The following is a 71372-nucleotide window of genomic DNA, read 5'->3' as shown; positions in this document are numbered from 1 at the left end:
CTACCAGTTAAAGACTTGCTTTAAAGAGCTCTCACTTCAAACAAGGAATTGTTTTTGAGAGATCCATTAAAGTATCTATAAAATGAAAACTGTCTCTAAAGTGTTACACCATTAATACTATACTGAGTCCTGTGAGTCAAAGGGAAATACAGTGGATGGTCAACAGAGGTCTTCCTTTACCCATTAGGGCAGAAACTGAAGGTACTTGTGCACTGGGGGTTCTGGGTTAAAGAAATTATACTATGTACACTCTCCAGTATTCGAGTCTCCAGATAATCCCATTCGGTCTAAACTTAAGGAAATTCTTTTTTTAAATAATCCTAAACGAGTATGTCTAATACTAGAGCTGACGCTATCTCCATTTGGACAGACACGCGCTTTCTTGCCTTGCCACGCCCCAACACCTGCAAGGCCATTCCTGTCACCATGACAGTTGCTTGAATTCCACACCCTCCCCTCCAGGGAATACAGGAGAGATCTTGCTAGCACAGTACCTCTGCAGTTTCTTCTCCCCATTCCCCAATCCCTTTCCCAGAGAAAACACAAAACACTCAATTCATGCTTTTAAACATAAAAACTGGAAATTCTTCCAAATTTATCACAAAAGAGCACACTTTAAGGCCAGTTCCCATTTGTAAAGAGTCACTTCATCAGCTCCTTTTGTTGGAACAGCTGCCTTGCAAATCAACGCCCTCATTTGTACAAGTCATTGTCCATAAACATTTCTTAGATCATAAGTACCAACCCAATATTTATAACTCGCTGATTCAAAGAGAAGACAAGGCTTTTTGATCCATCCACTCGCCCTGCTTGGGGGCAGAGGAATCCTTGGAGCCAGAGCTGACCTACTCCCGAGTTAGGCAGGTCCTCCCTGTGCGGGACCCCACGAGCATCCCTGAATGCGCGGAAGTGGGTCTGCGGCTCCTCTCCACGGACCTTCCCGAGCGCAACCCTGGTCTGGTCTAAAGCGTAATCGCGCCTTCGGAGTTCCGGATTTTTCGCTGTATGTCTCCCATATTCTCGGAGAATTATCCCTAATTTCCTCTCCAGGTGAATCTCGTTCTGAGTTGCGGGTTTCCAGGACACAGAAGACCCGAAGCTGGGCTCCGGGCTTGCGCAGTCCTTCCCGGAGAGACACAAAGTACCACTCAAACCCACGCCTACCCCACCCCTCCACCCACCCCGACTCTAGCCTCTCCGCTGCACCCCAACAGCCCCTCTCCCCCGCCCAATCCGAGTTCGGATCCAGCCTTCACACGCCCTAGTGCCTCAGGCACGCTTCGCCCAGGGCCGGGAGACTCGTGGGTGAGCTCTGAATAGCCTTTAGCAGAAGCTGGGAATTAGGTTAGAAAGGTAGGCTTGTAACAATCTGGAAGCCGGTGTTCAGAGTTAATTCCACGCGGGGACCGAGGGCACCATTCCAGCCCCTCCGCTCACTAACGTCCCCATCCCAGGCGACCCTGGGGTGGAGCAGCCTCTTGAACCTCAACTCACGTCTTTTACTCACTCATTGATCCTGAAATACCTGACCCAGTACTGTTCGTCCCTCTCCACCCAGACGTGCCCCGATCGTCATCCCTAGCCCGGGGAGCCAGGGGAGAGGGCGAGCCCTAGTCGCCCGCGAAGGACCAGGAGAGCGCAGCCATGCCGGAGCGCCACTCGTAATTCAAACCGTCGGACGTGAAGTCCCGAACACGAAACTCAGCCCGAGTCGTCCCTCCAAGGCTCGTTTTCTGCTCTCACCCGTCCGAGTCCAAATTTGGCTTGTCCTGCCAGGCAGGACTGAGCGGAGCCGCGGCCGTCCGCTCTCTGTCCGCTTCGCCCCGGTTCCGCTTTCCCCGCGGGACTAGGGAGGGTCCAGCCCTGCCGCGGCCCGGCTCCCGCCCAGGCCCCCACTCACCGCGAGGCTCAGCAGCAGCCTGCCGAGGGCTCCGCGCGGGGGGATCCGAGGCTGCGAGGTGGCCATCGCGGCGCAGGGCGGGAAGGGGGAACCCAGGCGCCGCGCAGGAGGCCCGAGGTGAGAGCCCACGGAGGTTCAGCGGCGCGCGGTGCGGGCGTGCCTCGCTGCCACTCCTCTTTAAGTCTCCTAGGCCTCCGTCAGGCTCCCCTGCCCGGGAGCGCGTTCGCTCCAGAGACGGGATTGGACCCAGGAGACGCCGGGCCGCCCCTCCTGGTTATTTCTCAAGTTTTATCACGCGGGGAGCTGGGGAGCTGCCCTAGCCTGCCCCTCCGCTCCCCGGGGGCCAGCGCCGAGTGCTGGCTGGCGAGAAAGCGGTCCCAGCCCCACCCTCGGCCCGCTTTCCCACGCCCCTCGTCTGCCCAGCGGCGCTCCCGCCCCGCCCAGGTCCGCCTGGCCCAGGCCTCCCGGATTGTCCCGGGGCGGACCCCTTACTCGCGCTGCTTGTGCACTCCCGCGGCAGGAACCAAGTCCGCCGGCAGGTATCCCTGCCCCAACACCGGCGCTCCGGGGTGCCAGGAACACCTTTGTGATTGGATCAGGGGAGCCTCCCTTTAGCTTCTGATCAAATGCTGGGCCGCATCTCTTTTAATACAACATGTATATATTCTTTCCAAATTTGACTAACATGGTAAGATAAAGGACGGAGGGAGAATTATCCCAAGTGGCATGAGTAAGCTGGTATTTGGTATACCAGAAATTAAAACCAAGTGGAAGAAATTCTGATATCTGGCCATTTTAAGTAACTAAAATATGAATGATTACATTTAGAGCTTTCTTTACTGTCAATTTGGTGACCTTATATGAACCATCTAAGAATTTCTTCTTATATGTGAATTGTTGATTTAGTAATTACACGGCAGTTGTACTAAGGTGCCATTTTTCAGTTTGCCCTAAATGGAAAATCTATCACACAAAACCCTTTACTCTAAAAGGAGGCTTGCAATCCAATATGACTCAACAAACGTATATCAAAGCTCAGTTTCCAGGGGCATTGAGTGAGGGGCTAGAGGAAAGAGAAGGTACAAAACCCAGTTCCTGCCCCAAGTAACCCAAAGTCTAGAAGGGAATAAAGGCAAGCATTACAGCCCAACATGGTAAATGTTTTAATAGAGAGGCCACTTACAACAACATGTAAGCACATTCTTTCATTTCTCTCTAGATGAAATTTTGTGTCCTCAAATCCCCCACTTGGCAGATTGAGAAGGAACTCCTTGGATGTGTTGCTGCTCCTCAAAGTTCATGTGTAAGTTCCAAGGTCGGATTCCTCAGATACTCCAGATTAATCAGGAAAAGTGCCAGGGCCTTCATTCATCCTGCCCTGGTCATCCCAGCAGGCTGCTTGACTGAAGTCTGGGGCTTGCCTGAGACTCACAGGCTCTTAAAATTTGGACAGTAAGCTCAGCATCCAGTCCCGTCTCTGAGGCATTCAAGGCACCCATCAGAAATCCTGTCTTAGGGGCACCTGGGTGGTTCAGAGAGTTAAGCTTCTGTCTTCAGCTCAAGTCATCATCCCAGGGTCCTGGAATTGAGCCCTGCATCTGGGGCTCTCTGCTCAAAAGGGAGCCTGCTTCTCCCTCTCTTTCTGCCTGCCTCTCTGCCTACTTGTGATCTCTGTCAAATAAATAAATAAAATCTTTAAAAAAAGAAAGAAAGAAAGAAAGAAAATCCTGTCTTACCTCTAGAGGCCTCTGTATGAAAGAGCTTTCCCAGTCTCAGAGAAAGGTCTCCAAACTTCTCTCCACTCCAATCATTTTCACCCACCCAAGACCTCAGGGGAAGTCTCTCGAGGATACCTCTGGCCCCAGCCTGCCTTTAGAAACACAAATGAATCATGGCTTTCCTGTAACATAGATGATCCCATTGAACAGTGTGCTTTCCAAATTCGTATGTTGAAGAGCTAACCTCCATATGGCTGTATTTGGAGATAAGGCCTATAAGGAAGTAACTAACATTAACAAGGTTATGATGGTAGGCTCCTGATCTGATGGAATTAGTGTCCTTATGAGAAGAGCTCCCCTTCTCCAGCTCTGTCTCTGTCGCTCTCTATTGCACACACACTCTCTCTCTATCTCTCTCTCTCTCTGTTCCATGTGTGGACACAGTGAGAGGGTGGCTGTCTACAAACCAGAAAGAGAGTTCTCAGCAGAAATCAAATAGACCAACACCTTACTTTTGGACCCTTAGCCTCCAGAACTAAGAACTAATGCTTGAGATAAGAACCAACGGGGGGGGGGGGAAGAGAGAGAGAACCAACAGAGAAAAGCAGAGGGCAGAGCCTGTTCCAGATAAAAAGGCAAGCGCTGTGCTGAAGCATTAGAGAATCTGGTAACAGTTTCCTTCATGGGGAAACAGAAAGGGAATTTTTCTGGCGTTCAGAAGTTCTATGCCTGGGAGTTAGGTTAGAAAGGTAGGCTTTAACAAACTACGCTGAGGAGTTGAATTTCGTCCCGGAGCAGGCGAAGAACCTTCTACTCGATCTGTAGAAATGGTTACTAACTACAGTTACGCAATCATCACTTTTGTTGAGTTAATGAACTCATTAGCTTCATTCGCAACTTGTTTATGTCTTCACACAGCTTTCCCTTCATACGTAGGGAATAAAAGTCTTTGAAATGTTTTTCTCTATTCTAAGTGGCCCTACTTTTTAATGATTTCAATTTCATCTGCGTGAGTCCGACCTGTTCATTACTGTCATCCAAATGCCTAAAACCATAAGATAGCTATATCTGGTTGTTTCAGCTGTGCTATGTGACTGAGGAGATTGCTAAGCCTACTGACTCTGGAACAGTACTCTGAGCTTCCATTTTTAGCTTCTACAAAATAAAAGTTATAGGAGACTATTCCAGAAATCCTGTAAGAAAGCATATTGGGGATATATTCCATTTATATTGCAAATCTTCAGTGCAATAAGAATACTGAATAACTGGGTGTAGTTTTAGTCACTGAGTTGTTATGCCTTCTTTTGCTACAACATGTGCTTGTCCATCATAAGTAGATTAGACTAAGTTCGAATGAAAAATGCATTTTTATAGTTTAGAAGAATCATCATAGGCAGTTAAAATTATAAATGTGACTTGAGGATAAATTAAAATTGCTTTACTTTTCCCTATGTAAATTATAATATGAAATGAGTTCGTTGAAAATCTATTTAAAATATGAGCCTCAGTTTGAGTATAGTGAGAACTGAATCCTTCTATAAAGTTAACTTTATATCATCATGAGACATCGTAAAGCATAAGGAGTTATTCTGAAATGTCTTTCTTTTAATACCCTATTTCCCAAACTGCCGAAGCAGTTGGAAGTCACTCCTAGTAGGATAATGTACAAAAATGGAAAAGAAACATATTATATTCCCTTGTTATTTCTTAGTTTGAAGGGTAAGAGCAACAATAATAAAGGATCAAAATGGGAAGTGATTTTAGGTTGAAGTGCAAAACTTCAGCAACCCAAGTAAATTCTAAAATTTTCAGAAGAAACAAACCTAAGATTACTAAGAAGAGTTGTCTGTACTTAAGAGGAACCTCTGGCCATAGAAGGGGTAATGACCTTAAGAGGCAGGAGCTAACCCCAGACCCACTGAGAAACCTGCTTTGCACAACTCAATGCCAACAGGTGCTGATCTCACACACTTACTTGCCTCTGTGGCTTATGTGGGCGGTGACATGGCAAGTGTGGGTCTCCCCAAACACGCCTATAAAATACAACCAGGGCAACTGTATGATGTTTGGAGTAAATCTGCTAGTACGGAAAGAGAAATTTGTGAAAAGAACCTTAAACTAAAACCAAGTAAAAGATTCATCTTGAATAGTCCTTCTTGAGACATAAAATCAGTTCTGCCATGATATAGTAGCTTGAGAATACTGCTTTGAATAAATGGTCATGGTAATATGCAGGATTCAGGCAAATTATTTGTTGGACCAGCAGTGAGGAATACTGTACATGTGTGTGCTCAAATGCCAGGCGACCTTGCAGACTTTATTTTTGGAAATTAGCTCTCCTTAATCTACCCACTTGCTCTTTCAGAGAGAGACTCCTTCCTCATACTTGGGAACCAAGCAGTAATTTTCCTCCAGGAGTAACCATCTCTGCTCCTGCCACTCAGGTTCCAGGAGAAGATGCTGCTTTTCCTGTATCACCTTTCCAAAGTGTGACTAGAGGCCCTCAGCTAATTTCCCAGAACACCATTGAGAGCAGCCTTGACTTTTTGGTCCTTTGAAAAGACTGCTGGAGACTTGGGGATAAATTGGCAATTGAAGTCAAGAAAAACCTATAATACGGAAGAAGAGGTGGAGGAAGAAGGAGGAGGAGGAAGAGGAGAAGGAGGGGGAGGGGGGGAGGAGGAAACAAAGAAGAAGAAGAAGAAGGAAGAGGAGAGGGTAGGTGGAGCAGAAAGAAATAGAAGGAGGAGGAGGATATGGGGGGAGAGGAGGAGGCGGAGAAGAAGAAGAGGAGGAGGAAGAGGAGGAGGAGGGGAGGGGGAGGGGGAGGAGGAGGAAGAGAAGAAGAAAGGGGAGGAGAAGGGGAGGAGAAGAAGGTGAAGGGGCGAGGAGAAGGATGGGGAGGAGGAGAAGAAGAAGAAGAAGAAGGGGAAGAAAAAGGGGGGAGAAGAAGGAGAAGGGGGAGGAGAAGAAGGAGGAGGGGGAGGGGGAGGGAGAGGAGGAGGAGAAGGAGAAGAAGGAGGAGGGGGAGGGGAAAGAGGAGGAGGAGGAGGGGAGGAGGAGGAGGGGAGGAGGAGGAAGAGAGGAAGAAGAGGGAGGAGGAGGAGGAAGAAGGAAGAGTATGGGGGAGGGAAGCAGAGAAGAGGAGGAGAAGGAGGAGGAGAAGAAGAACCTATAATACTGCATTGCTGCCCAGGACAAGAGCCATCCAAGAATCCCCATCTGCCTCCTCCTCTCCTGTCTTCCCATGGCAGGTACACCTCCCAGCTCTATCTCCACCCTCATGGAAATGTTCCAGGAAGCTAAGAGAACCTCATGTCTAGACCAAAATGACCCTGGCCTCCCAAGGCAGAGAAGTGTCCCCTTTCTCCTTTCTATGTGAGGTCTGTAAGGTCCTCAGTTGACACTCAAAGATTAATTTCTACCCAGAAGAAATTAGGACTCTACATTCCCTTCAGGAGAAAACTCACTCCCATCCACAGAGGTGTGGCTTTTTACTCTAACCTTGGCAACAGTCATACAAAATTCAGACGTGTACATTTCTCAAATTCAGAATTATCCAATATAAATAACACCATGACAATCGTCCAGCCAGTTAGAATGTGCCAGGCTCAGAAAAGTTCCTTTTAGTTTGTCTTTATTAATTAATGAATCAAAAACTATTTTAACAGTTTTATTCTTCTTCCACTAAAATCTTCAGACTCCCTTATAAATATCTTCTACAAACGGACCTTTTTAAGGCAGTAAGTGGTCTTCCAGTGACTTTTCACTGTACCAGAAGGAACGGTGATTTCCACACAAAAAATAAAACACCATTGTATGGGTGATAACTTCCACCAGGAACTGGCCAAAAGCAGTATAACAAAGCCCTGACTCAGGGTGAAATTTTAGTCCCTCTCATTGTGGAATCATCCCGTAATTCTTCACTTTAGTCTTCCTCAGAGTGGAAATCTCCACCCAGTGGGTGAGGCTGTAGTTTCTCCTGAATATTCTCATGTCCCCAGGAGCTCATTGTGTGCATCTGTCTGTTCAAAGGACATTGCTCAAGCAGGAAGGTTTACAGGTGTGAGTGGGCTGACTTCCAGATCCCATGTGTCATTTATCTCCACATCATTCTCTGATTCACTGCCCCATGAGCCTTCTTTTCTCCCACACGTTTAGGACAGTCTCTCAACACCAGCTTGGGGAAGCAGTGTATCCCCCGGCCGAAATGCCTATCAGCTAGCTCAGGAAGAGCCTTTCCCACCAGTTCCCTATGGGTAGTAAATTATTTAATTCAACTATTATTCATTTATGTTATTAATTCATTGTATTATCAATTATCTAGTCATTATTTTTACTTAAGATTTATTATTCTTGATTTGTCTTTTCAGCCTGCCCAGTTTCCCAAGCCTTTCTGTCATTAGATGAGGTTTTCCACCAAAGAGCTATTTAGTGTTTACTAAATTATTTAACTGATGCCACCATAAAAATTGGTTCTTTTCTTACACAGTTTTCAAGCGTCCTATTTGTGTTTGTCTTTTGATGTTATAAGCCACTCACATTCCAAACTGGTAACTTATGCATACCTATGTAAGTTTATGCCAGATTCTTACTCCTCTAAACAACCCCAAGGCAAGGGTCCTACCCAAACCTTTACAAAAGCAAAAATGCAAAAACTGAAGGGCTAGTAATATTCCAATAGGCATATGGGCATGTAACAAGAAACCTATTTCGTTGTCATCTTCTACTTTGGTTTTTTTTTTAATTATTTATTTATTTAAGTAAGTAAGCTCAGCATTGGGCCTCAAACTCACAACTCCCGAGATCAAGAGTAAAATGATCTTCCAGCTGAGCCAACTAGAACTCCCTTCTCCATTTTTTACTAACTTTGCAGAGTTCTCAACATGTTCAATAAAACTGGTTATTTTTCCCAGATTCCAAGTTCTGCTCAGATGGTGGTCAGAGGAAGGTCTAATCTTAACTAATACTTTACTTTTAAAATGTTAATCTTAGATCTAAATCTCCTTGCCAGGCCCCCAAAGTAATAAATGTTGTTTTTTTTTTTTATAAATGTCAGAATAAATGATTCTAAACTCAGAGGCATCCATAAGAACTTCTTTATTTCCTCTTCAAGAGAACAGTAAACAGCAATCAGATATGATCTGGAACAGCTTCTCAACCATCTAATGATGAATTATCTGATCTCAACTGCTGTATTGTTCCACAGGTCTAGGCAGAGACGAGATACTGCTGTCTGCCACACTCCTCTCATCCAGGATGGGTGGACAAGAAGAAGCTGGGATGGAACAAGCTATGTGTATGTGGCCTTGACATCGTTTCTCTTTTATGGTGACCTGCCTTTCTATATTTCCAAAATAATTGAGAACAGTGTTGCCCAATCTCAACTTTTCCTTTCTCACTTGGTACCCTAAGAGTCATGTTTTCTCTCACCGGAGATACTGGGAAGTGAAGGCACATACGAGTTTTTATGACATAATGGAAGACAAAGGACATCTTATTTTCTGTCATGTTCCCTTATGATAACATATAAATGGTTCCCTGAGAATAAGGTGGTCTGAGCTTTGCTCTTCTAGGCTTTCCCATGACGGTTTTCCAAATTCATCTATTCACAGAAGGACATACTGTTATTATGGCAATTGGCCAGGAATATGCTAGGTCTTTTCCCCCCAAGTCTGTCCAAAGGCCTCTAGTTCACTTCTCCCCTTAATCCCTCTTTTACTTTTGAACAAATAGGGGCAATGTTCTTTAGTTCACAAAAATCTTTGTACTTTGCCACTGTTGAGACAAAAAAGACTGTTTTGGCAATGACATAATATAGTAAAATGAAGAAAACCACTTCAACAATAACAAGAATTCAAGGGGTGCCTGGCTGGCTCAGTCAGAAGAGCATATGACTCTTGATCTAAGGATCATGAGGTTGAACACCATGTTGGACATAGAGATTATTTAAAAAATAAAGAAAAGTAAACAAACCAAAAATACTTGTCAGCCTGACCTGGGTACTCTAACCCCAATTTGCTTAGAGATTCTAAGTAAAGTTTTAAATTGTTTGTTAATGTATTTGACATCATTGTCCTATGTCATTTTATAATCTCTGGCCTCTACATCTTGTAAAAATACAAAAATTTTTAAAAGATTTTTTGTTATCGATTTGCTCCAACCATGTCATTGATCTATACCACCTGAGTAGGTCCTAATTTACCTCCCCCAGCTGGTCAAGCAATGATGCTCCTGGACCCTTTTATTTTTCTCTATTGAGGTGTAATTTACATAGAATAAAATTCATAGACCTCAAAAGGACATTTCAGTAACTTTTGACAAATATATATGTATATATACTGGTGTTAACCATCATTCAAATCAAGATATAGAACATTTCTTTCACCCAAGTCAATACCCATCCCTACATGGAGGCAATCACTGTTCTGCTTTCAATCACAGAGTAGTTTTGACTTCCTTGTAATTTCACACAAATGGAATCACACACTGTATTGCCATCACACATTGTTATTTATCAATGTACCTCTTTTTATCTGTTGGACATCAATTCTGGGTTATTCCTCAATTTAGTGTTTTAAAACAAGAACGGGTTATCTCACAGTTTCTGTAGAACATAGGTGTGGCTTAGCTGTCTCTGGCTCAGGAGCTCTTATAAAGACTGTATAGTAAGGCGTTTAGCTGAGGCTGCATCCATCTCAAGGTTCCACAGGATCTGTGTCTTAGTTCACTTCTGCGACTTTTGACAGGCTTTCCTTGATGACAGTAAGCCAGAGATATCAGTTCCTTGCCACATGATCTTCTCTAGGGCAGCCCACAACATGGGTACCTGGCTTCCCTCAAAACCAGCAAGGTATAAGGTGACCAAAGCGGATGCCGTGGTTGTTTTGTAATCCAGTATCAGAAGTAATATTCTTACACCTCTGCCTCATTTTGTTGGCTAGAAGTCACCAGGGATACCTTAAGTCAACCAAAGGGTGGCAGATATCTTTGCTTTTGTGTTTGACATCTTTCATTTATCCTACTAGTAATTAGAATAATGACTTGTTTTATTTAAAATATAAAAACTTTTGGGGCTCCTGGGTGGCTCAGTAGGTTGAAGCCTCTGCCTTCGGCTCAGGTCGTGATCCTGGGGTCCTGGGATCTAGCCCCGCATCGGGCTCTCTGCTCAGCAGGGAGCCTGCTTCCTCCTCTCTCTCTCTGCCTGCCTCTCTGCCTACTTGTGATCTCTGTCTGTCAAATAAATAAATAAAATCTTTAAAAAATAAACAAATTAATTAAATAAAATAGAATCAATAGAAAATTATAACTGAAAGTGATTCTCTGCTGAATCTAGTACAACTCCTGATTTTACTGAGGAAAGATAGATACCCAAAGAAGGAGTTACGTGACTAAACTGAAAATAAGAAGGTTGAGATAAAACCCCAGAATTTTAGACTCCTATTCCTTTCTCTTAGATAAATTTTACAGAGATAAATGAACGAGTTAATCAAAATCAAAATGGTTGAAAGTAATACTGCTGTTGTTTTTTTTTTTCTTTTCTGCTTAAAACTAAAATGTTTTGGCAGGGTTTAAATTATTATTATTCTTGAAAGAAATGGTATGTTCAACTATAACTGTCAAAAACAAAACTGTATCTGCAAGTTAAACTCTGTTCTGATTTCTAGGAAACTATCCAAATTCTTCTTTTTCCTATAGTTTATTTTCTGAAGCCTCATGTGCAAAGAATCATATAGAGCTTTAGAAATATTTTATTATGTAGAAGGTTTTTTAAAATGATCTTTATATGATTTCTATATGTGTTATGCAAATAAAGGGATTTAACTGATGTTTATTAAACACTTTGTAAAAGAAAACATTAAAACATAATTAGAATAATGTAAGATGATGAATTTTTTTTTTTTTGCTTCAATTCAGTCATTTGCTATGAGTATAAGATAGATGTTCATTGTAGGCTTGACATAGTAAGGCTTAGATTTATGGTTTTTCTACACAGGTCAGCAAATCTTAATCCCAAAGCTTACAAGCTCTTTTTTTTTTTTTTTTTTGCTCTAAATTTCATTCCATTAATTTCCCCTGGTTTTATAAATATTAATATTCATTGTAAAATGGAAACACAGAAACATATAATGAAGAAATATTCCCATCACCTTGAGATTATTGTTCAATATTTTAGTATATTACGTACATTCTGATATTTAAATGAATTTGGGATTATACTGACCTGTAGGATTATTCTACTTTTTTGTTAACACTATATTTTATGCCCTTCTTATTTAATTAGCCTTCAAAATAAAATGATTTCATGACATTCCCTTATCATCATTACCATAAAAATATCAGTAGCTACCATTTATTGATAAATTCAGGAGTGAAACACTAAGATAGAACTATATATTGATTTCCTCATTTATTCCTATTTTGTCCCCATTTTGTATGTAGGGAATCTGAGGCTTCTGTGACTTTCCAAGTTTACCTAGTTAGTGAGAACAAAACTACAACTTGAATTCGTGTCTTCCTGACTACAAGTCAGTACCTATGCTCATTTTATATATTACCCTCAATTGTTGTACACTGTTATCACAATAACATATTATAAATCATTTACTTCCTGTTATGGAACATTTGATTTAGTTCCAATTATCCACATATTTAATGCCACTGAGACAAACATCCTTGTATGGGATCTTTGTAGCATTATCTTTTTTTTTTTTAATATTTTATTTATTTGACAGAGAGAAATCACAACTAGGCAGAGAGGCAGGCAGAGAGAGGAGGAAGCAGGCTCCCTGCGGAGCAGAGAGCCCGATGCGGGGCTCGATCCCAGGACCCCGGGACCATGACCTGAGCCGAAGGCAGAGGCCCCAACCCACTGAGCCACCCAGGAGCCCCTGTACCATTATCTTACTTCTTTAGGATAAATTCCTTTTATTGGATTTGACTGGTAATTTTGCACTGAAGCTAGTATGTTGACAACCACCCCCTGTCCTCCACCTCTGGCTTTCTGAACATCTCATTCCCTATGAGTTCCCCTCATGTTTTTGATTCCTAGAAGTTTTCCAACTGGCCCTCCCTCCATGGAAACATGCCTTGAACTGAAACCTCTTGACTCTTCCTGCATATCCTTTTCCTGTTTCATAAGGCCTCTCTGAACATCCTGGCCATGATGGTCACCCTATGAACATTACCTGTCACCCTACCTGATACGGCTTCCACACATCAGCATAGTGCAGCCAAACAGCTGTCACTTCATGGACAGAGTCACCAGATGCTTTTACTCTTGGCCTCTCTGCTCCTATTCGTCTCTGGAGATTTGACAATCTTGATTTATTTTTTGAATATACGCCATATAATTTGGATGCATCTTATTGGCTAGCCACATTTATGTAGCAAAATCAGTTAATTTTTATTGATTGTTTACTAACTGTCCTGGTCCCACAATCATATCTTAAGATTATACCTCTGGTTCACCTCCACGTGGTGAGTAGGAACGATGGAGTAGAGTACATTCTGAAATGGTTCATTTACTGAAAGTATAGAATTTTACTAACTGTGTGTTTCAACTCTTTGGTACAATTCTAGCATTTAATGCATCTTATATGAAGAAGAAAGCTGAAAACACCTAAGTGTCGTAAGCCTCCAAGCCATCATATAGACCCAGTCAGTAAGTCACTATCAATACTTCTCAACCTTTAGAGGATGTACAAGTGGCCTGGGAAGCTTGTTGAAAAGTAAAGGCTGCCATCCTTCCTCCCTGTCGTCCTTATGTTTCTGATTCCATGGGGGAGTTTACTTGGACAAACACGACAGGTGATTGGATGCAGATGGTCTGCAAACCACACTCTAAAAAATAGTGCAAATATTTCAGCAAACTTGCTCTAATTTTCGTCAACTGCAAAAGAAACAATATTCTGCTCTGTCCTCTCTCCTGCATCCTAATATAACAACAACAACAAAAAGAGGCAGCTAGTAGAAACCCTACAGTTCTAAACTCTTAGCAATGTCCAGATTTCCTGCTGGGGCATGAGGGTACTGTCACAAAGGAGCTAAAGAGTGGCACAAAATAACCACTGACTTTTACTTTGCACCATCACTACCCACAGAGGGCCACCAGTGAGACTCTTCTCCTTAGTCTCATATGTACCTAGAATTTAAAACATACCCAACAGGTTTGAAAGTAAAGAGTATGTCCCAAAGCCATGACACAGCAATACTCCTCTATAAACTAAGATGTGCGTCTTTTTTAATAAAATAAGCTCACAGTGTTCTGCTTAGTATGCTAGCTATATGCCAAGCACTGGTTTTCATTTCCTGTCTTGTCAATACTATTTCTTTTGTTTTACATGAGGACTCTATGCTGTGTGTTTAATTTAAAAATGCAGCTGGATGATGCATTTATCTGCTCTATTTTTTAAAAAGTGAAGCAGAAGTGACTTACGCTGTTCTATAGCTATTGGGGTAGTAAGGGACAGGGGAAGGTGAGGACAGAGGACCCACCTGGGAAGGAAAAATAGGATCTCACTTTCTAAGATTTCAGTTCCCAGACTGAAACCCAGACCCAGGTCAGAGGAAATAAAAGAAGGCATATGGATGTTTCCCAAAAGCCAAAAACCCAGAAGCATAGCTGACTGGTTATTTACTAAGCTTTGCCCACCATTCACTGGGTGGATCTGTTCCTTAAAACAGCAGAACAGGCGTCTCTGTCTTCTGTATTATCTTCAGGCCACATTACCAGCTCACAGTGCGGTAGGGTCACGGTCTCCCAGGCTCAAAGCTACAAGTGTCTTTTTCTTTCCACTCTCAACTTCCTCCTGGCCATGCTCTTGAGCACCATGGTGTCCTGTTACAGAGTGATGTTCCACTCTAAGTCAGAGGAAGCTCTGAGATCTGCACTTTTCTTGCTTCTGGTTTCTCAAGATACTTCTTGAGTCAAGGCTTGACTCTCAAATTTATAAATAATTAACTTGGATTTGGCAAACCAGTAAGAATCATTTCTTATATTTCTAAGATATAAGTGTGTCTTAGTTGCTTTTCCTCAGGGACGGGAAGGTAGTTTGCCCTTTAGCAAAATTTATTTTCACTAGTGTTAGAACGTGCTGATGATGAGAAGATGGTCGCAAAAAAATATTTCAATTAACATATGGAAAATCTACTGTTCTGTATGCTGGGCACACAGTGGTGACGATGACAAGAACCTTTGAGGACTACGTTTCAGCATGGTGTAGCTAGTTCTGAGAAGGTCAGACAATTGTTGGAGGTAGGAAGGAATTAGCTAAAGTGAATCACAATGTAGACATGAGATCTGCCACTCTCACCACCACAGGGATTCCAAAACCTCATCACCTCACTTTCTAAGTAGTAAATGCAAATGTTTGTTCTAGGTATTCAATGCCCCAGCACTGAAAAAAGAATTCAATGCAGAATCTAAAATACATCACATCTCTAATAGAAAATTTATGTCAAGGGAAAGTTAGGTAGCTTGCTAGGAATCAAATAACTTAATTTGTAATCTTCCTTTTGTTTTCCCTTTGTGACCTGGGCAATATAATTTGGCTCATCAGAATGCATTGACGGCCAGAGTTCAATGTGCATACAAATGGGAACACCTTTATCTTCAGTAACTTTTCCATATAATAACACACATACACACACACACATGCATCCATGCACACACACACACACGCACACACACACACACCCATGCATGTACGAATGCATACACACATACCTATAACCTATAAGTGAAAATTTATAGCCATGTGCTCTAGACACATAAATGTCATATGGCTAGAGGGAGATGGTTTTTGAACTAAATCTTTTTAAAAAGTTCTATTTTTGTAAGAAAGAAATGGATGAGTAGAGATACTGCACAAGGAGGCCTGGTTAGGAGCAAGGCACAAGATAAGAGAATGTGTGTGTGTTGGGGGAGGGGTGGTTTACAGGAGAACTGGTATTAGAATGTGATATGCATTTCAAATTTATCCTCTAAAATCGCAGGACCTTAGGCAGGAGAATGCCATGATCCTATTTGTTCTTTGACAGCAGGGAGAAGGATGGAAGAGGGAAGAGATTGGAGGCACCACCACTGTTGGAGCTGAGTGATGCCAAGGAGTTGAGCTGGGATACTGGTGGGAGGAACATATGAAGAGGAATGGAGGACAACAGGTAGGGTCCTCATGCTCATGGACACTTGGCTTGGGAGTAATGGAAACACAACTTCACTCACTAGAATAATACAGTTCTTTTGCATCATCTGGAATTTTTTTTTTTAACTGTATTGAGTATTTACCACATGCCAGGTATCATGTGATGCATTTTCCAGGCATGGGACCATTCCAGGCATTGGACTATTCCAACGTCGGCTCAAAACTATATCATATTTTGTCTTACCCATATTTTGTGGGTGGGGAGAATAGCTAATTCATCGTGTACCTTCTCATACCAGCACAGTCTTTATTAGGAAGACTATATGGGGAAGGCATTAGATGACTGTATGCAATAAACTAACAGTACTTCCCTCATTGAAGTAGCTCCATCCATTTATTAGGGAAATCTCTCAAGGAGGCAAAATCTGGTGACTAGAAATTGTATCTGTTTTTCATTTAAGTCTCAAGATTTATCACACTGATTTGTGGTTTATGGATAAGATGTAGCTTCCTAAATACCAAGAAGGAGAGACAATTATGAGCCATCTAGTTCCCAAAAGGCCATCACAGGTAAAAGGCAGTTAGGCTTTTGGGAAAGACGAATGGGAACATCATGGCAAGATGTCACCTGTAAGGTACAATGAGACTTGAGACCAAAGCTATGATTATCCCAACTAAGGCATTCCCTTCTCTTATGATAATAACAGCAGCTAATGTATATTGAGTGATCCTTCTGTGCCAATTCTTTTAACGAATTAACTCTTTTAACTCTGACAACAAAACTATGAAATGGACTCTTAAAATCCCCACAAATAAAGGTCATATAGTGGAGGAAACTAGACTCAAAGTTTAAGTGACTTCTCAAATCCCACAGCTAGTAAGGGTGGTGTTGGGATTTGCATCAAGGCACTCTCTGGAGTCTTTGTACTTTCAGGGTTACCCTGAAGAAGGCCAACTGTCTTAAATTCCCCAGGCAAGCAATTGCTTGTCTCTGAGAAAAGCAACCTTTCCAGCTAGGAGAGAAGCCTAGGAAGGGCATGGCAGGAAGAATCTTAAGCATATATAACTTTCATAGTGTTTTAGAATTAGTGCCCATTTTTCGTAGATGTTCTGCTTTCCACCCAATTGGAACTAAATAGTTTCACAGTATTTCAGATTAGGCAATCCTTTGTAGATACTTCAGAAATCTTTGCAATATTTGTTCTGAACCATTGGATAGATAAGTCTCAGTCATCAGGTAATCATTATGAAGAGACATATTCTCAACTGACAGACATTCTAAAAGTAAAGCAAAAAAAAAAAAAACCAGCTTTCAATTATTCTATTTTCTTAATTGATCTTTGTTAGTATGAATTGGGTTGTACATGTGACATATTTTAAATCATTTAGTGGGGCACCTGGGTGGCTCAGTTGGTTAAGCATTTGCCTTCAGCTCAGGTCATGAACTTAGCGTCCTGGGATGGAGCCCAGCATCGGGCTCCCTGCTTGGCAGGGGCCTGCTTCTCCCTCTTTCACTCCCCCTGCTTGTGTTCCCTCTCCCCCTGGGTCTCTCTCTTTCAAATAAATAAATAAAATCTTTTTTAAAAAATAAAATAAAAAATTAAATCATTTAGTATTATAGGAGTGCCTTTTAGGTGGACAACTCTATATGAATTTCATGCTTAAAAACCATTTTTTATTCAAATGTCTTATAGCCACCCTAGGAAAGGAGTCATACTATTATCCCCCATTTTATGATGAAATTAAAAAAAAAAAAAACAAAACAAAACACGGACACAGAGAAACCATGTAACTTAAACAATATCCCATAGCATGACAACCTTTAGAATAGCAAAATTATGTACATGTGGTGATGACAATGGACCAATGATCTCTCCACATCAAACTAAAATTCTGAAAAATGTAGAACACAATTCTAAAGAATAGACTCACTGCTCAAAGTAAGACAAATAAAATCTTATAAGGTCATATCGGGCACATGATTAACAAACTTACACTAATATTTTGAAACTACTTGATTTACTTTCTCATAACTAGCAAAACACAACATTGTAGACAGGATTTATTTAAAATAACTTTGAGAAACAGTATTTTTGACTGAACAATAATAAAACTATTAAAATGATAAAATTGACTATGGAATAATTACCCAGTGTTAATCTTTAAAAGTAATTGTTATAAGGCAGACTTGTGAATTTAAGATAGGCACATTATTAACAATTGTTACTATCAAAAATACATTTAAAATGTTCATGTAGTTAGTACACATAGAAAATTCACTGAAATCAACTGTGAAAACTGGCCTGGAATTTGGTTGGCTGTTCAGTTTAATTTTGTCTTATTGTTTCAAAATATACATAGTTTGGCCCACTCTACATTTGTTAAAAACTCTAATTTTAAAACATGAAAACAACAACAACAACAAAAACAACGTCTTAAACACATAGATACAACTAGCCATTTCATCTAAAAAGTTATAAAATACTTACTCCTGGAGAGCTTTCACGAACCCTGTACCTCAAAGCTTATTTCAAAAACCGTCATTATTTCGCATTTAAAAACTATATCCTTGCATTGAAGATAGGAACTGTAAACACTATTATATACTAATTATCCACATTCTAATTTTAACATGCAACAGAATGTTGCATCTAATAAAAGCATGACTTACTTGTAGTTTCAATGACAAAGTTAAATTCCTTTGTTGAGGATATAACGAAGCAACAACCAAGATACTTGAAACAGTAATGTCAGCACCACACTGATTTCAAGAAAAACAGAGACTAGTACACTTACTTAAAACACAAACAGAATCACTCACTTTAGAAGAAAAGTGGCTTTTTAAAATATTTAGATTCTCCAACCCAAGTAGAAATTTAAAAAATAAAGACCAAAAAAAAAAAAAAAAAAGAGAGAGAGTGAGAGGGAGAGAGAGAAAGAAACAGAGAGAGACCAAGGACCAAAACCTTGCAGAAGTAAAAACACATCCTTAAAGCAGTTTTTAAACTTAAACTTTGCTGTCAAGGTAGATTAACAGAGAAACGTAGATTCAGCACAGGATTTTATAGAGTAAAACAGAAACTAAACTCTACCAAAATGGAGTTGTATTACCACCAGTCAATGCCTGGTTGGGACGCTCCCTTTGCATTAGAAAGAAAGGTAATGTTCTAAGAATAAAACATTATCAAGGATGCAATATACACACTTTACAATGTTTAGGAGAATAGCAGTTTTCAAACACCGTACAAACAACTAATTAATGTTAAAGCGAGTTCTCTACAATTTTCTATTAGGTTATCCTTTAAGTAGTGTATGACACACATTTGAACTCATTACATTCGATGGCATAATAAATTGGCTATTGTCATTATACCCAAATGTAAACAGTAACACAGACTTCTTTAATTTTTCTATCTGTAGGTCTCCTTGGGTAGAAGACAACTAATTAATAACTATGCAAAACTTGGGAGATTTGTATACGTATTTACAGCTTTTTTCTGTAAATATGCATATGTTTAAAGAGATACCATTGAAATAAAGAGGGGAAAACCTGAAACAGCATATCCAATTTTTTAAAAAACATGGGCTGTAATGAAAATAGCGCGGGTGGGAGGGAGATAAAGCCACTGGCTTTTGCAGACTTATCAGAACACATTCATCTCTTTATGCATGCTTCTGCTAGTGTCCTAAACTTGGGTTCCAAATGATCCAAAAATTCAAGCCCATCTTCTTCTTGTCGTTCACTGCAACAACCTATAGAACCAGCCACCGATCCTTTGCCTTCGTAGTTATACGTCAGGACATAGTCTTGAGCGTGTCTATGCTTGTCATCCTGATTACACAGTTGCACCTTCTGCCAGAGGAGAAACACAATATATTTTATTATTATTATTTTAAACACCAAAACTTACTAACATAAAAATAATGGCTTTGATTTACCTTTCATTGTTTAATTTTTAATCAGAGTGTGTCCTCTAATGGATTCCTACATATAAAAAATGCACATGATTGGTCTATATCATAAATCATCTATAAATTCACTCTACAGCATGTCTCTAAAAACTCACATATGTGGCAGCAAGTATATGAGGGTTCAGGTTAGGTGATCATTAGTTTCCCTTTCAAAATCATGTCAAAAGTGAGATGCAGCCATTAAACTGAATCCAAATTTAGGTGGGCTCAGATCTTTCCAGATAGGCTTAGTGACCATAAGGCTATAATTGCCTTGTACCACGCTTCTGTTTTCTAAGATAACGATTTGTCACATGGGAAATATTAACACAAAATCATGGAAAAAAATAATTTAAATATCGTACAGATAAGTTGTATATTTTAAAAAAAACACATAAACTGGGATAACAATTCTTTTCTGTTGTTTTTATACCAAATAAATAGGATATTTCATATCTAATAACTAAGTATCATCTAACATTATTTCTCTAAGAATGAAAAACGAAACAAACTGAGGGGAAAAGTAAATTTCCACTTAATACTGAACATTACTAAATCAAAATTAGGAAAAACAACTTTACAATTAATTAATAATTAACTGAAAACAAGGGTCAGGCCACTAAATTGAAATAATTTAGAAAGCTGAAAGGAAATTAAAATAAATTTGTAGGACACTCAGGGAAACTCACTTCACCAAGACGAGGCTGAGTGTAATTGTGCCACTCGGAGTACGTATATCGGCAGTTGTCCACCTCCACAGGTCCCCCCCGGCAGGAATCCAGGGTGTGATGGTGCCCAGTTCCCCGGCACGAATCCAGGGTCTGGTGTCCGCCTTTCACCATTTCAGTGGTCTCCTGCCCTCCGTTTTTCACTCCTGATCCCATGGTACCACAAATTCCCTGAGCAGAACTGCCCACAGTATGTGTTGTGAAACCATTGGTGGAACACTGAAAGGCAAACAATTTGCATACAGAAACGAAGAGCAACAACAACATGCAGATAATGCTCTACATTTTTGTGTTAGAAGGTAAGCTCCCTGAAGGCAAGAACTAAATCTGTCTTGGCAATCCTGAGTACAGCGTCCAATGCATCTACAAATTGCAGATGTCAACTGGTCTACACCTTGAGACAAATCCAGAAAGCTAAATGTATATTCCTTCTTTAAAAACTTCTTAGAATACTGCACAAGCTCATTTCTTAAATCCTTCCAAAATCTCAAAGCTCAAAATCAGGATTCTGGCATCAACATCTCATGTGAATTTACCCTGCTTGGTTGAAATTCACTCCTTCACCTACAGGGACCAAACTAGACTAGAACAAGAAACAGAAAGGGCGATCAGTATTTTTATTGTGTTTAATGTCGTTCCCCTCAACTAAAACAAAAATACAGAAAAAGGAGTTGCCATAAAAATCTTAGTTGCAATAATAAATCCTGTGATCTCAATAAAGAAAAATAAATCAGCAGGGAAAATAAGAACAACAAAGCTCTGGGCACTAACTTTCTATGCTGCGTTTTTGTGGGAAACTCTTAAGTTTTATTTTTTTCCAATACCTTCCTAGATGTCAACTACTTTTGTTTTCTAAATCTTTCCAGTTCTTATCATCATTATGCTTTCCATAGAAAATTTACAAGTCCCTCATCCATGTACTAGGCTAGAAATCAAAGTTGGAGCTCTGTAGTCGCTTGCTAGCATTGTCATTTCATGTTTGACCTCAGGCTTCTTTCTAACCCATATTAGAACCAGAAAGACTCCATTAAAGTTCTTCCCACACTGATCAAAGCTCGTAGTCATTTTATTGCTGTTGTCAGAAAAAAAAATTAAAATAATTATGCTGATGATCTGTGAATAATTAAATGAAATATTTTTACAACACAAACAGCAGTTTCAATATATAAAAAAGACTGGACCTAAAGTTGAAGTCATGAAACATTTTAAGTAGAAATAATAATGACATGCAAAAGGATTTTAACTCTTAAGTAACACTATACGCCCACATTGAAGGGCCACGTTATCATCAAGAGAATCAACATCATTTATCTAGTCCATAGGACGGATGAAATTTTATATATTGTCAGTTACCTGATTTCAAAAGAACTTTTCTCAGAAAAGATAATTATAGTTGGTTAGGCCAATTTGTCCTTTGTATTTATTTTAAAAAGAACAAACTACTTACTATTTTGTCATCTCCTGGAGCTTCCGTGTTTGACACAATGAGGTTCTGCTGGGCTAAATCATCAGGAAATACTTTGGGCTGCTTAGCTGCCCCAGTACCTCCACAGACTAAGGTAAACAGGATACCTGGAGGATGAGAGAAGTTACTTCAGTTGATCATAAAGCAATATGGAGTTATGAATTTAGGATGACTCACACAAAGTCAGCTTTCCAGAAAATATAAATATGGTGGCTTGTGGAGAAAGTCTGCTCTAAGCTGGTATGCCACAAAGACGTGCTAATTGCCATGTTTCTGCACTGAATTTTATGTCTGTGCTGCAGTAACACAAGAACAGTGCTTTCAATAAATAAATTCAGTATGTTGTGTTAAGTAGAACTAGAACTATATACAAATGAACAGTTACAGGTAGCAGTGCTGATTCTAAGAATGTGTCTTTAAAGTTATCGTAAAGGCTGTTATTCAAGTTGGTGAAGGGACTTACAAAAGAGCAAGGCTATGCCCAACAATATGGCAAGGATGGCCCACTTTCCAAGTCTCACTTCTCCGTGGCCGATCCTTGGATCAGTGCGAAGCGTGCAGTCATTTTCAGTAACACAGTCACATAACTTAACAGTTAGTGGAGTAATGAGCGACATGCCATGTCTATCTGTAACTCTGACAGGTACTTGATAAGTTCCAAATGGAAGGTCCTCCTGAAAGAAAAGACGAGCTGCCGTATCTGAAAGAAAATAAAACTGAGTGATAGAGAATGTCACTAATTTCTTCTAGCGTTAGGATATTTGCCATATTTCCCGACAAATAGGCCTTCCTGATGGGAAGGCACAAAGGCTACAGGACTGAGAATGTAAATGGACTGATGAGTTCTCATCTACAGCAACGGTAAACATACTGCATATCCAAGTTTCTCTCTGCTGCCTCTTACATAAACGTCCTTTGGCTTTTATAATAATATATTTTTCTGTCCATAAACAAACCCTTCTTATCACAAGTAATAGGTGTTAAAGCACTCATATCTTTGAAAATTTTTAATATCACCATTCAGTGAAATTTTCTTATATACATGGTTTATCAGAGAGCAATAATCTGAAATTCTGGATGTTTCCCTTTATTCTGTTCTCATATATTGTGCCAAACAGATATAAAGTTGTGACTCACTGTCAGAGACTGATTCTGACAGCTTAGAACATGGCTGACCTTGAACACACTGGTATGTGTGAGTTGTCTTGATGCTGTAGTGTCTCAAAATCCTATAGGACCCTGGGACCAACTGTACACTTTATAGTTCTGATGTATTTTTTTAGGGTAGAAAATATCCAGGTCAATATCCAATTCAGTCTTGGGTATAGATCCAAAGATATATAACTATTCTGAATGTTGATGCCACATGCCCATTCTTAAGAAGAAACCTTCTCCATTTAACTGTCCCATTTATTATGAGGGTGTTTGAAGCTCTAAATATAAATTTGGGTGTTTGGGTAAAGGAATCAGTGGATAAATCCATTTTAGAAGAAAGCATGGTTAACTTGGTAAGTCTATGTGTTAAAAATAAGAAGACTAACAAAACCAAAATTTACAATGTATAACGTGCCATGGTCTGATGCTTTCATTATCTTGTTTACTCCCCCAAATAATCCCATTTTACATATAAGTAAATTAAGGCCCAAGGAGAATAAATAGCATGGTCATATTTACATCACTAATAATCAGTGGAGCCGGCATTTAACCTAGTCTATTTGACTTCAAAGACTCATTGGAATATGTTCCTAACTTGGTGTTTCCCAGACTTTGGGGTTATTTCACAGATGAGTAGAACTTAAAAGCAACAAAATTTTGACTGACATAAGCCTGCCAATGTTTACTGTACAAAGCAGGAATATTAAACAGAATTACTGAGGTGCCTGGGTGGCTCAGTCCGTTAAGTGGCTGCCTTCAGCTCAGGTCATGATCCCAAGGTCCTGGGATTGAGCCCCGCATCGGGCTCCCTGCTCAGCGGGAGGCCTGCTTCTCCCTCTCCGACCCCCCCTACTTTTGTTCCCTCTCTCAATGGCTGTCTCTCTGTCAAATAAATACATAAATAAACATCTTTAAAAAAAAAATTACTACCTCCTTTCACACGATCTAAAAGGAAATGATGTTATGACATCAAATCAGTAGAATGGAGAAAATCTAAAAGTAAGGTTAGTTCTTCCCGAGAAAGAACAGTTGATAACCTTACACACACACACACACACACACACACACACAGGAATATTATTAAAAAGACTGAAAATGCTGTCAGTTCACAGAGCAGGATTCGGGACACAGGGCCTTAACTTGTCACCATAGCTTCTACACATCCTTGTTTTCCTTTTCCCTTCCTGTTCCCCTTCCCTTGGCTTACAACTTTGTGTTCTAATTTGTCATAAAAGAAAATGGAGGAATATTCCTTGGAAGCATGGGGTTGAAATTCACATTCAAGGACACTTCAAAGGAAAAGCCCCTCAGGTTATAGCAGATCTCAAGTCGTGAAAGCTGAAGTGCTGGGCGACCAAGACTTCAGGGCCTGTGGGCAGTTCAGTTAGGAGACGCGGAACCCTCTGAGGAGTTAAGAGCTGAGAGAGGGCCTCTTCATTTTTGTCATTCCTGTCACCATAGATCCTCTCATAGCTAAAGTCAGAAGTACAGACTAAGAACTAAGCTGGTTTTAACGGCATTCACATACCGTTAATTCTTCTCAATCTCCACTTTCTTTCTATGTCTGAATCAGCATCGCTGTCCAAACGGAAGTCAAAGGGCGGGCCATTCGCAGACTCATCGGGATCAACTGCAACAATATCCGCAGATGCCAGGACGGGTTTGCAGATTACTACTGTCCGTTTTGGTATCACGGGGCCATTATCGTTCACATCTTCAAGTATAATTCCCAGTGTTCCAGTACAGGTTCTCCCATCTAGAAAATTGGATGTAAAAATATGAATTTTTTAATGTTCCGGGTTTTTACTAGGAAACTTGTACATCGAAAAAAATAGTTTTGTTTTTATTTTTTAAAGATTTTATTTACCTATTTGACAGAAATCACAAGTAGGCAAAGAGGTAGGCAGAGAGAGAGATGGGGAAGCAGGCTCCCTGCCAAGCAGAGAGCCTGATGCGGGGCTTGATCCCAGAACCCTGGGATCATGACCTAAGCCGAAGGCAGAGGCTTTAACCCACTGAGCCACCCAGCGCCCCTTGACTGATTTTTTTTTAAAGGAGTAAATATGACCGAGGGCGCTTCTGGTATAGTTACAAGCACAGGGATATTTGAGAAGGTGGGAAAGCACAGTATGTATAACCATGTTCTAGACAGAATGAGGGGGTAAGGCAGACTGGCTGGAACTGACACCACAGAGAAGAGCTAAGGGTCCCCGAAAGCCAACCTCAGAATTTCATATGCATATAGAAAGTGTCTAACGTTTTGGAGCAGGGGAACCAAAAGGGAGAAGATATGCATTTGGAAGATAAGAACAAAACAGTACCTAGAAACGTTTGAAGGGTAAAAAGACTCCAGAAGTAGAAAATCACTTGTAAACCAAACTAATCCCCATGGCTGTAGCCTAAGGAAAACATCGGTCTCTATGTCTAATAAAAATTTACTGAATAACTACTTTGTACAGGGCACCGTACTGGAAAATCTAGGGGATTCAAAGATGAAGGAGATGTGGGTCCAGGCCCCAAATCAGTAACACAGTTGTTTAGTCTGAAGCTGAACACAAATCAGGACATCTGCCTCTAGATCACTTCTTTCTGCTTAATCAGGAGGCCTTGGGACATCAGCGATGGACAAGAGGATAAACCAACCTATGCCACCTACTGTCTGGGGCTGTGTCTTACGTAAAACTGCCAACCTGGAAAAGCTGGAAGACCAGGCGCAGCCCTGAAGTCATAACCTGGACCAAGGTGACAGGCCCTGTGATACCTGCAGTGTCATCAAGGACAAGGAGACCGGTTCTGAAATGCGGGCCCCAGAAAAGGACAGGGGCACCTGGGTGGCTCAGTGGGTTAAAGCCTCTGCCTTCAGCTCAGGTCATGATCTCAGGGTCCTGGGATCAAGCCCCGCATTGGGCTCTCTGCTCCGCAGGGAGCCTGCTTCTCCCCAACCCCCACCCCGCCTGCCTCTCTGCCTACTTGTGATCTCAGCCTGTCAAATAAATAAATAAAATCTTAAAAAAAAGAAAAGAAAAGGACAAAGTGGCAACAACTACAAGACTGCTATGGGGTAAAGTGGAGAGGAAGAAACCAAAAGGAGAAATCAAACTGGACACCTCCCATGTAAAGCTTGCAAATTGAAATTCCAGAATGCGCAAGAGCAATGCTAAAAGGAAAACCAAAAAAACCACCCAACTGAAGATTAATTCACTCTATGCAAGACATCTTTGAAACATGTATATTTAGTATCTTCAAAGACATTTAAAAAAAAGGGGGGGGGTAACTGTTTCAAGAGCAATGAAATTATAGCTTAAATTCCAGTAGAACTAAAACAACAACATTCCTTTAATAGTGATTCTAGAGGAAGAGAATAAATAGAATGGCAGGGAAGCACTATTGAAAGAGGTAATTGCTGAAAATATCCCAGAATTAAAGAGAAGTAAGGATTTTTTTTTAAATATATTCTGATGGCAGTGCTATATAAATAAAAATAAGCTCACACCATAAGCACTGTATTAAAACTATAAAATGCAACCCAGGGAGCCAAAAAAGTCGCCTAGACATATTACCTACAAATGGACAATAATGAGATTGACAGTAGATAAATTTGCCTCAGCAACATGAGATGCCAGAAGATAATGGAGTATGACCCCTCACAGTGCTGAGGGAAAGAAGACCTACCTCAAAACCTTACATCAAGTCAAATGATCAAATCGAGCAGGAGAATGACATTGAAATATTCTTCAGAATAAAATGGGTAGGGTTTGTCCCCTAGACAACAACTTTTGAAGAACTAGTAAAGAATGTGCACCAGCAAGAAGAAAAGGGAACCAGGAGAGAAGGAATGAGATATAGGAAATAATGCAACAATCTCTCACTTTGGACAACTTAAAAAAAGAGAAGGGAAAGGGAGACAAAGGAAGCAGGGAGATCTGTATTTTATCTACCTGTCATACGTTTCAGAGGGCAGAATAATTTCACCTCTCAACATCTCTGTTCTCTCTCTGTGTGCTGTGTTCTAGCTCTCTCTGAAAACTGGGACTGTGGAATGTCTTGAACATTTCTTGACATTGGATCCGCACACAGAGTTGAAAGCACATGGCTTCCTGACTGAGCCTGGTTGACTACATTGTCTTTAAAAACTGACCTCTACAACATCTGCTCCTCCACTACTGTGCTAAATGTCTGAACCTCACTTCCATTAAACATTTACAGTTGTACAGTACACTCCATTTTTTGAGGCATTGTGATTCATATCAGTGTACAATATTTAAACCGAAGATCTTAGACATCTAGTTCACAGTGTTTCACAGCGCTGTTTTTAATGTTGACTAAATAAATAATGCTCTAATTCATTGGAATGTAGGCATGCAATGCTCGCCTTCTAATATTAACATGGTTCTATCTGAGTAAGTACTAATCCCAAATATGAAGTCATGGAAAGTGAACTACCCTTGGTTTCATGAGTTTTGTCCATGGCACCCTCCTGTTCAATGTTTCAAAAATTTTGAAAACACACTCCTCCCCAAAGCTGGAATAATCCAACAAAGGTAAAAACCTAAGGGGCACCAAGGTGGCTCAGTGGGTTAAGCTGCTGCCTTCAGCTCAGGTCATTATCCCAGGGTCCTGGGATCGAGCCCCGCATCGGGCTCCCTGCTGGGCGGAGAGCCTGCTTCTCCCTCTCCCTCTGCCAGATGTTCTGCCTACTTGTGCTCTCTCTCCATCTCTCTAATAAATAAATAACACCTTTTTAAAAAAAAATCTAAAACTGAGCTATATAGAGGATACACCTGAGTGACACTACCAAGAGAGTTTAATCTGAGAAGACACTGAGAAGAAGAGAGAAATTGAATCTAAAGTTGAAGAAATAGCTGTGTTCAGGAGAGCAGAAGGTGGTACCAGAAAGCATATGGACCAGAGAGAAAAGTGTGAAAAAATTTATACACAGATGCCTTGCAAGAGGGTTTCAGAAAGAGGAAGCAAGTGCCATAGAGAAGCAGGAGGATAGGAAGTGAGAATGGACCTAATGTCTGTGCTCACGGACACCATCTTTCATCAGGAAGCAGGTGGTAGGGTCCAAAAGAAATTAGTCAGCACAGATTTTAGAAAAAGATAAAGACAGAAAAAGCAAACAAGCAAACAAACAAAAAACCCTTTGTATGATCTGAGTTCATAAAATAAATGGTAACATTCAGTCCCTACCCTCTTCAACAGAAATGAATGGGAAGGGGCCCCGTGATGCATTTATTTTATTCCACAAGGATGATTAGCTCATCTAAGTGCCATACAAATATTTGACCTCTCAATTATTTTATCTCCTCTGCGACAAAGGAGAATGTAGAATAAAATTATATCCCAAATCTCTTAATTCCGGACAATAAATTTATCTGATCTATCAACAAACCATTTGCCAAGCCCTGTTAAAAATGTAAACAGAACAGATTTGATTTTCATGTTATTCTTCTTTTTCATTTGCCTTTGACCAAAAAGCATGTCCTGACAAAGGGACAAAGGAACCTGAGGCCTTAAAGGACAGTCTTTAATTAATCAAAGTTAAATTAATAATAACTACAACCTTACTGATTCAATCAATGGATAGGAACCATTTCTCATTCATTTAGATAGAACCGAAATACCTAAAACATCTTCCAAAATTGCTTCTAAACTCTAATGTTGTAAGCTATAGTGTAATAATATATGTTTGCTGTAGTTAACATACTTAGTTTATGGAGGCACTGAAGTCAAATGTATGTCATGCACTAAATAGATCTCATACATAACCACTGTGGTCATATTCCTCTCCATTTTGTAGTACTCACAGAATATTTTATCTTTCATATGGTTTTATGGATTCACAGTGTTTTTCTTTCTAATTTTATAATATACCATTAATCATGACTATGATTATTTTTAAATAATGTCCTTAGTCAGAATTTAATCCCTAAGTATACTGAGAGTTTCCTGTAAAAAGACAGAACAGTTTTCTAGGAATGCACTATCAGGCAACAAGCATGTTCTCTGTTGCAATGAATTCTCCTGCCAAAGTGAATATTTTAAAAGACACAACTAGATAAATTGAAGCTAATTTGACTAGAGTAACTTTCTCAATTTTCAATGATTGTTTACTTTTAAAAAATTATCATTTCCAGTATTTCTATTACTAAATTATTTTACAATTACATAAAACTGAGGGTGCTATTAGAAAGCAAACATGAGCTAATAAATTATAGCAAACCTTTCAACTGCTCTATATCTTCTGGGGAGAAATACATTGGGGAATATATGCAGCTATGTCCACAAGAGCCAGACTGTGGAAGGAGCTGAGATGCCCTTCAATAGACAAATGGATAAAGATATGGTCCATATATATAATGGAATATTATGCAGCCATTAGAAAGGATGAATACCCAACTTTTGCATCAACATGGATGGGATTGGAGGAGATTATGCTGAGTGAAATAAATCAAGCAGAGAAAGTCAATTATCATATGGTTTCACTTACTTGTGGAGCATAGAAATAACATGGAGGACATTAGGGGAAGGGAAAGAAAAGTGACTTGGGAGAAATCGGAGGGGGAGATGAACTGAGAGAATGTGGACTCTGAGAAACAAACTGGAGATTTTAGAGGGGAGGGAGGCGGGGGGATGGCTGAGCCTAGTGGTGGGTATTAAGGAGGGCTCCATGGATTGCATGGAGCACTGCGTGTGGTGTATAACAGTGAATCTTGGAACACTGCATCAAAAACTAGTGATGTATTTTATGGTAACTAATATAACACAAATAGATATATACGTGTATATATGTATTTATGTATATGTATATATGCAGCTCATTGCAAATCTATGTTTTGGTTTAAAAACTGAGGATGTTAAGTAGGGGGAAAGGTAAGTAGTTCTTACCTTTGTCTGATGCAAGAATTGTGATATTATATATGCCACCTCTGACACTTTCCGCCTCTCTGTCCAGGTTTCTGAAAACTGTGATTGATCCTTCGTTTTCATTAATTGTGACCCACCCTTTTGGATCAGTTAATTTCTTATACCTATTAGTAAAGATGAATTAAAGTAGCAAATCATATCATAGGCAAAATTATAATTCTGGCATCAAAACAAATTATGAATTTTAAAAACATGGTAAATTTGGAGTTAATTAAAACAGGATACCTTATGCCACTGCTACTTCTTGTTTCGGGATCATATGCTTTATATCCACGGCTCTTTGTTCCCACTGGCACATTTTCTTTAATTTGAACGGTTTGCACCAAAGGGCTACACTCAGGGCCCTCGTCCTGATTTTTTACATTAACAGTAACTGTCGCGGTGCTCATGACTGATCGTGAACTAGCCTCTTTAGAATACGGAGCTTCATTAACTACCCCAATCTGTAGATTCACCTGTTGTCTTTCTTCATAATTCAGCGGCTGCAAAACACAAGTGTGCTGAAAATCAGATCAAGACTTCCTATATTTGGCCATGCTAACTGGCATACATAACTAGTGTTGAGAATGGTCAGGAAAATATTAAATATATACCCAGAAACCAGGTGGTGTTGGGAGGAGGGGAATCCAACCGATTCAGTATTTGGGTGGAACCCGAAAAACAAAACAAAAACTGTTCCTCAACTGTGAGTAATATCAGAGGTCCTGATAATGAATTCAAGAAGCATTTAATTAGGGGCGCCTGGGTGGCTCAGTGGGTTCAGCTCGGGTCATGATCCCCGGGTCCTGGGATGGAGTCCTGCATCGGGCTCTCTGCTAGGCAGGGAGCTTGCTTCCCCGTCTCTCTCTCTCTGCCTACTTGTGATTTTTCTCTGTCAAACAGACAAAATCTTAAAAAAAAAAAAAAAAAAAAAAAAGAAGAAGAAGAAGAAGAAGAAGCATTTAATTAAAGTGTTTCAATGTTAACACTTGAGAGATTACTTAAGGAACTCTATACCCTAACCAATGGTTATTTACTACTTCATTCATTTTGGGACAGTTTACCCTATTCTTTAGATGAAGAAAATTATTTGTACCTTGTTTGGGGTAGAAAATGTGGGTCAAATTTATAAAAAGTTTTTCAGAGAGGACAGAGAAGAAAATAGAAAGCTCATGGACATTACACTTTCCTTTTTTTAGCTCTTCCATCACAGTTACTTTTTAAAGAACTGGTAGTACCAAATTTAATGGAAGGTTTTTATTTTTCCTTGCCTGATATGTAGCTATAATGAGAATAGGTAAAGTCATTTTTTGTCAGGTCTTGGACTTCACTGAGATAAAATTGCTTCTTAGAATACTAAGGATCAGGGCAGGGGTTGGATGAGGAAAGATATGATCCAAAAGACATTTTTTTGCTGTTTTGAAATAGAGAAATTAACCCAAAAACTGCGGTTAATTTTCATCATGTAAGAAAAAGGATTTGTCATTTTTGATTCACGCTTTTTGTGAATATGTACAAAAGAGAAAGTGCATGGACCCAAGATAGAATCATTTTCTAGTTAATGATGCAGCAGAAATAAGACTATGACTATGTCCAAAGCAGGTGGCTTTATGGGCTAACTGGCTCCTGAATTAGCAGGGAGGTCTTCTGAGATGTTGAAGAATAGTATTAGAAGGATGTTTCACAAGTATTTGCATCTCTGAACGCTTGAGGATTCCCATTCTCAACCGAGAAGGAAACTAAGGTGGTAATGTATGCTAGATATAAATGAACGGATCTACAAATGCTGTCCCTATCAGTTTCACCAGGAATAACTTACCATTTGGGAAATTCAGTAAGTGGAGGCTCCCTGAACCAGCTACAGAAAGAATGGGCTAGGAAAGTTTGGCACTGTCCCATAGACATCAAAGCTGTGCCAGGTTTTTAATTGTTAAGAGGTGTTGGTTACAAAGTAAATACTATTACACACACGCACACACATAATATTATTTTAAATACCAGGACTTTATAAAAGGTGCTCCAATTTGAATATACTCACTCATTATAGATACGGAGAACATGGCATTCATATTTACCTATGTATCGATTTTATCCTTATAGTTACCAGAATTCTCTTTTCATTAAGCTCTAGTATGCTAATCTATGACATTATAAGCTGCAAATAACTAATTTACTAATTTATTCTTACCTTAACCACACACAGAACTCCTTCATTGGTTTTGGGGTCTGTTACTATTTTAAAATTCCCATTTTCATTGCCCTTTAAAATGGTATAATTCGCTCTCCAATTAGCAGTATTCATTAAGTCCTTATCCTCCACAGTAACACGTAAGATTTCCACATCAACTGTATTTTCTTCCACTGATGTCACATACTAAAATAATAAAAACAACAAAAAACCGTTAATTAGTAACTGTCACAAATAGAGCACTGTGGGAAATAAACTCGGTTCTAATTTCCAAGGACTACATATACATGATTTTAAGCCCTAAGTCCAAATTACTGTCATGGGAGTGGGGATACTGCATTTGAAATCATGGGGCAGGCATGGATGGAGTTAAGCATGTTTAGCAATTAACACTGGGTTGTACATTTTTCTTTTACTACTATCACGTACTTACAGAAGTACGGGTAAAAGTTGGCAAGTTGTCATTTGCATCTCCAATATTTATGATGCAAGTTGAAGTTGTCTGCAAACCAAAATATTGACCATCCATGTCTTGTACTTTTATTTTCAGTTGGTATTTATCAATTAGCTGAAAAGAAAGAATTTAAGCACTGAGAGAAAGCAACATTGTAAATGAAATCTTACTTTACACTCTGGAATTTTTCTTGCATTAAAAATTTAAGAAATACGTTATTAAATTTCATAGTTTTCATGTACTGGCCAAAGAATAATTTCCTCACACAAGTAATTTTCTATTAATTTATGAAAATAGAGTAGTTTCTCAAATTTGAAGTGCTACTCTGTATAGAATATAGAAAAACTGGTTTTAGTTTACTCACCAGAAAAGGGAAGATGTAGCCATAGCACATTTTAAATTGCCAAGCGGTTAATCAAAATCTTTATCTCCTATCCAAAGTACATTCTTAAGTTGAAAAATATACAGCAGTGACTCTTAAACCAGTTTTGAATAATAAAGTAAAATAGCCTTCCATTAAAAAGGCGAATTTTAAATATTTACATTTATAAGAAGATCTGGAACTATATATTTTTTTCCTCTATGGAAAATGTAATCTGGTTCTTAAGGCTTTACATTCATCAGGGATGGTAGAAGCCTCAATGCCAGTTTTTTAAAAAATGTGTTTCTCCTCATAATGATTTCATTTATCATAAGTATTGGGGCATGAAAGGATTAAAAGCAATTCTAATAATAATGCATTCTGGACAAATTTTAGGAGCCTTGGGTTCTTTACCTAGCTCTGAAAATAACAAATGTAATCTCTCTGGCAGTTGGAAAAGTCTTTTTAGCTAGGTTTTCTCTTCTATAAAATTGATACTAAGACCTTTCCTATATAATTCACCTCTTTTCATAAGACAAAATAATATGTAAAAAACCATCCTACCCTTCTACCAAGAATGTTTACCCTTCTCTTAATTCCGTCACTTCTTAAGCTTTCTTGTCTATTACGTTTTACCAAAAGTAAAACTAAAATTTCTCTATCTCTTTGTTTTTTACACACGATTTTCCTGATGTACTCTTCTCTCATAATCAATCACATATGCAGAGTTAAAAAATACTGGCCCTATTTAAAAACTCATACTAGTGTACTTTCAAGGAGAAAATACATGTTTTGTTGGCAGTGAATTAAGATTTATTCAAAATAATCAACTGGCTGACAAAACAAGAAAGAAATGAAGTTTGGGACCTAAATATTAACTTGTGATATCTTCAGATGGAAGAAAAATTGTGATGTTTAAAGAGCTTAAGGGGTTGAAAAGAACAGAGGAAAGCTGGAATCTTGGCATCAGTAAGCATCTGCACAGCATTCTTGGGTAAAAACACTCCAAGACTCCTTCATTAGTCCAATGTTCTCAACTGACTAATTAGAAGGAGCTACTTAAGACTTAATAAGAGGATTTGGTCTATAACCTGCTTCTCCTGAGCACACTAATTCCCTGAAGAATCTGTGTAATTTCTGGAGCTATAACAGCAATTTATTCATTCATTTACTCTGCAAATGATACTGTATTCCTCACTGGCAAATACAGTAAAAACAAATGAATTTATAAATAAAATACAATTTTAATAAAATAAAATAAAACTTCACTTAGAAATGTCCGTGTAGGGGCTCCTGGGTGCTCAGTTGGTTAAGCAACTGCCTTCGGCTCAGATCATGATCCTGGAGTCCCAGGATCAAGTCCCACATCGGACTCCCTGCTCGGTGGGGAGTCTGCTTCTCCCTCTGACCTCTCCCTCTCATGCTCTCTCTCTCTCTCAAATAAATAATATCTTTAACAAAAAAAAAAAAAAAGAAAAGTCCTTGATTTTCAACCCACAGTCTAGTGAAGATGGGAGGTATGCATAAAGCAGTTCTGCTACATCACATAATATGATGTCCTTCTCAAGGGAAGTACTTGTGTGATTATTTATGAACTGAACTAGCTATTGTTTGGGGGGGTTTAATTGCACAAAATACCATTTTTACATTAAAGACATCTATCATTATTCAGACTAGTGTATTTGGAAGACATTATATCTTAATAAAGTGAATCTGTCACTCAAGGAAAACAACTATTTGTTGTCAAATATTAGAGTTTCCAAAAAATGAGACTTCCAGAAAACTTTTATCAACCACTGTGATATCAATGGAGGTGAGAAGGTGACATTTTTCCTATATTGCTTAATAAAATGTGTCAATCTATGGAAGATCTACATAATTCAGTGAAAAACCCTTTTCCAATTGGTCAACACAGGATGTTAAGAAATTATACATGGATAAATTGTCCAGAGTACAAGACAGACCAATGGATTTTAATATAACAAAGTATGAAAACTCCTTTATAAGGCTTTAGAGTGCACACTGCAAAAAAACACATTTATGAAACAAAACTTGTCAAGTTTTGATGTAGTATCAAAAGAGTACCCACAATGATCTAAAATCACTATTAAAATATTCCTCTCTTTTCCAACTTTCTATCATGTTGGATTTTCTTTATATACTTTAGCTAAAACTACGTATTATAACAAACTGAATGCAGAAGGAGATATGAGAATCCACCAGTCTTATATTAAGTCAGGTATTAAAGAGGCTTGGAAAAATGCATTATAATGTCATTCTCGGTAAATTATTTACTGTTTTAGAAAATGTAATTGTTTTTTATAAAAATGTTATTTATGATACATGTAATAAACTTATGATTTTTAAATGAGTGGATAAATAAATATTTTAAACTTTTGTCAGCTTTAAATACTAATGAAATAAATATCAATAAATATAACCCATATAAACAAAAGATCTGTGGAATCTTCAATAATACTTAAGAGTGTAAAGGGTCCTGAGACCAGAAAATTTGAGGAAAAGTTCCACTTTTCATATTTGACACTTCCTGTTTTTATTCTGTAAAAATGTTAATATTAGGAAACTTGACTTTGTAAAATGTACACTTCAAGGGAGAACAAATTAGTGGTTCAAAATGAGCACACTGCAAGGTTAATGACCTCCATCAGCATACTTAATAACTTTTCTAAAATGAGATTCATGGGGCGCCTTGGTGGCTCAGTGGGTTAAGCCTCTGCCCTCGGCTCAGGTCATGATCTCAGGATCCTGGGATTGAGCCCTGCATCAGACTCTCTGCTCAGCAGGGAGCCTGCTTCCCCCCTCTCTCTCTGCCTACTTGTGATATCTCTCTGTGACAAATAAATAAATAAAATATTTAAAAAATAATAAAAATAAAATAAAATGAGATTCACAATGTGCTTTTCACAAACACATGGTGCTATACAACATATATACAGGTACGATTCAATGGCGAAGTGATAATCAGCCTTTGTCTGTTGATATTTAGGTTACCTCTCTGTCTAGCTGAGATGAGGACGTGGTGATCACGCCTGTAGTTGGATGCATGGAAAAGAGCGTGGGGTATGCTGGCAACTGCTCGATGATGGAGTACTTGAGACGTGTGTGCATAGTGTCAGGTTCATCTTTGTCCGTCGCACATACCTGTCCCACGGTAGAACCTACATATTGAGAAATCTTCTTTAATTTCCAAAACTTTTACATTATCAACATCCCCTTTATTTCATTCCTTTCCATCTACCTCAAAAAGCTTTTGGACCATTTAATTATATGGCAGAATAAGTTTTTATACATTTGCAGACTTCTATATGCAGTATCATTTTAAAAAATATCCCAGCATTCTAACCTTTGGGAATTTGTTGACCAAATCTGTATTTACTGCATTTACTGTACAATTTGATAAATGTTGATAACATCCATCCATTGCCTTTGTATTTCTAGACTAAAGAATTCTAACTACTTTTTAACCTTTTTCTATTTGTAAGTCTGCCCTTAAATTGATCAAATTGTCAAAAATGTGTCCAAAACTCTTGGTTTAGTTAGATCTTTCTGGAAGACTCAAAAACTGCATTCTGACTTCCAGCTGATGGGGTCCATTGACATAAGATTAAGAAAACCTTTGTGTTACTCTCAATGACCTTTATGATAATGCTCAGAGTACTGTCAATCATTTAATCAGTATGGAATATCAGTACATCTCTTTAAGACTAAGACTTCAACTGCTCAAAACCTTTTTAGAGTGTGTTCTCGTAAAATTATTAATTTTATTTCACATAGGAAGTAACTGAGTAATTTCTCTAGTTTTCAGGCACTAGGCTTGGCTTTCCAAGTGTGTGATGCATCATTTAATCTTCACAACAATCTCACATATCAAAAACCCATTTTACAGATAAGGAAACTAAGGTTTGTCAAGACTAGGAAACTTGCCCAGGGTTACAGCTCACAGCTAGTGAAAGGCAGAGCAAAATTCCACCCACAGCAACCCTGAGAGGCAAGTCCCTTATTCTTGTCGGCAGAATGTGCTGCCTCCCAATGGCCACAGTGAAATTCAATTTGTGAATTAAAACATTAAGCTGCCATACATTGTTAAGGTAGGTACGCACCAACTCTGCAATTTTCAGAAACTGTAAAAACGTAAGTTGTTTCTGTAAAAATTGGATAGTTATCATTTTCATCCTCAATTCTGATTACCAAGGGCAGGGGAAGCTCTGGAGTATATCCATCTGGAGTTGTGGCAAAGGCAATTAGCTGTGAAGAGTCATATAAGAAAAAAAGCAAAGTTAAAATATGGTTCCAACTTCCTTTGGCTTTAATTTGGAAACTGTTCAGCACTGCAGTGTGAGTTGCACCATTTGTTATGTTTGAGGATGTGGACATAACCTTAATGTCACAGGAGGTGGTTAATCTCATAGTGTACTATAGGATTTTACATTTATCTAATATAATAACATAGATAATTTTGGTTTCTTTCTACTATATCTAACATAATAACATAGATAATTTTAGAGTTGTCCTGTTGTGGATGAGTGTAACAGCTTTTACTATTATTTTCCCAGAACAGACTTGAAGATTATTTTGTGGCTTGTTTTGTTTTGTTTTATTAAGTTTTTTATTTTAATCCCAGTTGTTAACATAGTGTTATATTAGTTTCCGGTGTACTGTAGTGATTCAACACTTCCATAAAACATCGAGCCCCGCCCATGTCGAGCTCCCCACTCAGCAGGTAATCCACTTCTCTCTCTCCCTCCCCCCACCAATGCTCTGTCTCTCTCTCTCTCAAATAATTATATAAAATAAAATCTTTCATAGAAAAACAGTGCAAGAGGGTTCATTTTCTTCACATCCTCAACGATATTTGTTGTTTCTTGTATTTTGATTCTAGCCATTCTGACAGGTGTAAGGTGATACCTCATCGTAGTTTTGATTTGCATTTCCCTGATAATGAGCAACATTATCTTTTTATATTTCTGTTGGCCATCTGTATGTCTTCTTTGGAGAAATATCTGTTCATGTCTTTTACCCATTTTTAAGTGGATTATTTGGTTTTGGGGTATTGAGATTTATAAGTTCTTTATGTATTTCAGGTACTAACCCTTTATTGGATGAGTCATTTGCAAATATCTTCTCCCATTCAGTAAGTTGTCTTTTAATTTTATGGCTTTCTTCTTTGTAGAAGCTATTTACTTTGGTATAGTCCCAACAGTTTACTTTTGCTTTTATTGCCCTTGCCTCAGGAGACATTTAGAAAAAAAGTTGCTATGGCCGGTACCAGAGAAATTATTACCTGTGCTCTCTTCTAGGCTTTTTATGGTTTCAGGTCTTACACTTAATCCATTTCAAGTTTATTTTTGTGAATGGTATAAGAAAGTATTCCAGTTTCATTCTTCTCATTCTTTTGCATGTAGCTGACCAGTTTTTCCAACACCATTTGTGAAGAGACTGTCTTTTTCCTGATGTATATTCTTTTCTCCTTTGGTGAAGATTAATTGACCATATAATTCTGGGTTTATTTCTGGGTTTTCTATCCTATTCCATTAATATAGGTCTCTATTTTTATGCTAGTACCATTCTGTTTTGATTAGTACAACTTTGTTTATCTTTTTAAAAAATATTTTATTTATTTATTTATTTATTTGAGAGAGAGGGAGAGGAAGCCCTAGCAGGGGGGAGGGCCAAAGGGAGAAGCAGACTCCCTGCTCAGCAGGGAGCTGGATGCAGATGTGAGGCTCATCCCAGGCCCTTGAGATCATGACCTGAGCCCAAGGCAGATGCTTAACTGACTGAGCCACCCAGGCACCCTTTGTTTATTTTTGAAAAAAAAAATTTTTTTTTAAGTAATCTCTACATCCAATATCAGCTTGAACTCACAACCTTGAGATCAAGAGTCACATTTTTCAGCAAATGAGGCAGCCAAGCACCCTAATTAGTACAGCTTTGTCATATAACTTCGTCTGGAATTTTGTTTTTCTTTTTCAAGACTGCTTTGGCTATTTAGGGTCTCTGGTGGTTCTATACAAATTTTAGATTGTTTGTTATAGTTCTGTGAAAAATGCTGCTGGTATTTTGATCAGGATTGCATTAAATCTATAGATTGTTTCACATAGTAGGGGCATTGTTTTTAACAGTTATTTGTTCTTCCAACCCATGAGCCTAGAATATCTTTCCATTTCTCTACTATTTTGTTTTGTTTGGAAGTTTCCAGAGCATGGATTTTAAATACCACACTCTGAATCTTCAATAACTTTGAATTCTTAGGACTCCAAACTCCCTAGGTGCAGTTAACTAGAATATTATCTTATATTCTCCTAATTAGGATTTCATGCATATTGGTAGTTAAAGTTAGATAATTCTCTTCATGAGAATTTTTTACTTAAAAAAAAAGGAAAGTCAGAAATAGAACAAATGCACAGATGTAAATTGTGTGTGGAATGCAATATATTTCTTTTAATTTTATAATGTGAATTTCAATTCCAGTTTTTCTCATAACTGCTCTCAGAGAAAGCAAAACATCACAGGTACTTAGAAGGCATTCTTATAGCAATTCCAAACCTAAATATTCAATCCTAGGGACACCTGGGTGGTTCAACCAGTTAGTGTCAGACTCTTGGTTTTAGCTCAGGCCATGATCTCAGTTAGGGTCCTGAGATGTAGCCCTCTAGGGGCTCTATGCTCAGCACAGAGTCTGCTTGAGATTTTTTTCCCTCTCCTTCTCTCTCCCCCCTGCCTCTCTCCCCACTCAAGTGTGCTAATATATAAAATAAAGAAAGAAATAAAATAAAGAAAGAAATAAAATCTTTTTTAAAAAAATAAAACTATCATACTAAGACCAATCTAAGAATCTAATGCTCTTTATTCTATAAAACTCTTTTTGCTCCAGGTCTGTGCTATCAGATGTAGCCAGAGCATAGACAACAAGCTCAAAGAATAGAAAAAGATAAATGAATTGAGAATGAGAGATGAAACAGCCAAACTTAACAATGACTAATACGATACATAAACTTCAGACTTTACCTCAAAGGATTCATACTCCTCACGATCTACAGGACGAGTACAATACAGGTTTCCAGTATCTCTCTCCACATAAAACAAATTCATAGGTTCTCGGTCCACCCCAGGTCCTCTTATGGAATAGAATATAGTGTAGTTTTGTGCAGTGTCAGATTGAATCTAGAAAGTAGATGTTAAGAGACAAATGTTTATTTTAGTATAACTTTCTTCTATATATATTTATGCAATCACATTGCCATTTTGTTGTAATAAGCAATTGCCCCTTTAATTTACTATCATGTATGAATAAAAAAACAGCAATAGAATAAGGAAGGCTAATGATTGAGAAATTTCAAGAGCAAGGCATGAGGAAAACAATGTAGTAGTGTCTTAGTTTTCCAGAATAACTGAGAAATACTTTAAAGGCTAAATGTTACCTATGTGGACCAAACATTTAAGACTTTAACTGTCTGAGAAAACAAAGTATTCTGAGCATGAAAAACTATGCTTTTGTCAATCTTTTAAGCTTAAATTTTTATTATACATAACATAACATCTGAGTTGCTAGGTTTAAAAGTTACTGTCTACAGGGCAAAAAGCATGGGAAATGCTTTCTTTAATTAGTTTCTGTTATTTGACAGCATCTTTTTTATTATTGAAGCTGAGCTGAAAGGGGGAGTGGAAATGAGTGAGAATACGAATAACATAATATCCTGGCAAGTGTGATATTCTGGTACTTAAAATTTTTTCCCAAGTTGTTTTGATCCTTTTAGTAATATCTTGACTATATGTCAGGATGACACACAATTATTTTCAAATAATGTCTTTCCCAACTTCAATATGCTCTTCTCTCAGCTGTATTAAATTTGTCGGTGGGATATAAAGAAGAGTTCTCTCTCAAATTTCAAGAACTGAGAGAAAAGAAACCCAAGTCAAGGACTGAATGGTCATGGCAATGGCTAGTGGAAGAAGGAAAGATTTGCTGAGGTTGCTACTAAAAGCTAAAAAGAGAGAAAGGATCCAGTATGATTTTAGTAGTGGACTTGGGGATAAACAATAGAAAGGAAGTTTGTGTCTTTTGCCCTTCATGGCAATTACATCTATTATGGAAGATGTTTGGGGTTTCTAGGCTATGTCCAAGTGACATGCGTGCTAATATGAAAATTCATTAAGGAACCATGTGTTTGAAAGTGCTAGGTGGGTTTTACAATTTCATATATGGATATTGCATGACTAAAACTGCAAAAAAGTATATGCTGGCATAAAGATATGTATTTATACCCATTTATTGAAACATACAATACACATACTCACTCATGTATTCGGACAGAACTGATTTTAAAATAACTGCATATTCATTGTCCAAATTTAAAAAAGAAAAATGGAAACCATATAAGTCCACAGTGAAAGGACAGTAAACTGTACCTGTTGAAGAAAAAGTGGGAAAGGACCCAAGGAATTCTCCTGCATTGAACAAGGAATAGGAGCCCATCTTCTCTTGGCACGTCTTAGAACTTTTTCTTTAGAATGCCTCTTCTTTAATACCTCAATTTAAAACACAGGAAAAAAATAATAAAGTCAATGATTATTGACAAACACTGAAATTCTGACCTATCTCTCATGAGGATTAACTGGAAAGGTGTAAGACCATGGTGGAAAACCAAACTAAATGTCAACACTGCAAAAAGATAACAAAGAAATAGCGGTCCTAACTATTATCACAGCAATCCTCTTGAGAAAACAACTTGGTAGGAACATGGAAGAAAGAGAGATGGAATTGGAAGCCTAGAAGCAAAATTAAAAAACAAAAACAAAATCAACATTACTGTTGCCATATTGCCATGCAAAACCATGGGAGGCGAGAGATGCAAGGAAGAGAAATTAAGTGAGTGACCCTCTAAATCTAGCATATGCACCTTCCACTCAGCAGCTAAGAAGAGCCATGAACCAACAGAGAGATCTGTGTCAGAATGAGGAGAGAAAAACGGTGACAATTCTCAAGCTACTACAGTGAATAATGGCCGATGATTGAATAGAAATCATCTGGATCTTTGGTGTCAGAGTCCCAAAAGAAGGTAGGAGGTCTGAACCTCAACCTAAAATAATCATCTTCTTCTTAAGACTACAAATTATGCTGTATAAGATACATATAGACCTCCAGAAACAGAGTTTCAAAATTTGTTTTAGAACTCTATTCTAGAGGAAAGATTAAGAAATGCTTCTTTGTGTCCAATCTCAAGTTCCCATGCTGTAGCCTCCCAAGTTCTCTGTTCCTGTCCCATATGAAAATCAATGACAACGTAGAATAACCGATGAGGTAAGACCTTTTTCCACGATTTGAACACTGTTAGGTTGCACGATGGTTTCCATTCTTCATCAAGCTAAACTATCCTACATCCTCTCTGATTTCACATCTTCCCTGGTAATGTTGCACCTGCAGAAAACAATTCACTATACTTCATTTTTATAGTTTGGTGTACCTTTGTTTGATGCTGTAAAAGAACACGCAGTTTCCTTTCTTCATGGTTCTCAGTGTTGTAAAGTAATATGGTAAAACTTCTCTCCTCAGATGACAAAAGAATGGCATTTGTTGCATAGATGGAACCGTCTTCTAAAATTTGGAAATCAGGATCACTTGAATGAATTAGATTTGCAGATTGAAAGCACTCCTTCAGGTTAACTGTAGGAAATACACACAGCAATCATTTGTAAAGTAAAACGAAACAATATATAGTGCTAATAACGATCTATGCATTTGTTGGTGTGGGGAGCCGAAAACTTAAAATTACACTGATACTTGTAAATGTCGCATTTTTTGAAAGTGTATATGAAACTACATGGTTAATTAAACTGTGCGTAAACACATACGTCACTTCTAATACCTACTTTATATACTTTTAAGAAAGAGACATTTGTCCTAAAATAAAAGCATGTGAGTTCCAGTGTTTGAATAGGTAAACCAATACCAAAAGAAGTTATTTTTTATTAACTGAAATTACCTACAGAGCAACACCTGAGAAAACTTAAGTTAAACAGAATCTAGAACATTAATCAGCAGTTATTAAATTATTTCTTAACCCTTTGCATCTATTGTTAGAATCATTATATTCTGTGTTCTCATTGCTCTGCTCTTTCCTTGCACATTTGAATTATATGAGAAAAACTAATTGATATGGAGTGTCTGAGTGGCTCAGGTGGTTTAGTGTGCTTTGATTTAAGCTCAGGTCATGACCTCAGGGTTGTGGGATTGAGCCTGGTGTCAGGCTCCATGCTGAACGGAACCTGCCTAAGATTCTCTCTCTCGCTCTCCCTCTGCCGCTCTTCTCTGCTCTCTCTCTCTTTCAATCTCTCTCCCTCAAAAAAAAAAAAAAAAAAAAAGTAATAACTGATAAGAAGTAATTTGTGGAAATATATATCAGTAAAATGCCAAAATGTTTTATGATTAAGATCCAAAAACAATTACCTTTAAACTCAAGAAATAGATTCAATACTACTTCTCAATTTCATAGAAGTATGTAATAACATATACCTTCACCCCCATGTAGCAGAAATATTAATAATTATTTATTAGTCAAACTAAACCTTTTTTTCTACTTCATATAATCATGTTTTTCAGTAAATGACAATATTCCTTTTATTGGAATGACATTATATGTATTACAAATGATAATATATTAGTTATTAACTATTAATTCCAATACAGCTATTCTTTTAAAAATGACACTAATTTTTCAAGATCATACGAAATAAGATTTATTTTATATTTTAGCAGTTTCTTACCTCTACCAACAAATTTCTCAGCATCTAGTTGGGAGGGAACATGTAGTATGACTTTTTTGCAGGCATCACAGGCAAATGTTAAGATCTAAAACATCAAATCAGTAATTATGCATTAAAAAAAGATCTTTTTAATGTAGACATAGTTTATATAAATTAGAAATTGGTATAATTATAAATTAGTTTATACAACTAGCAAAATAAAATCTAAAAACATACACTGCAGCAGAAATCAGAACAAAATTGTCTGATGAGGAAGGATAAAATACAGACCAAAAAATCAAGGCTCCGTCCTTCACAAAGCATGTAAACTCCAAGAATTCCTCACCCTCTTAGCTTTTGTTTCCTATTCTGTAAAAAGGAGTTAATAGTAAATTCACTAATGTAATGAGTCTCTGGAGGACTGAATGAGAACCAATGTGAGAGCACTGAAAACTTAGGTAGGCAGCACAGGTATGTGACTAGGAAAAACAAAAACAAATCTACAGAGTCAGCAAAGAGCTTCAATTAATAGTCAATTGCCTATGAACCATGGTACCAAATCAATAATATATTAAACGGAAACTCAATGCTTTAAAGAGAAGCATCAACTCATTTCATGGAGCAACTTGGAGATTATTTATCATGACCCACACAAACAAGCACATAACTTTGAAATACGAATTTATGTTGAAGGTGCATCTTCTCATAGGTGACCAGTGAGGTCATTTTACAAAATATTTCACTTAAAATTTTTGAAATGCGTTAGTGATTTATGGTAACCAATTCCAATATAATATATATTTGAACACAGTGAAATTTAATTCTGTTCTGTCTGAAACTATATAATGCACACTTCTGAAAGATTCACAGGTCTATAGTTTTGCAAAGGCTTTTGATCAAAAGCAAGATAGCTGACTAGCATTGACACTGTATTTACGAAGTCTATAAACACAAATTTAAAAAATCAAAAATTTGGATTAAAATTTGATTCCTAATACACGTTTTATTTCTACTACACATTCCAATATACATTTATTTATCCAATTTAAGTTATATAAGGAGGATCAGGCAAGGCAGTGATTACATGTCATTTGGAAATTAGGTATGGACATGGTGAAGAGACTATTGGATTGGATATTAAAAGATGAGAAGAACATTCACTAGCCATATCATCTTAGAACAGGAGTAAAATGAGATGTATGACGAGTCCAACTCAGGGTGGTTGAAAGCATGCATCTACTTCTTCATCCAACCAACATTTACTGGTTGCATTCTAGGTACAAGGCAGTGCTCAACAGTAAACAAAGCAAAGTCCTTGACCTCATGGGGATTACTTTATAATGAGAGACAAAAAAAATCAATGCACAAAGATTATATAAAGCCAGGAGATATATGTTATAAGAAAAATAAAGCAGGGAGAAAAGGTGACAAAGGAAGACCAGAAGCCCGAATGAAATGAGGAAGCAAACCAGTTCACTAACGGGGAAGTCTTCCAGGTGGAAGAAAAAAACAGAACAAAGACCCTGAAAGAGATTTTACCTGGTGTATTAGAGGAACAAAAAGGGAGTCATGGTAGGAAAGCACAGTGAGGTGAAGTGATACAAGGTGATATTAAAGAGACAGACATGGGCATATCACATATGGTCTAAAAGGCCATAATAGGAGTGTAGATTTTATTCTGAGTACAAAGAGAAACAACCATAGGTTTAAAAGCTGTGGAGCAGCATAATGTGGTGAGCATTTACACAGACTCATTCTGGTGGCCACATGAGAACAGACTACAGAGAAGCAAGAGCAGAAGCAAGAAGACCAGTTGGGAGGTTCCGGCAAAAATGTGAGAGGGGGAGGATGGTGACTTGGACTAAGATGAAAACAGCAGAGAAGTGAAAAATGGCTGGATTAATTCAATACTTTAGAGAACGGCATCCTGGACATCCATTCATTCATGAATTTAACTAATATTTACTGAATGTGTACTGTGTACCAGACACAGAGCAGTAACAATGATCCTCATGAAACATTCAATTCAAGGATAAGACATAGTCGTAATTTCAATAAAGTAGGATAAATGCTCTGCTGGAGAGGTCTAGGGTAATAGGGTAGCAGGGGGAGCTAGCTTCGTGGTATAAGAGCTAGGTGAGGTCACTTGAAGAGTGGCTGTACCATAGCCACGTCAAGAGGGGCAGAGCTTCTCTGTTCCAAATACAGAAACGGCATATGTGAAGCCCAGAGATGACACAGATCTGAGAACAACATCTTAAAAGCCTGATGCTCACAGCACAAGAGGGACAAAGTTTAAATGGATTCAGGGGTGCCTGGCTGGCTCAGTTGGTAGAGCATGTAACTCTTGAACTCGCGTGAGTTCGAGCCCCACTTTGGGTGTACAGATCACTTAAAAATAAAAAGGGGGTTGGAGAAGAGTAAATGAAACAAGATGGGATTGGGAGGGAGACAAACCATAAGTGACTCTTAATCTCACAAAACAAACTGAGGGTTGATGGGGGGAAGGGGGTTGGGAAAGGGGGGGTGGGGTTATGGACATTGGGGAGGGTATGTGCTATGGTGAGTGCTGTGAAGTGTGTAAACCTGGCAATTCACAGACCTGTGCCCCTGGGGATAAAAATATATTATATGTTTATAAAAAATAAAATTAAAAAAAAATGCAGCCCCGAAAAATAAATAAATAAATAATAAAATAAAATCTTAAAAAAGAAATAAAAGAAAATGGATTCAGAGAGGCAGGTGTGGGGTAAATTCTGAATAGTGTTAACAAAGTATGTGGATCTTTTTTTTTTCCTAAAGAGAGTAAGAAACCAAAGATTTGCTTTAAGCGGATAAATGACATAAGCAGCTTCCTATAGGAGTAAGGGGGTTCTGAACAGTGTGGAGAATGGATCAGGAGAATGATTCTCACTTCCAATAATAGCATCTAGGTCATTCAGGGTGAAAAAATGCCAAAATGAAAAATGATAGATTTTTTTTTTGTTAACCCTCCTAAATCATCTAGCAAAGAATTGCTAGGTAGAAATTGGGGATCAAACTCAAACAGGGCGTAGTGATCAGATGCAACTTCTGATCTAAGAAGACTGGACGCTGATTGTTTGGCCTCAATAAAAGAGAAGAAAATCAAAGCACAGGCCTGCCTAAGATCTAAGAGAAGAGCTGCCCACATTAATCTGGGACCCCCAAATGGAAAACCTTTGCTGTAGAGGGAGCCTGAGACAAACCAGTCCTTGAATGGATCTGTCACCTTATTTGCTTGGTCTAGGAACCTTGACCCACTGATTAGTTTAAAGAAGGCCTGGCGTGTGTAATCGCTACCACAGATGCTGAAAGACATTTGACCAAATTCAGTAACAACCCTTAGATTTAAAAAAAAAAAAAAAAGTCCCCCAGGAGTTAATAAGTACGTCTTTACTGTGATTTTTATATTATATTTTGTTATAATCACAACATCTATGGGAAATCATTAGCAGCAGCCCCACTAAACTAAGAAATAACATAGACTTTCCAAGGTCATCATTTATAGTTAACTTTACATTAAAATATATTAGGCAAGAGAGAAATATTAGATGACATATGGACTGGAAAGGAAGAAGTAAAAAAAGAATCTCTACTTGCATTTGATAGGACTAATTAAAAACTCAAAGAAATCAACTAGTAAATTACTATAAAACAATAAAGAATTTCAGTAAGGGAGCAGGAACAACTATTAGAATACAGAAATCATTAGTCTTTATACATGTAAATACAAGTTAAATAATATAATAAAAGAGAAGGAATAATTTTCAAGAGCAATAAAAAGTTAAAAAGCCAAGGAGTAAAAAATAAGAAACATGTAAAGCCTACTTGAGAAAAATCTGAAAACATTTCTGAAGGACAGGAAGGTAGACTCAGACAAGAAGAAAGATGTATCATTATTTTAGATAGAAAAAGACAATCAACATAAATATATCAATTTCCACTAAGTTAAATTATAAATTTCATGATGTCAATAAAAATCTTAACAGTATCTTTTCTGGAACTACACAAGCTGATTTAAAAGATCATAAGGCAAAATAAAAACCCAAGAATATATGGGAAAATTATGAAAAAGAAAAGCTATGAAAGGATATTAGACCTAGCAGGTATTTAAAAACTCTATGAAGTCTCATAATTAAAACTGCAGTATTATATATGAATAGGCAGAAAGATATTAGATGCATAAAAACTGAAAAGGAAGTAAAACAGTTTCTGTTTGCATTTGTTATAACTGTATACAGTCCATAAATGTAACTTTGTTACACTTACCAACAATTTATAGGAGTTCCTATTTCACCACATTCTTGCCCATGCTGTGTATTGTCAAACTTTTGGTTGTTTGCCAAATGAGGAACATGTTATTGAAGTTTAACTACATCTTTTCTTATTATGAGTGAGGCTGAAATATTTTTATGGGCCATTTTTATTACTTTACGGGACTTTTTCATATCAATGTTCATGTTGGACTATTTGATTTATAAGAGCTCTTTATATACTCGTAGATTAGCCTTTCTAAAATATGATCCGCAATTTTTTTTCCAATTTCAATTACTTCTTTGACTTTACTTATAATATTTTTGTTTGGTTTGGGTTTTTTGCCACGGACAAGTGTGTGTGTGCCTTAATATAATTGATTTATATTGTTTATAATATTTATAATATATTTATATTAATGGTTATAATTTGACATAATTTGTTTTCTCAAAATTAATAAATGGCTTTTGAAATCTAAGCCATGTGAACCATAGATACCCCTTCTTGACTCCAAACTTAAATAGGAATTCTCCATGTTTTCTTTTATTAAGTATATGGTATATGTTACACAAACCTTCCATCTGTTTAGATTTCTCTGTGTTCTGCATGAGTTACTGGTTCAACCTTACCTTTTGCTAAATGACTGCCAAGATCAAGTAGTCTCATACTATATACATATTATAATATAGTATAATATAACATGCTATATAATACAGTATATTATACATAGTATAGTACTATAATACTATAGTATATCAATATAATATAATAACTAGTGTATTAGTATACTATGTATAATATATCATAGATTACATATGTAATACTCTCTATATATCCTCAACGATGTGATGTGCCATCCATTATAAAATAGCCTTCCATCTAGTCATGTACAACCTTTATAGAGGGGTGAAGGAGCTAGTAATATCTACCAAAGTAGAGAGTCATTTATACTTGTATCTGGCAATCCTACTTCTGGTAATCTATTCTATTCATTCATACATCTGCCCATACATGAAATCCCATATATACACAAGTTTATTCACTATGACATTCCCTGTAATAGCAAAAAGTAATAGCAGAGGTGACGGATAGAAGCAAAGATATCCATAAGATATTTCTGAAAGGTTTGAAAGTGGCGGGGGGTGGGAGGTTGGGGGAACCAGGTGGTGGGTATTAGAGAGGGCACGGATTGCATGGAGCACTGGGTGTGGTGCAAAAACAAGGAATACTGTTATGCTGGAAATAAAAAAATAAAATAAAATAATTTTTAAAAAAAGATATTTCTGAATGTAGATTTAATGGGACTTGATGATACTCCCTTAATGAGGGGAGCAGTGAGGAAGGAAAAGCAAACAGCTTCCAGACATCCTACCTGAGCAACAAGGTGTATGGTAATGTCATTCACTGAATTACAGGATATTGTGAGAAGAAAAGCAACATTGTTTGAGAAGATAATAACTGCTGTGTCCCACATCATACTAGGTAGATACAAAGACGTATTGTTCAATGAAGACATCCCAACTAACAAAATAAATTTCATTTAAGGAGGCACCTGTAATGATATTTCGTGGACAGGACCTAGAATAAGGAGTCTGATTCTGAGTAGTCAGGGACAGGAAGATCAAAAGAAAAAAAAGGGGAGTGAATTTCAATAAAGGCACAAGCTACAAGGTGGAACCGTGCAAGGAATGGTTTCTATATGGCAGCGGAGATCCCGTATGACCTTAGAGAGTGAGCAGCCTCGTTAGGTGTTTAGGTAGAAACCAGAGTTCAAGTGGTTAAGACCCATGTGAGGTAAGGCCGTATTAGGAAGCAGAGAGAACCTGATTTGTGGAACGGTGAAGGATTAATTGGGTGCATGGAGAGGAGGAAATGTAAAGGGTGTTCCCCCAGTGAATAGGAATTATTCACTCTTTAATAATACCTTCTATTCAAATGCTCTTTACACATCCATCACACTTGAGGCCCACAAGCATAAGAACCACCTGAGGCTGGCAGGACTTTGCCCTGGTATGCCCACAGACACCAGAACAACTAGAAGGACTCACACCAGGCCTTCCAGCCAAGAACGTAGCAGGATGTGGGGTGTAGCCAGCGCCAGAGCTTTTTTTCTATCCCACTTCTGGCCAATCCAGCTCTGAAGCTAAGACAAGTCACCTTTAGTTTGTTCACTTTATCTTCTTTCTTCCAGAAAGGATGTGAAAGCAAATAGAAAAAGTGTTGTAAGCAGAGGCAAAGCAGTGCTATTTATTGCTCATACTTATCACTGTCCCTGCTTAATTACCCCTTTTCCTTCAAAGAATAATGGCCAGTGCTTTTAAAAAAAAAGCGGCAACTTTATTAGGGATCTAACCAACGTCATTTCTTTGTCATCAACTACATATGTTGTGACCGTTATTTATGCCATTCTTGGTTTTCTCAACTGTAAAATATTAATTGTTGTGCACCTGGCCCTTTCTGTGATACTGATGTGCCTGGGGAATTTAAGTCCATAGAATTCCTAGAGAAAGTCACTGGAATGACAGTACTATGATTTCATGACGTAAAAATTTAAGGAATTGCCTGTAACCTAAGAGCGGATGAGTAGTGAAATTATCGGAATATTTCATTCCACCACTCCCCCCACAACGCCCGTTCCAGCACTCCCAGAAGGAATCTTCCTGCTGTCTGTTGTCCAGGTTTGTTCCCTTGTCCTTCAGAGAACTTGAGCTCCAACTCAAGGAGAAAGGACACTACCAGGTTGAGAACTTTCTGGCACCTGGTCTATTTAATTTTTCTCTTCCTGGGGGACTCAGGAAGTCCATTTCGCGAAACCTCTGATCCCAAACTCTCCCAGGGTCTGTCCATTGGCTTTGTATTCCCGTACCTTCCGCCTTGCCCCGCCCCGCCCCCGGCCACGGGGAACTGTCCCTCCCCAAGCAAGGCCACGCCTTCTCACACTTTGCTACAGTGTTCTTTCTCAGTTTCAGACTGAGAGGGCCTAGGAGAAGAATCCAGATGCCTCTGTGCACAAGAGATTCGGAAGAACTTTTCCCTTAAAATTAAGGGGGTGGCAACCGCACACGCTGACAAACAATGGGAACCATACAAAGGGTCACCTAGGGCCCGCCCATCTACCGTTTCCGGGCGCGAGTGTCGAGACCACTCCTCTCCGCACACTCACACACTGACGGAGAGCAACCCCCTGAAAGGCGCGTAGTCCTCTCCCTTTGACCCAAGGGCGAGCACTTTCCGCCCTGTCCGCGCAGGGCTCCCTTCGCGGTGGCCGGAACCCGGCACCGAGGCAGAAGTGGATCGCACCTTCCCCGGGAATGGCAGAGGCTCGGAGGAGCCGCGCTCCCCGCTGGTCCCCAGAGGCCACGGTTTTGGCTGGGCGTTCGCAGCTGGCGTCTGCGTCTCTGTCTGCCTGCGCTGATTACATCTACCGATGACACCCTTCTCCTCCCTTTCCGGAGCGCGGCGCCCAGGTCGCGAACCTCTTCCTGGCAACCTTCCCCCATTCCTCCAACTCCATTCGTTCAACCGGGCGGCGACCCATTACCCTCCGCTTTGCCCGCCACCCCCCCAAGCCACCCCTGCCCCCAGAGTTTCCTCTGGCTCCCCCATCGGGTGGAGCCCCCCTCCCGGGAGCCGGCAGCCGGGCGGCCACTCACCGAGAGGGTCAGCAGCAGTTGCCAGCACAGGGCTGCGCTCCGGGAGCGTGCGGGGCGGGCGAGCGCCATGGGAGCACTCGGGGACAGGTCACCGCAGAAGCGCCCGGAGGTCGGGGTGGGAAGGCTCCGCGGGGCCAAAGGCCGCGGCCGGAGTGCAGGCTCTGGGCCAGCCGCGCAGGACGAGTGCGAGGCACAGAAGGTGGCGCGCGGGGAGAGGCGCTTTTCCTCTGGCTTTCTCTGGAGGGCTGGCCTCGCACCCAAGGGGCTTTTCCTCCGGCCGAGGGTGGGGCTCCAGGCGCGTCTAAAAGCCACAGATCGGCCCCTCCTTGCTATTTTCTCAAGTCTTCATTTCTTTTAGAGCGCAACAGGTGGGAACTCCCTCTTGTCGCCACCCTTTTACCTGCGCTAGGTGTTTCTCAGCAGCGGACGCCACCTATATGCCCCATCTCGCCCCCCCCCCCACCCCGGTGTCCGCCTGGAAGATTAGCAGCTGGCCCTGCCCAGCAGAAGCCCTGACTGTACAAAGACTCACTCCCCGGGCGCGGCGAGGCGCGGGAAGGGGGTGCGGGCCTGGGCGCGCTTTCGCACCCGGGCTCCGCCCCGCGCGCTGCCCTCTCCGCGGGCCGCTCCGAGGTCAGAGACAGCTAGTGCTGGACGGGTCGCCAGAGCTGGACGGGTCGCCAGAGCTGGACGGGTCGCCAGGGCTGTCCCAGCTGCGTGAGGCCTACATGCTGGAAAGGAACTCCAGGAACTCCTTGCTGGAGTAAATTTACCGCAGATCTCCAAGTGCAATTCCGACAGGGTTTTCATCTGTGGCACCCTTTCTTGGGTGGGGGGGGGTCTTGTTTTTGTTTTTAGAAATGCCATGGCCAATACAGCAATGATGCAAGAAAATTACCATAAATTAAAGACATCAATTATCTAATTAATTAAGGGGTTCCAGGCCACCAAAAAAAAAAAAAAAAAAAAAGTCAAGGGTAAGTTACAATAGAAAACGAATCTATTCAAATCCTTGACGTTAATTAAATGTGCGCTACCGCCCTTCTCCCAGACCCTCCATTGTCCCAAAGTAAAGCCCTCCACTGACCTTCGTACACCTGTCTCCTAAATTGAAGTCCTGGACATTTACTAGAGATTTCTCTCTTCCTTTCCTACCACCAAAGAAAAAGAAAAAGAATGGGACACAGTTTCTGTTTGGTTTGCAATGTACTTGAACTAGATGAATTACCTCCAGCCTTAACCTGGAAGATTAAAATATGAAAGCAGTTTGCTTGAGCTCTCCAGAGAACAATGACAGGGCGTTCTGACTCATCCTCCAGCACCTCTTTTCCACTGCTTGCTTAAACCAGGGAAGTCTGACCACAAAGGAGAAATTTGTCTGTTCCATTTCGTTTGGTTTGCCTCCTCTGGGATGTTTGGAGAAACCTGTTTCAAAAGCCAACCATGTCACTCACACCATTCAGTTCTTAAAAACATGTACCATACTATACCATTATACGCAGAGCCAAAATTACTATAATATTGACCATTTAAACTCAAAGGTCAAACACTACATGGCTTGCATTCTACGTATTAGTCCCATGCTCTATTTTATTAATGACCCATAATGAGCTGTTCTGTTATTTCCATAGTCAGAAAATTTATCATTGAACATTTGCTCATAAAATAAGCCTGGGTCATCGGCATGAGACTATAGCTGACATGCTTCTGTTTCCATGTTTTTTAACCCTCATGTTTTTCCAGCAATGATTTCATAAACACACCTCATCCTGTACTAATGACATCGTGATCTCTAGCATGAAGCTCTCCAGAGGACAGAGAAACAAACTAGTTTCAGGTTCTAGGAATGTACTCAGGCTATCATCATAGTCCTTGACAATAGGACATTTCCAAACTCTTACCTACCCTTCAACCCTTATTGCCTTAAGGGTAGCTTACGTTTTTCCTCATTCCAGAAATGGGTGGAAGAGCAATCTGAAAAGAATTCATCTTAGATATTATTTTCATCTTTCACACTAAGTATCTAATTGAGGCTATTAAAATGGTGATTGGGGGTATTGTGACTTTTTTTTTTTTAAAGAAATGAAATATAAGGGACTTCCTCTAAACAAGTGGCCTAATTTATTTAATATATTTAGATTAGACTAAATGGTCACTGAAGTGGATTCCTCTATTATACATTTTTGAAATATCAGGTATAAATTTGAAAAGACAATGAAATGGGTGTAGAAGAATTTTTTTTATAACAATGTCTTTTGGTGGGGGGGGGTGGCGCCAGGGTGGCTGAGTGGGTTAAGGCCTCTGCTTTTGGCTCAGGTCGTGGTTTCAGGGTCCTGGGATCAAGCCTCAAATTGGGCTCTCCAGTCAGCGGGGAGACTGCTTCCCTCTCTCTCTGCCTCTCTGCCTACTTGTGATCTCTGTCAAATGAATAAATAAATAATTTTTTTAAAAATACATTATATAAAAAAAAAATGTCTTTTGGGGGATGCCTGGGTAGCTCAGTTGGTTAAGCCTCTGCCTTTGGCTCATGATCTCAGGGTCCTGGGATGGAGTCCCGCACCAGGCTCCCTGCTCAGAGGGAAGTGTGCTTCTCCCTTTGCCCTACCCCTCACTTAAAGGAAATCCCACTTAAGTAACGTAATTGAAGTAACACTGGAGGCTGTCTATGGTAACTTCTACTTCTAAAATTAAACTACTTCGACTTCGTGGGGCTGATTTTTGGAAAAGGTTAGCTGGAAATGGATGTTTATTTCCACATAGAAAATCAAAATCAGAGTTGTCCTTAAAGAGATGAACAAACAGCCACCCCAGGTCCAGGAGGGCATTAACTATGTCGACTAGTTTCACAGTTTTCGAAGCAAGCATGTTAATGGTGTCCAAAAAATCCCAGTTACTCACTGAAGTGTACATAGAGACAGCTTTTCCCGAACTGTATGATTTCTGCCAGCCCTCCCTCCACTGGAGCCTGGGAAGGAGGGTCAATGTGCACAGGTGACCCTCAGGGCAAAATCTTGGAATGGGGCAAGGACACAGAATGGAACCCAAAGGCAAAGGAAACACTTAGGATGTCCTAAGTGCTCCCTAAGTGCTAATTAGTTTGGGTCTCCCTCCTGTGCTACCATATCCCTACAACCCAGCCCCAACACACCCCCCACCCTACCCAATCTCATCTCTACCACAGCTTCCTAGTTCTTGTTCTTCTGGTACCCACCTCAGACCCTGGTCTAGGGCTGAACCCCAGGGCTAAGTCTCTCAACCCCCTTCCCTTCAACATAAACCCCAGACCTGGTCTGACCCAAATGGATCAAGTACGCAACTCTACTGTGAGACGCCACAGTCTGTGCTAGTGGTGCCCTTTCTAAAAATTTTGACCTTTTTTCCTTAAAAAGAATCCTTTTATGTAATGGGAGAAAAGTTTTTTTAAATGTTATTGTCCGATAAATAAAATTTTTATTTTCTTAATGCTGTCCGTATTTCTTTGGTGTTCTCTTTTCAAAATCGGGCTCAATAAAGCATAGTGTAATAATCAAACTCAATTTCCATGAAGTTTCAAAGCGTATTTTTGAACTGAATAAGGGATAGAGTGTGAAATAAATTGCAAATTAATTGTTATTACAGTACTTTTGACTTAATAAGCCCTTAATAGAAATAAGCCAATGAAAGAATTTTGAGGCAATTGCGTTGAACATGACCAGAGATCATCTATGACACCTGTTCCGCCTTTAATAGATGCCATTGATATATGAATATCACGAGTGCTATGAACAAATATACAAAAATGTAAAACAACAAAATGTTCATTTGTTTACTTCACTAATTAACTCATTTGACAAGTATTTACTGAGAACCTACTATGTCTCAGGCATTGTTCTCGGCATTGGGAATGCTGTGGTGAACAAGACAGGGAAGCATGTAGGGAAAAATAAAATAACTGGGTAGGACAAGAAGGACACTCCATTGAGATATACACATCCTGCTGACTCCTTTGTAAAAGAAAAGAGATTCCTCAAGTTAAGTACAAAATGATGTATAAACAGTATTCTGTAAGGATGAAAAAATCACTGATATAAACATCCTGTGTTAAATCTCTTCATGGATTCTGAAATGTTGCCCACTTCTTAAAAGGACCAAGGGACAAGAAATACACTGTTCTGTGAGATCGCCTAGCCTAGCGCATACTTGCTTTTGGCTTCTCTGACAGCAATGTGTCCTGTTTTCTTCTTCTCTTGCTGGCTGTGCCCATGTGTTTTCCGTGGCTAGCTCCTTCTGCTCTGACTTCTAAATACTAAAACACAAACACATCTGAATTTTTTTTCAGACTTTTGCACTCAGGTCCTTTCTACCATAGGTGCTTTGTACATGCTCTTTCCACAACCTGGAACTTTCTTCCATCTCTCCAGCCTGGTAACCTCCTGTCCACCCTACAAATATTACCTTTGATTTTCTCCTCTACCAGGTCAAATCTGTCTATGAGGTCAAGCCTTCCCATTAAACTTGTTCAGAGTACCTGTCACAATTACAACGTTAAATTTTTTGGATAATTATTTGACTAATGTTTGTTTCTCATCAAAGAGTGTAGGGTTTCATGACTTCAGCAACTTGCTTTTTCGGGCTCAGCCTTGCATCTCCAGCTCTATCCATCATGAATCCCCGCCCACAGATACCGAATAAGTATTTGTTGTATGAGCAAGTAAATGAGTGAATAAATGAGTAATGCTGGAGCATTCTTTTGATCAGTAATTCTTTGTTTTCCTTTCTCTATTTTTAATATGTATTGGCCTGTTAAAGTGAGGTCTTGGATCAAATTTAGTAGGATGAGAGTTCCTCATCAGATCTCATGCATGATGGACATGTGTTAGCATATTTTTTAAAATGTGAGAATTTCTAGTGTGTTTTTTTGACACAAAACAAGATAAATATGCTAAAGAATTTTAACTTAGAACTCAGAAAGAGACCAGTGCATAATTGAGAACTTAATATCTGATAAAATATCTGAGAACTTAATATCAGATAAAATACCTGATAAAAACACACCACTGAGAAGAAGAGAAATTATTTAGTGGTGGCATTAGGAAAACTGAATCATTATTGGAGAAAAATAAAACTAAACACCACATACAAAGCAGCCTCCAGATGGTTTAAAGTTTCCTGTGGTGACAAAGACATAAAGTCCACAGAAGATGATATAGGAGAATATGTGACCCAGGGGTAGAGAAAGATATTTGAAATGATACCTCAAAAGCATATATCAAATAGGAATAATAATAAAATAAGATATAGTTGATTACATTAAAGTCAGGCTCTCTATTCAACAAAGGACACCATGAATAAAGGTAAGACACGGATGATGATTGGGAAAGACATTAGTTATGACTAACCCAGACAAGGGAATAGTATCTAGAACATGCACGGAACTCCCACATATCAATGGGAACATGACAGAAACCTCAATAGAAAGAAAAATGGGCAGAGCCTGAGCAGGCATTTTACAATAGAGGAATCTCAAAGCCTACAAAGTATATTTTTAAAAATTAGAGAACTGCATGTTAAAACCATAAAACATCCTTTTACACCAGTTGAACTGACAAAATCAGAAGCTGATTCCCCCTGGTTAAAGTTACTCCCTAGTTAAATTGAACTCTCAGCTTCCCAGCTACTGCACACTCACAGCTGAATGTGACTGAAGATGAACTCATACCCAAGTTCAGGAGTTTCACTTTAAGGTCACAATCACTGTCTTAAGTTGTAGTTAACACTGCCCACCACCTTACCCTGTCTGCCTAGTCCACCCAGACACCCCTCATTCTCCTTTGCAATTTTTTTTCAAGACCTCCTTTTCTGGGCCACCTGGGTGGTTCTGTCGGTTAAGCGTCTGCCTTCCTGTGGCTCGGGTCAGGATTCCAGAGTCCTGGGATCCAGCCCCATGTCCTCCTGTCAGGATCCCTGCACAGCAGGGAATCGGCTTCCCCTTCTCCCTCCCTCTCCCTCTGACCCATCCCCTGCTTATGCTCTCTCCTTCTCTCTCAAATAAATAAATGAAATCTTTTTTAAAAATTTAAAAAATACAATCTGAAGATAATAAAAAATCTCCTTTTCTCAGCTCAAATCTCTTGTATATCACCCTTAATTCTCACTTTCCATTCTGACTTAGCTTTCCATTTCACAGAGAAAAAAGAAACTGTCAAGAACTTTCACAAGCTTCCCCACACTTACCACCTGCCTGCATCTGTACCATCCAAGTGGCCTTTTCTTCAGTGCTATGGATGAACCACCTTGGTGCGCAGCTAAGGTCAACTTCTCCCTTTGTGCGTCCATTCCCATCTCCCACCTACTTAAGAGCACTGTGCTACTAGTTCTGCTCCTTATCTCCTACAGCATCAATTTAATCCATCACTATCCTTGTCAGTACCATTATCAACTAAACCTAAAAAAAATAAAAACAAAAACAGCAACAACAACAAAAACACCAGGAAATTCTGCCCAAGTCCTATCTCTCTGTTCAGCTATCATACCCCATTTCTCTGTGCTCATTTACAGAAAAAAAAAAAAAAAAAAATTCTAGGAAAAAAAGTTTTATATTTACTGTCTTCTATTTCTTTCCTCATTATCTCTTGAGCTCTTTCTAATCAGATTTTCTCACCTACTGCTTCACCAAAGTGTCTTTACAAAGGTTGGGGGCACTTTCATAATACTGTAATAGTAATTTTTCCGTTTCTCATTATTGTCTTAATTGCAGAGAGTATGCATACTGTACTTGAAACACCATCTTCACTTGGTTTCTCTTTTTCCTTCTGCACTCACTGATTGATTCCCCTTCCCCTCCATGACCTCTAATTAGTGGAGTGCCCACGACTTGGTGATTGGACCTTTCTTCTGGTTCTATCCCTGCTCAATCCCTTGTTGATCTTACCCAGGCTTCTGACTTTAAACACCATCTCCATGCTGATGGTTGGCAAACAGAAAGCTCTATCCCCCATCTTTCCCTTAAACTCCAGGCTTTAGCCATCCATGTGACATTTAACCTCGATGTCCAGAAGGCCCTGCAAAGTTCATCTTTCCAGTTCTGAGTTCCTGATCTTCCCCATTGACAATGCCCACAGTCTCTTCCTTTTGAATGAATGACAATTCCATCTTTCCCAATTGTTTCCATCAAAACATCTTCTGGACTTCCTCTTTTTCTCTTATACTCGGAATCCATTCAGTCAATAAATCTTATGAACTCTACCTTTAAAATATACATGGCGTCTCTCCTTTCCCACCATGTCCATTCTTTTTTTTTTTTTTTTTTTAAGATTTTATTTATTTGACAGAGAGAAACACAGGGAAAGAGGGAACACAAGCTGAGGGAGTGGGAGACAGAGGAGCAGGCTTCCACCGAGCAGGGAGCCCGATGCCGGGCTCCATTACAGAACCCTGGGATCATGACTGACCCAAAGGCAGACACTTAAAGACTGAGTCACCCAGGCGCCCCCCACCAAGTCAATTCTTGTCCAGGTCACTGTTGTATCCCACCTGGGTTATTTGAAAAACCTCCTAAGTGGTCTTTCTGGTTCCAATATGCCTCACTTTGGTCTCTTTTCAATCCAGCAGCCAGACTGTCCTTGGTTATAAATAGGTCAGGTCATGATATTTCTCTATCCAGACTCCTCTAAAAGCATTGCAAAGTTTAAAGACTAAAAACAAAAATCCCTCTGAGGCTTCTCATCTCATTTAGATCCATTCCAGAGTTGGTCCAGTGGTCCAGGGGAGCTGACACATCCCACCGTGTGTCTCTTGGCCTCCAGCTCTTACTCCCCAATCACGTGCTGTGCTGCCAGCCCCAGGGGGGTTGGGGGTGGGGGGCTCAGCTCTTCCTTGAACACGCTGGGCATACTCCTCCTCAGGTTTTCACTTCTGCACAAAACACTCCTCCCTCTGATGGTTTCACTGCGACTCACTCACCCCCTTCAGCTTTGGACCTTTGTGCCCCTTCTCTTTGGGGCCTCCCCCTCCACCCTAATTGAAACATCAAACCCCTGATGACTTCCTGTGGTTTTTAACTAAGAACCTGGTGGGTTCACTGTGGCTCTTTCCCCCGCAGGTCTTTGTCTCTTGCACTAAGAGACCGTGGAAGTGGCTTTTGGTCTATCTGAAGGTTTTGCTTTTGCTAGCATCCCACCCCATGAAGGTTTAGAACCCAGAAATGTCTCAAAGGGAAAGCTGGAGGTAAGTGCAGTGCCTCCAGTGTCTTTGTCACGCTATGCCTGAGCAATTGCCAGAAGCTCCCCATTTCTCTCTCCCTGTGCAGTGACCTTCTACTATGGCCAGGCCTGAGTTCTTAGCAGTTAGCCAGTGTCAGTAGCTTCAAATGCTCCCTGGGGAAAAAGTGAAGTTATCTTACAGGGAATATACTCCCTATTCTCTGTGTGCTCTTGCCCCTGGAATATCAGCTTCTCTAGCTCTTGTTGATTCTGCAACTTTCTGATATCTCAAAATAGATAAATTTTTGTATTTAATCCAGGTCTCTTGTTGGTCTTGGTGGGAGCTTTGGTCTCCCATAAACACTCCATCCTACCATCTGTCTCTCGTATTTTACTTATTTTGCTTTCTTGGTCTATCTCTGCTTATTAGAATGTCATTTTCATGAAGTCTTATATTTTTCTCCACTTTCAGTGGCTACAACTGAGCCTGTCACAGTGTGGGCCCTTGTTAAATATTTATTGAACAAATATATATATATATATATATATATATATATATATATATATATATACACACACACACACATTTATATATATATATATGTTATATATGATTATATATATATGATTATACAAAACCAAACTACCTGTAATCCATAGGCTAATTATTAACAAATTATGATGTTGCTTTGAGATAAGCGTATCTAATCCATTGGCTATAAGCAAGCCTGAAATTTACACTAGGGCATCTGAGAAGTCACCCCATATAGAGGCTGTGATCCTTCAAAACAATTGAAAAGGAGGCATGAGAGATTTATGTAGTTTCTAGTTGCAGAAAGCATATGAAAAATGTTAATAAACAGTGGTCATAAACATGAGGCTCAAACCAAAAAAAAAAAAAAAAAAAAGTCCCAGGATTCTTAATTATAAAAATTGATTTGCAACAAAGATGTATTCCATATAGACAATTCTATGAAGCTTGTTCCAGAGAAAGTAATAGCAGGGATTCATGTATTTAACTATGGTTGGGTTTTTTATCTAATCAGTTTTTGGGAAGCCAGCTAGTCAATATTGGATAGATAGAGAGATGGGTAGATAGATAGATAAATAGATAGGGCTATAGCTATAGATAGATATCCTGATGAAAATCAAAGTGTGATTATCAGGGGCTGAGAGGTAGGGGAGAGATGAAGATGTCAGTCAAAAGGTACAAGCCAGGGGTGCCTGGGTGGCTCAGTGGGTTAAGCCTCTGCCTTTGGCTCTCATGATTCAGGGTCCTGGGATCGAGTCCCCGCATCAGGTTCTCTGCTCAGCAGGGAGCCTGCTTCCCTCTCTCTCTGCCTGCCTCTCTGCCTACTTGTGATTGCTGTCAGTCAAATAAATAAATTTAAAAATCTTTTAAAAAAAAGGTATAAGCCATCACTTATGAAATGAATAAGCTTTGAAGATCTCATGTACAGCCTGGTAACTATAGGTAACAACACTGTACTTCGTACTTGCAATTTGCTAAGCAGGTAGACAGACCCCAAAGTGTTCTTACCATACACACAAACCGAACAAGGTAACCATAAGAAATGATGGATTTGCTAATTAACCTGATTCTGATAATCCTATCATAAGATATATGTATAATAAATCATCACATTATATGCTTTGTATATATAGTTCTATTTGTCAGTTACACCTCAATAAAACTGAAGAGCAAAACCAAACACAAATGTTGCCATTCGTCTCACATTTGCCTGCCAGGAACTGTGCCGGTGCTCCTAGCTGCCCCCTGCCAGGCCCAGTCTCAGCCCAAGGAGCCTTCCAGGAAACAGGGTCAAACACCAACCTGTTCAAGTAATTCTAGTCTCTTCTAAACTTCTCAGCAGGTGTTCTTAATACGCCACAACCATTTTTATAATCTTTTCTTCTTTCCAGATGTCGCATGTTCAGTTTGTTGCTGCTTTTCTAAAAATTTGAATTTAACTTTTTCCTTCTATTTCCCAACAACAACTATCACCACATAAATTAGGCTACCTCCTCATTCTCTGAGCTCTTTTTTCTCATCTCTTCTTTTTTTCTTTCTTTTTTGTAACAAATTTATTGAGATACAACTCACATCCTTCCTTCTCACTTTCATCTTACTTCTCTCAATAGTAATCCTCACTAGCATATTGCTGGTTTGCTTGATTTTCACAACAAATCCTAGAGTCTAGAGTAGAGGGGAGAAAAGAGGTATAAGGGGAAATGCCTAGGTGGTCCTTGCTGAGCAGAGGTAAGAGAAGATGCTTTGAATATTCATACAAGAAAAAAAAAAAGATTTATACCACCAGTTACTTAGATAGAAAGCAATTTAAAACGTGGTCCCTGCCCTAAGTGAACTTCCAGTGTTTAAGGATGGATAACTTAGATGTTAAGTAACAGAGTGGGAAGTAGGGTGGAGAGCATCAGTCATGTTCTTTCCAACTTTGAGAAAGGACATAACTTCTGAAACTCCCACTTATACTTAAAGTTTAAAATGTCTCAAACCAAAGCCATTGTCTTTCCATAACAAAACTACTTTGCTTTTCTCTTCCTTGTAGTTAAGGTTATTGTGATCCTCTCACTTACTCAAGAAAGAAACCAGGGAGTCATCTTAGACATCATCTCTTTCTCACACTCACATCCATCCGTCTCCAGGTTAATTGCTTTATCTGATTCCTTATCTCTCATCTGGACCATCTTCATGGGTCTTTCAACTCAACAGCTTTCTGATCCATCCTCCGTCATAGTGGTTTTCAAATTGTGTTTTTTGGAACTTCAGTTATTCTTGTTCTTTGCTTGTTTTGTTTTGCTTTTGTTTTGTTTGTTTTTGGCCCTTTTGGTTTGGGAAAACTTACTTCCACTTCAACTAGAATGCCTCCTTTCCCTTGCTCATAGAGCTTTCCCTAACTTCCCCATGTGAGGAAAAGCACTTCCAAGTCTTTTGTGTGCATACAGGCTTTTACATGTGCCTCTGTTATTTATTACCTGACCTAAGTGCTGTAATTACGTCATTTATAAATCTGTCTCCTCCGGGAGTGCATTAATTTTCTATTCTTTAAATGCCCAGATGATTGCAGAATCCTGGGCTTGATATATGTTTGGACAAAGAGAGATGATATTGTTGGTAACAAAGATTAGGACTGCAGCAAAGTGCTCATTTGAGAAGGCATTAAATAATTCACTTTTGAAGACACCGAGTTTGTTATTTCTGTGAGCCTTGAAGCTAGAAATAAGTAATAAAGAATATGGATGTGGAATTCAAGAGACATCCAATCTGGAAATGCAAACTTGATTGTTATCAATATGCACATAACTAGGGCAACTCCAAATGGAAACAATTCACCTACTTAACCCTAAATTCCAGTGTGGAGAGGATTACTCTGATGTAAGAAAGTCTGTGTTTTGTCACCCTCCTCACATGGAAATCTACCAGCTGAGGATTGAAATTTACATTGTAGAAGGTCATGAATAAGTAACCTAGAGTCACAGGACCCATAATTTTCTTTTAAGACTAAGAAGTCCTAAATTTTTTTTTTTTCCATTGTATTATGGATATGGAGGGCCGTTAGAAAAGGAATGTTCACTTGTTCAGACTTGGATTTAAATCCTGGCTCTCTGGAAACCTAGCAGTCTGAGCTTGTTTGAGTTAGCTAACCATTCTCCACCTAAGTTTTCTTACTAGTAAATAGGAATAATAATGCCTAAATTGGAATTACGTTGTTAATATTTTTAATGAGATAATATTCAGGAAAAGAGAGTTCTGGAATGCTTGCACATAGTAGGCACTCAATAAATTTCTTTAAAAAACATTTATTGAGTTCCCTTTATGTGCTGTGCACTGTTCTGGTAGAGCTTACACTCAAAAGCAGGGAGAAGAGAGAAAACAATAAACAATGAACACAGGGAAGAAGTCAGTTATATTGTATGCCAAAAGGTAACATAATTCTTTCTATGTTGAAACTCATGTAGGGCAAGTAGCTCCAAATCTTAATGCCTACAGGGGTCAGGAAAAAAATCAAAATAAGGCACGTTGTTGAAAAAAAGCAGCCCTTTTAAATTATTCTGAAATTGTTTTGAAAAAGTAAAAGTACAGAAAACTTGTTTCTTTTCTCTTCCTAAATTTAAGTTCAGAAAATAGTAGTGCAGTGGCTTTGACAGCACACATGCTAAAATTGGAACGATACAGAAATTAGCATGGCCCTGAGCAATGATGACACACAAATTCATGAAGCATTCCATATTGAGAAAGAAAGAATGAGAGAGGGAGGGAGGGAGGAAAAGATGGAGGAAAGGAAAGGAAAGGAAAGGAAAGGAAAGGAAAGGAAAGGAAAAAGAGGAAGAAAAGAAGGAAGGAAGGAAGGAAGGAAAGAAAGGAAGAGAAGAAGAGAGAGAAAGAAAGAATAGTACAAGTGTCCTAATAAATGATAACCGAAGCCTTCCCATCTGAGACATGAACAGGGCAAGTTCAGAGTGTGCTGGCTTTAGCAGATCGGTAGCGTTTGGGAATATAGACTCAGTGTAACCAGAACTGCCAAGTTTTCAAAAGAAATCACAAGTTTACATTTTGGGTAAAATGTCTTAATCTGAATATAGCAATATATTCATAATTTTTTTTTCCAAAATATTTGTTGACTACACTTTGGCCTATAGATGTAATTTATGAGAGATTCTATTTCCCCATAATTTTTCCTGACCATATGTACTTAAAAATTATTTAATTTTAATGAAAGAAATATAGTAATAAACGGATGTTTAATTTTTCATTGCTTTAAATCTAGTCCTAAGATAAGAATATTTTTATTTGTTCAAATAAAATTAAACTGTCTTTTCTTCTGTGAATGACCTGCTTATATTCCTTGCCCATTTTACTTAGTAATTTATTATTTTCATATCAATTTACAAGATTCATTAGTATATTACTAAAAATAAATATATTGTCTCTCACACATGCTTATTTTTGTTCCTGATTTTCTTATTTGTTTTTTGACTTAGTTTTAGATATCTATTTCTCTGGAGAAATCTTTAGATTCAATGGATTCCAATCTGTAACGCTTCCCCTTCATGGTAATTCTTTAAAAAATGTTTTAAAAAACAGTAAAAAAATAAATTAATTTAATTTAATAAATTAATTTATTTATTATTTATTATTTATTATGTTATTTTATTATTTATTATTATTTATTATTTTTTTATAAATTAATTTAGTTTATTTTTTTAAAGCATCCATACAAGTCTAAGATTTTGAGTTTGTTTGACATTAGTGAAAAATAAACTTTTACATTGTCTAAGCCACTTTATTTCTGTTACCGAATGCTCTAAGGCAAGTCCTAGCCAATTCACTGAGATAATTTTTAAAATGCATTTTTCTATAGCCACTAATGTAAAAAAGTGGAATTCCAACTGTGTCTATTAGCTTATGGACTCACCATTTGTCATATACCAAAACCATAACATTGTCTTTTCACATGCTGAAACCTCTGTAATTTCCTGTGTTTGTCAAACACACCGTTACTCATTTTCAAGTCTCTTTGAGTTGGCATAAGAACAGTTTCAGATTATGATAGAAATTCATTGGATAAGTAGAAAGATAAATTTTATTTACCTATATATTAATTAATCGAAAGATGAGACTATGCCTCAGGCTGTTAGAATGGAACAAAATATTGAATCTTTTAGACTTAAGGGAACATATCAACTTGATCACACAGTTCAGAAGAGCAGAGGATGAAGTGGTGGAAATGGTATGCAACATTTAAAAATGTGTGTGGGGCACCTCGGTGGCTCAGTGGGTTAAGCATCTGCCTTAGCTAAAGGTCCTGGGATTGAGCCCCATGTCAGGCTCCTTGTTCCATGGGGAGTCTGCTTCCTCCTCTACCCATTCCCCCTGCTCATGCTCTCTCTCTCCCCCCTCTCTTGCTTACTCACTCTTCTCTCTCTCTCCAATAAATAAATAAAATCTTTTTAAAAACCCAAAATAAAAATGTGTGTCTTGGGGTACCTGGGCGGCTTAGTCTGTTAAGTGTCTGACTTCTATTTCAGCTCAGGTCATGATCCCCTGGTAGAGAGACTGAGTCCTGCTCAGGCTCTTTATTCAGCTCGGAGTCTGCTTGAGATTCTCTCTCCCCCTCTTGCTTTGCTTCCCCCCACCACTTGGAGCACTCTCTCTCAAAAAAATAAAAAGAAAAGAAAAGAAGAAGGAAAGAAAACACGGGACTGTCTTCAAGTCTATCCATTTTTTAAATCTTAGCCAAAAGAAAACAAGTTCCCAAGTTTATTGAATCATGACTTAGGAATATCAATTCTTTCCATTCAGTCTCTGTTCTCTCCCTATATCAGATAAGATCCAGCTACATTTAATGGAAAATCTAAAATTTCATTGCTTAAACACACACAGATTAATCACTCACATGAACGTGTCTAGAGGTAGGAAATCCAGAGCAGGTTTGGAGGCAGCTCCACAAAGTTACCAGGGATCCAGCCTCCATCTTTATGCTCTTCCATTCTCAACAAATGGCTGATGGCTTCCAATCTGGAACTCACAACAGGATTGCTTGAGCACAAGGCATCACATCCCGTGTTCTAGGCATAGCGAAATACAACTGGGGGAAGCAGGGGTACCTGGAAAGCTCAGTCAGTAGTCCATGTGACTCTTGATCTTGGGGTTGTGAGTTCAAGCCCAACATTTGGTGTACAGCTTACTCAAAAAAAAAAAAAAAAAAATCTTCTAGCCAAATCAGGTCCTTTAAGACACCACTCGGAAATCTTATACACAGCATTTCACTTACATCTCACTGGCCAGAATTTAGGGCATGTCACACTTGGATCAGGGGTGGGGTGGGAAATAGTGGTCTCTCAGTGAGGCACATAGCCAGCCTGACTGAAATCAGAGCTCCATCTCTAATGAACTAACTTAGGAAATAGTTGGTAGACAGCCAGCAGTCTCTGCCATCACCCTCACAAAATACCAAAGGACATGTGCTAATAAGCATCAACAGTGTTCTTAATGTTTACCTTCAAATATATTTAATATAAAAACATCAATATCAAATCAGTATTTAATATTAATAGTTAATATTTGACATATTTAACAAATATATTCTATTTTTCTATGGTATCATATGTATTGAATATTAATAATGCACTATGCCAAAATCAAAACAACTCTGAAAATTTGTCTTAATTTTCTTCTACCCAGTCTGAAACAGGAAGAAATAATCATGACAGACTTTGCTGACTTATATAACACCACTGGTTCTGACAGGTTCTCAGCCACACCTATAATAGTCAAAGTCAGCTACACCCAGAAAAATAAAACATTAGAAATGTATGTAGGGATAAATTGGTTCAGTCAGAAAAGAGTACAGCAAGAGACCTATATGCCAAAACAAAATCAGGAAACTATGAGTGTGTTTTGCTTAAACTATCAGGATTATTCAGGTTGATTTTTAAACATGATTTGGTAAATATATTGGATAGGCTTGATCAAAAATAATTATTCTCAAAATGTGATTTTTTTTAAATTATGGGTTAGCAGAATAAATTTACTAAGCAAAGCAACAATGAACATGTCATCTATCTAAATTTGGTTACCTATGTGTCACTGTATACTCTCCAGGGCAAGGCACTCTTAGGTATAAAGTTCACAGAGCTGGCATACAGGTGCAGAAGAACACAGAGTGGGAGGGTCTGCTTTGTGGGGGGCAAGAGGCAAGCTGGCTTGAGTTTAGGCTACAAGGTGAACTGAGACAATTTTCTTACCAGATCTCGGCCACAGACTTGCTGCTGAGGCTACTTGTGTCACCTACTCTAATTGGCTCATCGTGTTGTTCATGTATTAGTTTTTGCAGGTTCCTCAAGGGATCAACTACACACGCTAATCTTGAAGTTTCCTGTGTGTGAAGATCTCCTGGGGATCTTGTTGAAATGCAGATTCTGATCCAATACGTTTGGTTCAGGTGGGACATGAATCCAATTTCCTCACAAGCTTTCAGGTAGTATGAATGACACAGAGGGGCAAAGAGCTAGTACTGATATTTAGTAATAAATCAGCAATGCCTCGGCCTCACCCTCCCAGTTTCCTATCTAATGGATCTGGGGCAGGAACCCCAAAATTAGCATTTCTAATTAGCTCCTTTGTGATGTTGATACTGCTGGTCCAGGAATCACATTTCAAGAACCACTGATAATAGACTTTCAGCATAGATCTCAGACAGGTGAAAATCATGGAGGGCATAGATAGTAACATATCTATCTTATAGAATACCTATGACGGATGAAATGTCTTTTGTGAATTTGGATTTCAAATTTTAAATAGATAAACTGTATGAATGTTGTCCATCTTTAATTCCTCGATTTTTTGTGTACATTAGGAGAGGCAAGGGAATTCATTTCCACTTTGGATTATAAAGTTCCTTTTAGCTTTTCTTGAACTATATACCTGGCAGAAAACAATGCTACATGAATTTTTAGCATGAATTCTAGGTAAACCCTCAGCTATCTCAAAGGAAGCCTGAAGTCTCTATTTGACATTAATAATTCCATATTGCAGCATTTAAAGGTCCCTAAACATGGACAGATAAGAACACTCCAAAATTCCAGGTTTTAATTATCGTACACTGACAAGTAAATTTTAAAAATGTTGTCTCAGGGTCCTGGAATCAAGCCCTGTGTGGGGCTCTGCACTCCTAGCGAAGTCTGCTTGAGGATTCTCTCTCTCTTTCCCTCTGCCCCTCCCCTGCTCATGTGTGTTCTTGCTCTCTCGCACTCTCTCTCAAATAAATAACTTAATCTTAAAAGAAAAATAACAAAAACGGGCCAAATACAGAGGAAGTCCACACTCATTTCTAATTTTTTTTCTTTTCTCCACCATTTGGAAATATACAACTTCTATCTATAGATTGGCTTTATCAAATGGCATTTTATTCTTATCAATCAAAAAACTTACTTTAAATAGTGTTGGGGAAAAAAACCAACAGGCCCAAAATGTTGTCATTTGCCCCCAGGACAGCAGTCCTCGACTTAATTGCAGTTTCAGACTCTCCCAGAAGTGTGATCTTTCAAAAGTCAATCTGAAATTTCCTAGTTAGCATTAGTGAGATAATCTGTATGATACCACCTGACCCAAAACAATCCTTTCTTTTCTTTTGCTGATGACTTTCTCCCCTCACCCTCTTCCTTCTGCCTATAAAAACCTTCCATTTTGCACAACTCCTCAGAGAGCCTGTAAATTTACTAGAGGGGTTGCTGGTTTCTGAGTCCCTGAGTAAAGTCAGTTACATCTTCAAATCTACTCAGTTAAATTTTTGTTCTTCGACACTGAAGACTTTAAAATAATTCAATCAATCTTTACAAAATGTGTGTTATGAATGTACTTAACATATTTGTTTCTGATGTTTCTTACATAGTCTATTCCTATATTTGAAAGTGGTTATTTTATTGTTAGTGATAAGGATAAGTGATAAGGATTTGAGATGAAATGTGATTTTTATTATTTTCTTTTATGCAACATTATCCTTTCAAAGAGTTTTTTAAAACATTTGCTCACTTAATTTTCCTGAACCCTACAAGATATACAGGGGCTTATCCATTCTTAGGAATGCCTTTCCAGCTCTCTCTTTCACCTGTGTAAGCAGAAAGACAGATGCAGTGCTCCTTCAGATTTATTAGGAAAGCAGATAAGAAAAGACCAGAGACATGCAGAAATATACATAGTTTGTTTTGTTTCATTACCCTAATCAAATTGAGAATTTTCAACTGGTACAGGGTTTTTAAAGCTAAGACACCACAAAATGGAGTTAGCTTTTCTTTTCTATGATAATAAAAATATTCAACTCTAAAACATCTATTGTGAATAATTTCCAAGTAACAGCATATTCCATTTTCTTTCTTTCTTTTTTTTTTTTTTTAAGATTTTATTTATTTATTTGACAGAGAGAGAGAGAGTACAAGCAGGCAGAGTAGCAGACAGAAGGAAAGGGAGAAGCAGGCTTCCTGCCAAGCAGGGAGTCTGGCTCAGGGTTCAATCCCAGGACCGTGGGATCATGACCTGAGCTGAAGGCAGCCGCTCAACCGACTGAGCTACCGAGGTTCCCCCCATTTTCTAAAAGTAAACATAAGTATGGATATCGAATTTTATAAAATATTTTTCATAACTCAGGAGAATTGAAAGCTCAGTAAACTTAGAGAGGTATTTAACAAAGCTAATTTATAATAATTATATCAAATTTCATCTATCGTGGTATTCCTGTAGAATTTTTCAACTTGGAATACTTTTGAGATCTGAATCAAGATAAAAATTTAATTGTATATTTTCCCTAACTATAGATTTAATTACAGAAGAACAATTCATAATGATTTTCTATTGGTAACTGATGAGTAACTTATATGAAATAATCCATAAAGATAATAAAATGTTTTATTAACCAACTCAATTGGTAAACAGGCCAGTGGAGTTTTTTAAATTTTATCAGTCATACAAATAACATTTAGTTTTGAGTGTAAACGGAGAACATGGGTTTCCTAAAAAAAGACAAATCATACTTCCTTTGTGAGATAAACTTTAATAATATTTGAAAATATTTAAGCTAGCTCAAACTGCTTAATACAAATTCATTTTCCGTACTTTCTAACAATTTTGGTAATACTTTAGGGTGTCTTATTTTGCTAACTTTTGGCCTTTAATTATACTTTATGTTATAAAGTATATAGTTTCTCTTTCCTATTTAAGTAAATATAAGAAATGAAAACATAAACAAGCACATAGAATTAATGTTTGGCTAATAGTTTTTAATTGCTCAGAAAATGTTCTGCACCTACATTAAACAATATAACATGGCGTGATTTATTTCCAAATTTTTAATGTTATACTTAAAAATTTCTGAACTGGTACCATTGTCAGAGTAATGTATACCTCAGACAACATAAACTGCATTACCCTCCAAAATTATTTTACCCACAGTTGCTATAAAAATCGTACATTATGGACATCCTATAAAATATAATATTTATTTATTAGAACTACTTTTATATTCTGCTCTAATACCCAATTTCACATCAAGAAATAGCTTTAATCAGAAGCTGTAATTGAGAATAACAAGAATAATTACAGAATTTTTAAAAAATCAAATACTCTTTTCAATAGTTAACTAGTTAATAGAGTAAAGAAAATGAAACAGTTTTTTGGTCTGAATGAGAAATTTCCATGGAATATATGCTGCCATTGTCTGCAAATTTAGAGAGTTTGGCACAAAAGACTATTAAAATATTATTTAAATATATGACTGCTTTCTAAATTAATACAATATAATATCCTATTAATATGTTACACATTCAAAATAATTTATTAACTCATGTGTTCATTCGTTTATCCATCATTCAACAAATGTTTGGTTGAGTGTTGCTTTCATAGATTTCCATGTTTTAACATTTACATGCTAGAAATTCAGTATTTCTGATTTTCCATTTTCTTAAAGTAATTACCAAGGTAGGCAGAGTGTTACATTCCAGTATGGATCCTC

The 71372-nt window shown here is 38.6% G+C and overlaps 2 protein-coding genes and 1 pseudogene across 6 annotated transcripts in view; 1 reads left to right on the top strand and 2 right to left on the bottom strand.

Moving 5' to 3' along the window:
- Positions 1 to 2031, bottom strand: part of DSC3 (desmocollin 3) — a 45718-nt gene extending 43687 nt beyond the window's left edge. The window contains exon 1 of one of the 2 annotated variants that reach the window (XM_032859709.1): positions 1901 to 2031. In XM_032859709.1, coding sequence (XP_032715600.1) covers positions 1901 to 1966 — 66 coding nt within the window. In that variant the 5' untranslated portion in view covers positions 1967 to 2031. The remainder of the gene's footprint in view (positions 1 to 1900) is intronic. The other variant, XM_032859710.1, reaches the window with a different exon arrangement.
- Positions 2032 to 18662: 16631 nt separating this feature from the next.
- Positions 18663 to 52205, bottom strand: DSC2 (desmocollin 2). Of its 4 annotated transcripts, none has more exons than XM_032859707.1 (17): positions 51668 to 52205; positions 43761 to 43845; positions 42461 to 42660; positions 41406 to 41525; positions 40005 to 40160; positions 37097 to 37241; positions 35988 to 36154; positions 32594 to 32728; positions 32161 to 32346; positions 30219 to 30475; positions 29955 to 30097; positions 24592 to 24819; positions 22372 to 22608; positions 21891 to 22015; positions 20405 to 20662; positions 19704 to 19749; positions 19503 to 19617 (listed from the first exon to the last, which is right to left on the bottom strand). In XM_032859707.1, exons 1-16 carry the CDS (start codon positions 51734 to 51736, stop codon positions 19714 to 19716), a joined length of 2547 nt encoding a protein of 848 aa, XP_032715598.1. In that variant the 5' UTR covers positions 51737 to 52205; the 3' UTR covers positions 19503 to 19617; positions 19704 to 19713. The 4 variants fall into 4 exon arrangements, with proteins under 4 accessions (XP_032715595.1, XP_032715597.1, XP_032715598.1 ...); XM_032859708.1 differs by having other exon boundaries at positions 41406 to 41516; XM_032859704.1 differs by lacking the exon at positions 19704 to 19749 and having other exon boundaries at positions 18663 to 19617; positions 51668 to 52204.
- An 11796-nt stretch (positions 52206 to 64001) lies between these two features.
- On the top strand, positions 64002 to 64101 carry LOC116869009 (annotated as a pseudogene).
- The last annotated feature ends 7271 nt before the right edge of the window (positions 64102 to 71372 follow it).

Source organism: Lontra canadensis, unplaced genomic scaffold, assembly GCF_010015895.1.
Source record: "Lontra canadensis isolate GAN:19392208 unplaced genomic scaffold, GSC_riverotter_1.0 scaffold17, whole genome shotgun sequence".
NCBI lineage: Eukaryota > Metazoa > Chordata > Mammalia > Carnivora > Mustelidae > Lontra > Lontra canadensis.
The sequence above is the reverse complement of the archived record's forward strand: the minus strand, read 5'-3'. Positions and strand labels throughout refer to the sequence as shown.

Excerpts from the sequence above, each read along its gene's own strand:
- DSC2 (XM_032859704.1), bottom strand. The coding sequence starts at position 51,736 with ATGGCGCTCGCCCGCCCCGCACGCTCCCGGAGCGCAGCCCTGTGCTGG. Across the intron at positions 43,846-51,667 it reads AACTGCTGCTGACCCTCTCG|ATCTTAACATTTGCCTGTGA; the intron begins GTGAGTGGCCGC and ends TTGATGTTTTAG. Across the intron at positions 20,663-21,890 it reads CTCCAGGAGATGACAAAATA|TGTTCCACCAATGGTTTCAC; the intron begins GTAAGTAGTTTG and ends TTTGCCTTTCAG.